The 70,376-nt window shown below is 48.6% G+C and overlaps 2 protein-coding genes and 1 pseudogene across 3 annotated transcripts; all 3 read left to right on the forward strand.

Moving 5' to 3' along the window:
* Positions 1 to 203: 203 nt before the first annotated feature.
* Positions 204 to 28,508, forward strand: KLHDC8A (kelch domain containing 8A). Of its 2 annotated transcripts, XM_073319684.2 has the most exons (8): positions 204 to 279; positions 5,083 to 5,297; positions 14,841 to 14,907; positions 15,109 to 15,540; positions 20,429 to 20,593; positions 24,278 to 24,493; positions 25,482 to 25,583; positions 27,024 to 28,508. In XM_073319684.2, exons 4-8 carry the CDS (start codon positions 15,165 to 15,167, stop codon positions 27,215 to 27,217), a joined length of 1,053 nt encoding a protein of 350 aa, XP_073175785.1. In that variant the 5' UTR covers positions 204 to 279; positions 5,083 to 5,297; positions 14,841 to 14,907; positions 15,109 to 15,164; the 3' UTR covers positions 27,218 to 28,508. The 2 variants fall into 2 exon arrangements, with proteins under 2 accessions (XP_073175785.1, XP_073175784.1); XM_073319683.2 differs by lacking the exons at positions 204 to 279; positions 5,083 to 5,297 and adding an exon at positions 14,481 to 14,620.
* Positions 28,509 to 50,984: 22,476 nt separating this feature from the next.
* NUAK2 (NUAK family kinase 2) lies at positions 50,985 to 69,120 on the forward strand. Its single transcript, XM_073319682.2, has 7 exons — positions 50,985 to 51,322; positions 59,002 to 59,122; positions 61,369 to 61,520; positions 63,008 to 63,073; positions 64,958 to 65,077; positions 65,992 to 66,124; positions 66,252 to 69,120. Exons 1-7 carry the CDS (start codon positions 51,119 to 51,121, stop codon positions 67,376 to 67,378), a joined length of 1,923 nt encoding a protein of 640 aa, XP_073175783.1. The 5' UTR covers positions 50,985 to 51,118; the 3' UTR covers positions 67,379 to 69,120.
* A 52-nt stretch (positions 69,121 to 69,172) lies between these two features.
* The window catches only part of LOC140901238 (small ribosomal subunit protein eS25 pseudogene), a 3,512-nt pseudogene continuing 2,308 nt past the window's right edge, over positions 69,173 to 70,376 (forward strand).

A 70,376-nucleotide genomic window follows, 5' to 3' on the forward strand; every position in this document is an offset into this window, starting at 1 on the left:
CTATCTTTGTATATGAAGACTCTGGAGTCTCTGTAGCATGTTACGTAAGCTTGGTTCTTGAGAGACAGTTATTTTCCAGCTTGTCAGGTCTGGCTCAGACAACAGGGAAGTCATCAGTCATGCAATGAACACGTTGGCTTTTGTGGCCGAACTGATCTACCTATCGCTGCAACACATTTCTCTATCTAGAGCAAACCCTCTTTCTTCCACAGTCTTGATCTTTCACTTCTTTTGTCTTTTGCAGATGTTAATGTGATGCAGTTTATTCTCGCTGGGAAGGTAAGTCTCACTGAATTACTCTTTTAAGAAATGATTGCCAGGCAAATGAAAGATCGTAATGTTATGTTTTAAAAAGCAGGGTGTATTAGATCTGATGGGCTAATAGCATTAGCACTTATGAACGATTTTATTAGCATTTGCAAGAATGAAACCATGAGGACAGAGACTGTGCAAGCTTCCCCACATGCATCTCTGTTGATACATTCATGATCAACCCTGCAACATCTCTGGTATCCTGTTAGTATTCATATTCCTGTAGGACCTACAGATCCCAGCTAAGGTCAGGTCATGTGGTGTAAGGCACTGTGCATACACATAATAAGAGCTAGTCCCTTCCCCAAAATAGTTTACAGTTTCAAATAGACCAAAGGTGGGAGGGGAACAGAGAGATGGTGTCTTGTCCAAGATCACACAGCAGGTCAGCGGCAAAGGCTGGAATAGACCCCCAGGTGTCCTGAGTCCCAGTTCTGGGCCTTCCCATTAAACTCCCCTAGTACTGGCTGTCTCAACCCATTTTATGTTGCTCTGTAATGTAACCCATGCCAGCTTGCTGAGGCGCCCTGCGCCCTTCTAGTGATGGCTGGGCCACCTGGAGGTTGATGAGCCTGCGACAGCCTTGGCTAATAAGAGAGGTGAGTCTCTTCAGTCGGGCATAACAACTCATGCACTGGCTGGAGGACAACACCTCCAGTCTGTGACGGATTTTGAGATTTCAGAATTTGGCTTTGTTGGGCATCGGAATGAAACCGGAATGCTTTTTCAAAATTCAATGTCAACAGCTTTTGATTAGATCTTCTGTTCCATGTGAGAGACATTTGAAATGAAGACCTTTCAAAATGCAAAAGCAAAATGTTTCATTCCCCAGTTGTTGAAACGGGACATTTCAGCTTTGTTTGAATGTTCACTTCTTCCTTTCCCCTGTGCCCTCCACCCCGTTTTTTCCCTGAAACAAAAATTCAGAGGAATTGATAGGACTCCACTAAGTGTTTCGAGTGTGATGGGGGAATCTGCATTTTCCAGTGGCAAATGGTTCCATTGAAGTTTTTCTGAGCTGTTCTAATCCAGAGATCTCAGGTTTGGTCCCAGCTGTTGACCATTCACCCATGTTTTTCTGAGGTGAATAAATGTCCGTTAGGGAGCATGGCAATCTCCGTTTTAAAGCGGCTGAAAAATGAGTCAAACGTTTTCACCAAACAATTTTTTTCTTAAATACTTGAAAATTCTACAACAAATATTCACTGGAATTTCACTTTTTGAAATTTTTTGACCAACTTTCTGTTTTCATTTTTCATGCCACAGGCTCCGGAGTCTAAAAGCATCTTAATGTATGTAATACATAGTGATAGGCACTGTACAGACATGTAAGAAGAGGAATGATCATCATTAGAGGTGGGAGCCTAAGCCGCCAAATTGGAACACTCAGGGAGTTTGAATCCAAGGTTTCAGAGTATCCTAGTAGAAACACAGGGATCAGTAGACAAACCTCCTAGACCCTGACCCACAAAAAGAGGTGTGTGACTTTGTGTGTGAGAATAGTTCCACTGGGACTACTCACATGCTTAAATTTATGCAAGTGCTTAGGTGCCTTGATGGATGGATGGAGCTCATTTGCATCTTTTCACTTACTTATCCATAGTGGCTGTTTCATTTGGGGGCACGTCAGATTCCCTTTCCACAGTTCCTTCCCCTTACCTTATAATTTATATTCTACTCAACCAGGTGTTTCATGGCCTGAGAGGACTTTTTTCATGATGATGTTCCCACCTCCATAGCAGTCAGCTCAGATCTTGCAAATTCCTTGATGTCTAACTTTTCAGCTGTCTGGATTGAGCTGTAAACAGTCTGTTAAATAATAATAACTTATAAATACTAAGTATCTAATAAAACCAAACCTCTAATAAGCCCTCCATTAAAATGCACATTGACATTCTTTTTAATTTTTAAAGAGGCAAATGCATTTGTAATTAGCATTTTAACATTAGATTGGCCATGTTCCTAAGGTTTCTATTTAAATGCAAATTAAATCCTCCCGCTGGAAAGCTAATAGGAGATGAAAATAGCTGGTAGGGGATGGGAATTCGCTTTCATGTGGAGTCATTTTAGTCATCTTGCTGTTGATTTCTTCATTTTTTATGGCCTGGTTTGCTTTAAAAATAGAGCTCCTATGTAGAACTGCATGAAACATCTGTAATAATTAACCTTGCTTGGTTCCGGACAACACTGAAAGTTGAGCTCAGAGTCTCCGAAAGGTTTGCTAGCTTTTTGCAAAGGTGGACAAAGGTTAGAACTAGTCTGGGCCCAGTTTTAGATGATCTAGTGCTTGGTTTCACATAGTAATCAGGTGAGAGAGGAAGGATGGTCCCATGTTAGGATCCTGGAGTAGGATTTGGAAGTTTCGTTTCCAGCTCTGCCACATGCTTCTCGTGTGACCATGGACATGGCACCTGGGGCCAGATTTTAAAATGTATTTAGGCATCTAAAGATGCAAATGGGCACCTAGGGGGCTGGAAATTAGCTGCTTAGGCTCTTTTGAAAATCCAACTAGGTGCCTATCTGCATCTGTAGGCACCTAAATACCTTTAAACATCTGGCCCTTAACTCTCTCGGTGCCTCAGTTCCCAATCTGCAAAAGGGGGACTCCTTGTCTGAGCTAAGCACACATGCAACCCACACTAAAAGAAACTGAGTCTTTGTTGCCCTGTACTGTCTGATGTATATAACAGCTTAAAGAGGCTACTACAGATAAGATAATAGGACAGGGTGGGGGGACGTTACAGGGGCTGAGCTCTTTAGGTCAAGTGATAGCTGCTCATGCTTTTAGATCTGAAGCATGCAGGTTCAAACCCTACTACATATCCAAGCCTGGGTGACTATACACCGATAGAGTGCTATGCATGTGCTGGTTTAGGATGCATCCATTGTCTCAAGGAGCTCACAGATTTAGGAAGTGATATCCAATGGGATCATCAACCATTTTCCCAGGCATATGTGAACGTGTGCAATTCAATATGAAGAGAGTCAGCAAAAATAAGTGGTAAAGAGAACGAATTAGAGAGAGTTTCATAGTGTAGGGAGCTCCTCAGTAGATGGTGACGTTGGCACCAGAAAAAACTGCTCTGGACCATTATGCAAATATAACTTTGGGAAGCAACTGCTGGGATATACTTTGAGAAACAAGGTTGGTGAGGAATATCTTCTGTTGGTGGAAGAGTCAAGCTTTTGAGCTCCACAGAGCTCTTCTTCAGGGCTGGGAAAGTTAATCAGAGCGTCACAGCTGAATACAAGATGGAACAGATTGTTAAGCATAAGGAGTTAACACATGTTCCAAGAAATTGTTCAAAATGAAGTGGGCAATTAACACCAACCATCATAGGACAAAGGCAAGTTAGTGGGTTACAAAGTGTTGTAATGAGACATAAAACCAGTGTCTCTCTAGAACCCCTGACCTTTGGTGTCTAGCAGAGTTATGAATGTAAGATCCCAGCCTCCTCTTCTGAAGGTGTTGTGCAGGTTTCCTTTGAGGACAAAGACTGAGAGGCCAGCTATAGAGTATTTTTGTGAAAAGTGATCAGTTGCAGGAGATAGGGTGTTTTTGTCTTATCATTTTTCTGTGTGAGTTCAATTTAGAATCTAGTGATTGTCTAGTTTCACCCACGTTGTTGTTGTTGTTTGGGCATTTGATGCACTGGACAAGGTTCAGCACATGTTGTGATAGGCATGTGTAGGACCCTTGGGTCTTCAAAGGTGTGTGTGAGGGCGGGGTGGTATTGACCATCATAGCAGTGGAGATATGGCTGCAGGTTTTGCATCTGTTATGACAGGGCCTGGTGCTGCTTTGAGATGGTGGGTCCTGGCCTTGAGAGGCTAGCTTCTGATGATGAGCTTAGCGATGCTACAGGATTGTTTGAAGGCCAAAAGAGAGGGTTTGGGAAAGATTTCTTTCAGGATGTGGTCCCCATGGAGTATGGGTTGTAACTGTTTGATGATACCCTCTTTGGGTTCTCATGTGGGGTGGTAGGTGACAGCTAAGGGTGTGCAGTCAGTGTTTTTTTTTCTTTTCTGTATTGAAGCAGACTCGTTCGCGGCATTAGGGAGGCCCATTCCGTGATGTGCTCTACTTCTCTCATGGAACGTCCTCCTTTGGGGAAGGTGGTTTCAAGTGAATCAAGCAGTTCATTAAATCTTGCCTCGTCCTCCGGGGCTCTGGCTCAAGCCAAACAGACACAAGGGATCATTTGCATCTCTCTCCCCTGCCCCTAAAGGATCTAGGGTGTGGACTGAGCAGCTGCTTAATGAGATGCTTTCTGAGACCTTGAGCTAAATTCAGTCCTGGCTCAAGCAGGCAAAACTTTCCACAAGTCAAGGGAGTTACATTTGTCTCTCTAGGGCTACCTTTTGGCCCTCTGTGTCTCATTGGAAACATCTCCTGCTTTTCATCTTTCCTATTTTAGTTCTTCCTTCTGCCTCCCTTTCCCTATTGCTTTTGTTTTCCCTACAAGTTCAGAGAGAGAGAGAGAGAGAGGCCCTCTTACAAAACATCCTGTGCTAGCACTGGGTGCCATAAAAGGCTTAGCATGGCTCTTATAATACACACACACGTACACACACATCTCTCTGACTCAGGGCACTGAGAAATACAGGTGGTCACACCAGATGGGGATTCCTCTGACTCTAATTGGCTTTCATCTTTTGTAGGAAAGTGATTAGGTCAGTTGGATTTATGCAGCTGGTTGATTTTCTTTCTCCCCCCCCCCCCCAGAAACCCAGTCTGCTTCTTTCTTGCTTTACTTTCCTCTTAACAAGGGCTGCAACCTCCTGGGAGAAGGAGACAGACCAACGCACAGAGAGAGAGAGAATGGCTGTTGAGAGAAATGAGACAGAGGAACAAGGGAGAGGAAGACAGATTCACAGCTGCTCTTGCAGGAGTTTGGTGTCTGGACTTACTTGTATTAAAGTTGCAGAGCATTCTGAATAAAGAGCAAGTCTTCCTTGGGACCCACCGCTGCCTCGCAAAAACTGTAAGTACAAGACATTTTTGAAGTATTTCTTTGGCAGCCGAGAGAAAATTCCACGCTCGCTAGAGGTCATTGGGTTATTAGTGTGTGTGTATATGAGTGCAAGCCTTGCAAGGGAACAGCTTCTTCTTTCACACATGAGCATAGCTTCTAAGGCGCAACCTGGGATGAATCTTTAAGAGCATTAGTGTTCTCTAAAAGAAATACGTGGGTCAGGCCAGGGTGGTAATTTTCTCTCAGTGGTTGCTTTTTAATTGCTTCAAAGCTAAGGTTGCATTGAGTATAAATTCTCAGAGGGTGCTTCTAGTTGGCATCTCCTGAGGATATATCTGTGGGGCTGCAGCTCACCTTGCCACAATCCAAAGCCAGACAGTGTCAGCCTTTTGCAGTCCAAGCCAATCCTTGAAGGAAAAGAGGCCCAGATCCTCAGTTGATATAAAGGGATGAAGTCGATGGAGCTATGTTAATTTACCCCAGTTGAAGATCTGGCCCAAGCTCCTTAAATTATATTTATAGAGGTGGCCTAAATACCACAGGGATGGGTATATCACGAATATGATTGTTGAGGCTGAAAGATATGAAAGTGAAACTTGCATATTTGACCCCGTGAAAAATAAAATGACTTGTAGAGATCAACAGTAGTTATGACAGGGTGGAAAGGAGGAACACAGCATGGGGATTAGGAAGATCAGGAAAGGGTCAGCGTTTGCTATGTGAAGTGGTTTGTTTTTCTTTTGTAGGAATTGTAGCTCTGAGTCTCTCCTTAGACAAATCCCAGGATGAATCAAGCAGTCCAATAAATCTTGCTATAGCCTCCGGGGCTCCCCAGCCACACAGGGGCAAGGGATAATTTGCATCCCTCTCTGTCCTAACAGGCAGAATTTCCAGAGGTGTGGTGCCCACCCCCTCTAAAAATCAGACAGTCATTTCTTTCTCTTCCGCCCCTGATCTGGGGCTCCTGCAGATTTACCTTTGCCCTGCTGTTAGCTGTAGAATATTTCCTTGCAAATGCCGTTCTGTCCTCCTGTTTAGCAACATCGGAAAATTACATTTGGCATGATAAGACGGCAAATAACAATCTCAAGGGGCTGCTAATGGGGTTAAAACCAGGCAGGAAGTTAAATATTCATAGTCTGCTGTCTTTGCATTAAAACTGTGTGCATATAAATTAAGAATGAGCTCAATGAACTGCCCATTGTAGCAAAGGTCTCATCTCTCCTCACAAAGTTTCAGGTAATTCCCATTTACCAAGACAATCTTTCCCTCTCTCTTTCCACACTGAAAGCATCTTTTCCGCTGCACAACATTTTGTAGCCATGGAATCCTGGAAGAAATAGGGCTTGCTGGGGTTTTGTCGGGTTTTCTGGTAGCTGTCGAGAGACTCGATTCAATTTGATGGGAGGTCAGCAAATGTCCAGTTCAACCCGAATATATATAGTTCATTTAGAAGCCTCAGCTGTCAGGCCTTGTGCAAAGGGGAAATAATGTTGGCACCAGAGTGCCAGTTTTCAGAACGATTTAAAGCCTTTGCAGCTAAAACGTGGTATAATTTGGGGTCATTTGAAAGCACAGGCTGGTAACGCAATACTGTGTGGGGCAGGATAATCATAAAATAATGCTCTAAGCTCACAGCTTTCAGATCCGCATATGGAAGGCCTTCCTATCTGCAGATATTGCTGAGCTGCACCGCTTTTCTGCGAGGGTAGCAACAGCAGGGAGAGAGGCTTTATTTGTACGGGATCATGCTGTAAAGCATGAAAATCTTTGGTAAGAGGGCCAGATTTCCAAGTGCTCAGCACTCACAAAAGGCATCCGAGTTGCAAACAAGATGCTGCTCCTGTTTAGGCACCAAAAGAAATGGCCAGAATTCCAGGGGAGCTCTGCAACTTGGGTGCCCACTGGGTGCTGAGTGCTTGGAAATCTGGCCCCATTATGTGTGTTTCGCACTGAGAAATCTGGCTCGTTGCTTTTCTGAAAATCTGCCCCACGGTGTATTTCATGCTTTGCTCATTGGCTATGTCTTCACTGCAAAAAGGTGCATTTTACATCAAACTTGGTTGCTCGGTGTAAAATTCAAATAGAGAAAAGATATGGGTAGTTTTTCACCTCCATACAGCTCCCAAAGGTCAACCCCAGGTGGTGGGCAGAGAGTTGACCTTGAATAGCTGCATCAAGATAAAAACAACAATGCCTTGCTTCCACTAGGATTTTACATCGAGAGAGCTACCTTGATGTAAAAACCCACTTCTATTTGCAGAGAGGACATAACTAACGAGGCCTGATTCTGCTAGCCTTGGGGCTTTTGCCACTGATGTCTGTCAGCCCACGAATCGAGCCCTTTGCACTAGGTTCACCTTGGCTGAAATTCATCCAGAACATTCCATGCAACTAAACGAACCAAAAAAAAAAAAAAGCACGTGAATTAAATTTTATATATTTTTAGATGAGCTGAAGCAGCTGATCTTGAAATGAAACATTATAATCAAAGTTTACAGGACATTCGCTTGTCTGGAACGTTTCAGGACACAGCATGTGTTTATTTAAAATACATTGCATCCTGCCAACTTTTTGTGCATGTAGCAACAGGACAAAAAAGGTTGAAAGAAATATTCATAATTATTTTTTTCCCCTGGTTTGGTTGTATTTTGTTTCTCCGTAAGCTTCCTATCCTGTTCTAGAAAAATGTAATTTTTGTTCCTGTTGTATTGTCAGGAAGCTCCAAGTTCAAATTTTTAAAATGCTGCTTCTTGCTTCTCTGTTAACGGCACGTGTAACAGGGTGTGCTGGTGCTGTAAGGCAGGCCTACGGTTCAGTTCTTCTCTGAACGTTTCACCAAGGTGAGTCAATTGAGCTGGATGAAAGCTAGCGTGGGTATGCTGCATGAGCTGCAACTGCACCCCTTGACTGCAATACCCCAAGAAGTGTACACAGTACAGGGGTGGAAAACAGCCACAAGGAGATGTGATCTTCAGCACAGTCCTTGTGGTGATTATGGAGCATGTAGCTACGGGCTCCATGCCGAGGCCTCCCTCCTGCCACCAGGTGTCCCATGAAGGCTGGATCGGGATCCCACGTGCGCTCCACATCCGCTCAACCTCATCCTCATATGTTCCCACAGGCTCTAGATGGTGACATTCGAAGAGCAAGTATCAGCTCGGTTCTCAGCCCTGAAGCACCTCCCTTGAGACGGTGTCTCTATCTCCGAGCCATGCTGCCTGTAGTCTCCTCCTGCTCTTTTTAACTGAGTGCAGGCAGCCGGTATGATTGAAATGAAGCAGCTCGCTCACAAATGTAGATGCTGTGCTTGGGGAACAGGAGAGGAGATCTTTCGCCAGTGTTTGCATAACATTCCCAACCTATAGTTGCCCGTCTTCCTGTCTCTGCTGCTGTGACTGTCCCCAGAGTATTGAGAATAATTGTGGATTCAGCTATTGGTATTGGTTTGCTGTCATATTATTCACAGCAAAACATTCAAGCCTCCTTGACCGTTCAGATAGCACACAGCAGACCTGCACAGCGCTTATCTGATGTGACATTTAGGTGAGTACAAGAGCTTTCTTTTGGGGTCAGAAGGAATATAGGTTTCTGGTGTCTTTCTCAGGCTGGTGGCTAATCTGCATCTGTCTATCTAGCCCACTCCTTGGCAACAGTGCGACCAGTCTGGGGAGCTGTAATATGGTAGCATCGTGATCCTCAAAGGGACTCTGTCAGATGTCATGGGCTTAGCTCACCTCTCAATTTACAGCAGTGTAAATCAGGAGTAACTTCACCAAAGCCAGCAGAGTTCAGAGTCGCCTGTGTAAAGCCAATGTGAGATGAGAATGAAGCCCTACATTTTTAAGAAACACAGTGGCAAATCAAGCCTTGTAACTCCATGGAAATCAGTATCATTCCATCAGCTTGGAGCATGCAGTGGTGTACCAGGCTCCAGATTTCCTTAACCTTTGGTATAAAATGAAAAGAATTGTGAGCATCACATTTACTTTTCAACATCTAAGACTTGGAGGGTGAAAAGAGACTCCCTTTCTTTTCGAGTCATTCTCTAGTTAGGTTTCACTCTCGGCTCTCAGGCACTAACTAGCCACAAGGGTACAACGTTTGGGTTTGCTGATGCTTTAGGACAGTGTTTAAATACAAACAAAGCTGTTTTCACTGGAATGAAGATTCAAGACTTAAGTGGCTCTTAGGCCTTGCTGTGACCCACTGCGCAGGAGTTACCATTACAGCATGATGCCCTTTGAAATATGAGAGTCTAGGAGAGGAGAGAGGTAGCAAAAAGGACCTACCTGCATTCTAGCAAACCTAGGTGTGTTTGGAGTTCATTCCCCGCCAGCTCACTCACGCACAATCACTTTACTACAAGACTTAACACACACAGCTGTTAATAAATTTCAAATGGCTGTTTCATGAAGAGCAAATTGCTGCAAATAATGTTGCTTTAAAAAACGTGGGCCTGGATCTCCAAGCAGGAGTGACTCTGTGTAGCTCTGTTGACTTCAATGGAGCCACGCCAGCTGAATATTTGAAAAGTAACATTAATTGTGTGTGTTCTGCACTCCCCCGAGATACCAAACAGTGAGCTGTTCAGAGCGTGATGGAAACCAGAGGGCAAGGAATAATGGTTTTGTCTGTAACAGCTTCCAGGTTGTTGTTTTTAACTCTTGTAGAATGCAAACTATGGGCTAGAGCAGTGGCTCTCGACCTTTCCCGACTACTGTACCCCTTTCTGGAGTAGGATTTGTCTTGCGTACCCGCAAGTTTCTCCTCACTTAAAAACTACTTGCTTACAAAATCAGACATAAAAATACCCAGTGTCACAGCACACTTTTGTGTCCATTCTTATTTTTACCATATAATTATACAAATAAATCAACTGGAATATAAATATTGTATGGACATTTCAGTGTATAGTATATAGAGCAGTATCAACAAGTCATTGTCTGTATGACATTTTAGCTTGTACCGACTTCGCTAGTGCTTTTTATATAGCTTGTTGTAAAACTAGGCAAATCTTTAGATGAGTTGATGTGCCCCCTGGAAGATCTCCGTTTACCCTCAGGGATACGGTACCCCTGGTTGAGAACCACTGGGCTAGAGGCTTCCGTTGCTGCGCACCCTTTGCTCCCATCAGTTTCACCTCCCATATTCAGGCCCCATGTATTTTTCTTTCTTGAGGTTGTAAATTTCATGCCTTCCCTGCCACCTTGCTTTCAACATCTTGTCACCTGCTTTGAACCACAAATGCACTGGGTGGTCAAGGGATGCCCCGCTGCTAGGAGCTTTTATCCTGGCAGTTTCTGGCCGAGAACGATTCGGGCAGCTCTGGCAGCTGGCTCAGCATGACGAAGAGAATCTCTCCTCTCCCATCTCCTTTGATAGAAAAGCAATTACTATTCATTTTTGTTTTAATATAGCCATTTAGGAAGAAAATGTTAACGCTTCCAATTTGTTTGGTATAATTAAGTGATCATTCCATTTGCCTGGGAGTAGATGAAGAGGAACATGGCTGAAGTAGGTTGGGGCTATTTGCTCAGCACATTAGTGACAGCCATACAGTCCCGAGGCATAGCACAGTTATTACTTGGGAGTGAAAATCCTAGTGCCCCTTGAGAGAGGTGGGAAGGACTAAGTGTTTCAGGCTGACCTTAACTATTTTTTATTGTATGTTGTTTAGAGGTGGACGGCAAGGCTAGAAGATTGTTTCAATGCCAACGCAGCAGAATTCATACGAGGTAGCAGATTAATGCACTAGACGCTCCCCTTTGGATGCCCACACGTGGGTTCCATTTGACTTGGTCACAGCTGGAATGAATTTGGCAGGTCTCTGCTTAGTCTGTCCTCACTAAGGGCCTGATCCAAAGCCCAGTGAAGTCTGTGGAAAGACTCTTGTCCACTTCAATGGGGCCAGGATCAGGCCTATGGGTTTCCTATGCTCTGATGCAATTGGGAGTCTCTGATGCTCAAGTGTGAGGCTCAGGGTTTGCTCCAGGACAGGATTAAGAGAGGTCACTGGCTGAACTGTCTGGGAATCCCAGCAATGAAGGGGTGGGGGGGACCTTCAGGGAAGGGCTGAGGTGCATTGGCTCATTACTGCATTGTGTAGGAGAGCCCAGACCTGGTATGTACAGTAGAACCCCTATTTTGCTAATTAATTGGAGTTTCAGGTCATAAAATCAAACAGTTCATAAAATTGAACAGCTCAAATACAGCAGGTGCAGGGCATAAGTTGCAGCCTGGTTCACTGCGCGACTTTCGTCTTGTCATTCACCCCATGGCAAAGCGATTCCCCAAGCACTGAAGGCATCGGAATGGGAAGGGATATCTACTTGTTCGTCATCGCTTTTATTCTCCCGTGTTTTTCTCCAGTTGGGAAAAATGGTTTGTATAACTGGTTGGTCATAAGACTGGTGCTTGTGAAATCGAGGTTCTACTGCAGGGTGTGGAGCTTCAGGTCAGGGCCAAGATCAATTAGCAAAGCTGTCGGGGGGAGTCAAGAACCCAGCACTGGAAAGCAGGTTCCTCAAGATCAGGACTGAGATGCACTGGCAGGGCTGTATGGAGGCTCAAGACTGGAGTAATCAAATTGCTCCAGGTCAGGAGGGAGATGAACTAGCAGGATCCCTTAGGCTGAAAGAAGCTTGCATAACAAATGTCTGCACTGTGCAGTGTTCTCAATCCCTTCATTTTCACCACCATTGCAGTTCCCTAATGAGACCGCTGAATACAGACTGCGGGATTGTGACGTTGCCTCCCTGTTGTTGTTAGCCCCTTTATGTTTGGGTTACCTTAGATTTTGCTCCTAGGCCCTGTTGTCTCAGTTTTGCATCGCTTTTTTCCCTCAAACCCATGCTGAACTGGAGTGACCACCCACTGAATCGTATGCAGGAAAGTCTGCTTCTTTCAGGCCAAACTGCACAGAGGCCTCGGAACCCTGTGCCTCTCCTGCTCCAATGAGGATCATGCATTTCACAAGGGAAGCAAGGCAACTGACTCAGCACGGGGCCGCATGATCCGCTCAGGCTGCTGCCAAAGGCGCTGAAAGGGTTATAGCTCTTAGCAGCTCATGTGTGAAAAGAGTTTGATGGATCTCAGTCCAGTTGTCGGTGGTCAGCTGTCTGCATCACAGTTGCTCTCCCTCTATTGGCAGTCCCAGTGAAGAAGCCAAGAAGTGATTGGGCTAGGCAGACTGAGCTCACCTGCAGGTGGTCCTTACAGATCAAGGCTAGCGATTGATGGGCAGGACAGTGGGTGCGAAGTTTGCTTTGCTGATGCCAGTTCTATGCCCACCCGGGGATAAATAATAATAATAGCTTGCTGTTCTATAGCACTTGCCATCTGTGGATCTCGCGGGGCTATACAAACTATCATTATCCCAACTTTCCTGATGGGGAAAACGGGGGATTAGTGATTTGGCCAAGGACATCCAGCAGGTCAGTGCCAGAGCTGGGCACAGACAACAGGTCTCCCTGCACTACCCACTGTGCCATAGCAGGGCTATCAGTTCTGTCCTTTGCCACAGCACTGAATTCAGGCTGGAAATTTTCAGCCATGCAGAGCCTTTGTGATAGCCCTGGTTCCTTTGGCGTGAAGAACCTCTGCCCCTCTTTCCTTCTGGGGAGAATTTGCTCATGCTCCACAGTGCGGTTCAGTGAACCCATCAAGATACCAGCTCAGATCCAAATCGATGGGTGATTAAAGGGAGTTGTAGGTGGCTGTTGCTAGGCTACAGACTCTCTCAATCTGCTCTCGCTGTCAAAAGGTTCTGGGTTGGGGAGATCTGAAGCGATGCGGCCGGGACTGGAGGAGTAAGTGCTTCCCACCCTTTCAGTGTGTGTGGACAGCCCTGTCGGCCCAGAAGCAACCAGAGGCTTCTCATGTGGGAGGCCTGGCTCCTTAGGAAGCAATGCCAGGCATTGCATGAGATGCGCTGTGGGTTAGTAGGAGGTGCTGCAGACATATCTCCTCTGGAATTCTGTGATGGCTCCTAGTTCTGGCAATGGCAAGGGGCATCCCAGCCACTGCCTTTGGGCAGAGCCATGATCTGCAAGTGGCGGTGTGAGCTCAGGCTGCTGGGATGGGGTGCACAGGAGTGTCTGGGAGCAAGTTGTTTCCTCTCCCTCTGCTCCTGCTGATGCAGAGGGACGTGGGACTGGCCTTTTCCCCTAAAAAGCCAGCTGTCCCCTAAAAAGCCAGGACCACGCAGCCAGTTGCTGACTTTGCTTGGGCATAGGGCTTGCCATTACCTTATTTTTGAAATAGGATCATAGGTACGAAAGCGCCATTAGGCTATTGATCCTACCCCCTCCCCCATCCCAAACAGGAGAGAGTGTCCCCCCCCCGCAATAGCGCAATCGCAGTATCAGAGGCTTAAACTGACGCCATGTTCAGTCTTAGCCAGAAGGTTGAGACGAGATGATGGGCGTTAGCTTCTCTAAAACAAAACCGTGCAGAGGAGCAGGCTCAGGCTGCATCTCACATGCATCAAGATCCCTAAAGCTCCGGAGGAAGAGGGCACCAAGTCAGATAGGCCTGCACTCTGGGAGTCCAGATTCCTGTTTTTTTTCCCCATCTTGGACACTGATTCACTGTGTGACCTTGGGCAAATCACTTCACCTCTCTGTGCCCCTCTGTCAAATGGGGATAATGTTACTCTGTGAAGGCACTTTGAGATCCTCCCCTGAAAAGTGCTATAAAGGAGAAGTATGAAGCATTACAATGCCAGGTGCAGGAAGGTTTCCCATATAGGCTAACAAACCTCCACATGTGCTCTCCTTTGATAGTGGCAAATATCCATTATTGCCAGAGGCCTGAATTTCAGGGATCAGTTTGTGACACTTGGAGAGGAGCATTGGCTGCTGGAGCCAGAAGTGCACCTATGCTCTGTACACAGTGTGTGTGTCCAGGGTGCTGCAGTCCCAGAGTGATGGGATATATAAATTCTACTTTACTTTAAGCAGCTCTGGTTACATAACGAAGGCTGAGTTTCTCACTGCGGTTTGCACCCCTATTTATACACAGGTGTGAGTGCGTGGGTGGCTGCCTCTCTCGCTCCCCTTTTGTGTGTCTGCTCTCCTCTGTCGCTCTTCATTTGTTCATTTCCCCTGAAGGTTTGACAGCTATTCAGGGTGAGAGGAAAAAATAATCCCTGGTTTCCAGTGGTAGTTTGGGACTCTCTCTCTCGCTCTCTCTCTCTCTGTCCTGCTGGGCTGCTTTTTGGATCTTTTACAGTTCAGCTGTAATGCTGCGTGTGACAGTCAGAGAGCTGTGGCTGGAGGGTTGGTCTCTGTACTCCAGCCTTTTTGCCTTTCCCAGCAGGAGGTACCATGGTAGGTTTCCCTGGGGGTTTGGGAAGACGTTGACAATGGGCATTAATATTAATCTTGTCAATGAAGAATTAAACAAAGAAAAGTTCCTCATGAGCTAAGAAAGCTCTGAGCCGGGGAGCAGACGGCTTGCAGCATCCTCGGTTGGAATGTCCTGTGGGGGAGGGGATGCTTGGAAAAGCGGGGGAGCGAGCTGAATCCAACCTGTGCCTTTTATTTTTAGGACCTGGCTCCGCGTGAGCTGCTCTGGCAGATGTGGAACTGCAGGATTAATGGAGACGTGATGAAAGGTACCGGCTCCTTCTTCTCTCTCTCGCTCTCTGGTAGATGGGACCTCTCATTATGGGCGACTGCATGGATGCATTGCTCATGAAGGGGTTGCTGTGCTCCCGGCTGCCCGGCTCTCGGGGGTGGGGGGGGGCTGTTTCTTTGTATATTTCTCTGTTGGTTTTTGTCTGTGTGTGATGCTTATCTCTGGCTGTGTTTTGCAGCTTAGCCAGCCCCCTGGCAAGCAGGACAGATGCTGCCTCATCCCTGACGATCCGCAATGGAAGTGCCCAGTACCAAAGACTTCCAGTGGAAAACCCTCGCCCCACTCCCCAGTGGCAGGGTCTACTGCTCGCTGGTGGAGGCAGGCGGCCAGGTCTTTGCCATCGGAGGCTGCGATGGCAACGGAGTCCCCATGAACTGCTTCGAGGTTTACTCCCCCGAAGCCAACCACTGGAACTCTCTCCCTCCCATGCCCACGGCCCGGGCCGGAGTAGCCGTGGCCACCCTGGGCAAGCGGATCATGGTGATAGGAGGGGTCGGGATGAAGCAGACGCCCTTGAAGATAGTGGAGATGTACAACATAGATGAGGGCAAGTGGAAGAAGAGGAACTCCCTGAGGGAAGCCTCCATGGGCATCTCCGTGACGGTGAAAGGCAAGGAGAATTTGTTTCCTAGGCAGCGTGTGGGGAGTCGCACTGCAGAGAGAAAGGGTGGAGGGTAGGACATGGGTTCAGCTTATGTATCTAGCCAAACAGCTTTCAGAGGCACTTGGGGTGGTGAGGGGCTTTGAACAGGGGCAAGGAAACAATCCCCCTTCCCAAACCCTGCACTGGGAACTCGAGCTGAGCCTTACCTCAGGTTGGAGAAGTTGGGTCAGGTAGACCCCTCCCCCTTGCAATGTTCAAACGAGGCAGGACTGGACCAGAACCACTGTAAAGAGGACTTTTCACTGACGCTGCTGAACCCAGACAGACCCTGTGGTTCCCACTGGCTCTCCAGCTCTGCCTGTGGATGGTGAGCACTCTTATGGCCGTGATTATTTTAGACAGGCACAAGCTGCATTGCTGCAATCCAAACTTTCCCAACATTGGGTGACTTTTGGATCCCAGGTTTTGGCTTGTGCCCAACTCTAATTTTGCCGGTTTTCTATAAGGCAGAGATGCCATAGGGGTTATGTAGGGCCTAGTTCTGCTCTCAGTTACACAAGTTTCAATCCCGGATTGAATGGAGAGCAGAATTTGGTCCTTGGGATGGTCCCATTCATGTGTATTTCCAAGGTCTTATGGCCTGATTGTCAGAGATGCGGGAAACCTAAAGCTCCCGTTCATGTCACTGGCAGTGATGAGTACTTAGCACCTCTGCAAACCAGGCTACAAGAATCATAAAATGGCTTAGAATCCGTGAGCGGAGACAATTACTGTGACTTTTCCCAAGGGGCTACGAATAGGAACAAGTTGCTCTCGGTTGGCATCTATTTCCAAGGGCTGTACAATTGAGATGGTAGGCTCCTTATCTCTCCTTCCATTTGGGCCACAGGATGGGTGGGATCCACCACTTTATCTGGTTTGGCACTTGTACCACTGCCCTCTGGAGAAACAGACAATGGAGCAGGCAAGTCTACTGTAGCCATATTGAGCTACTAAGTAGACAGGTGCAGTCATTCTGCCTCCTGATTTCATTATAAATGGGAAAAGCCTTGAGCTTTCCCTGGCCCACCCCAGCTCAACAGCCTTTCAGAAGTCTTCCAGGGACAGGGCTGCAGCTGACCTGGGGCTCCTCTGGCGGGGGGGAGGGGGCGCGTTCGGGGCCATTGATTGATCTGCCCTGGGGCCCAGAATCGCTGTCGGTGGGCCTGCCACCGGCAGCACGCTCACCCCGCACCACGCTGCATGTGTCCCTAGGGCCCCTCTCCACCGGCTCCCCCGTGGCGCCAAGCGGGGAGGATGCATCCCACCACTCAGTGGCTTGACTGGTGAAGGGTCACGGCCCGGGGGGAGAGGTGCCATCACATCACATGTGCCTCCTCCCTCCGCAGACCACAGCAGCCGTCTCAGCCCGCCCCACTCCCTTGTAGCTGGAGTGGTGGAGCGGCATTGGTGGGCATGGTGTGAAAGAAGCCAGCCACCGGCTGGCAAGGGAGCATAGCGCAGGGAGCAGCAGCCAGCCGCTGCGCAGGGACACTCTGGGGGAGGCACCCGGGGGCAGCGGGCAGGGCCAGTGGAGCCGGACCCCCGTGCTCTGAATATTGGTGGAGCATGGGCACCGCGGGCCCATGTAACCCACCGCCTATGCCCGAGGCCCCATTGTGAACTCCCTGAACCTCACGGCCAGTTTAGGGAGAGTATCAGTAGGTGCATTTCCAACAGTCAATGCCCTAATCTTCCTTGGAGAGAGGGTGGCAATTTGCCCCTGAAAAGGGCCAGGTTGCGATACCCTATGGGGCTACTCATGGAATAGGGGGATTCTGCAGCATCGGTAGGGATATCCCAGCCGGATCCCAAAATTTGCACCCGTGTAAATGAACCAACTGCACAAGTGTGAATGGAGCATTGATGCCTCCCATTGCCTGATTCCCACTGCTTCAGGTACTGTCATTAGAGGCACAAGGGCCCTGGTTTGCACAACTGACTGAACTGTGAGTGCAAAATGCAGGTACAAATTCTGTGGTGCAAGAAAAGGAGGTGTCTTTTGGTAAGCTCCAAACACTCCTCTTTCCTCTGCCTTTCATAATACTATGGCATTAAATGGACAAATGGAAAATCCTTGTATCAGGGCTCTGGCTTGCCTATTTAGGCGTCTTGTTTATAATTTCTAAGCGGAGGCCTGGAATATTAATTTCCTTTGGAATGTGCTGCCATGCAATGAAAAGCCCCAAGCTGGGAGCCATGTTCTTATGCAATGAGCCCGAAGGTCAGTTAGCTTCCTGACGCGATCTGGATCATGAACGCGTCTTCTGCCTAATGGCCAGACAGCTTCTTTGGAAGTGGTTGGGTTTTCATTTATTTTTAGGTGGATTAAAAAGGATACTGTCCAGGCATTTTAAAAAAAACCAAAACCCAATGTTTACCATTATCGAGCTGGTTTCATCCCTGCTGTAAGTCTGCTGGCTTAAACACAGATACAGCAGGGATCAATTTGGCCGGAGAAGTCTGGAACATAAATCCTTCCCACAGTATTTTGTCTTCCTTGAGCAGACTAGTTTGTTAGTGTAAGGTTGTTCAGAAGTTGGGGGTGGGGGTGTGTGTGTATATGCTGGTGTGTTATAGGGTTGCTTGGGATTGCTAAGGGCTTCCTATACTGGTTTATTATTGTAGGGATGCTCAGTAGTGCTCTGCTCTGGGTACACTGGGAGATTATTGTAGGGATGCTCTTGTGGGCCAGGCTGCTGCCATTGGGTTCTTGGATTTCATTTCTGGGAATAGAAAAGCCTAGAAGCGTTTGTGTAGGAGAAACCCCGCCCGCCCCCTGTGTCTGTATGTAAAGGGTTCCATCGGTGAGGACTGCATTTGTTGTTACCCAGGGACAGATGTGGGTGACAGGGAGTCAGCTATCAACAAATCGGTTCTGTGCCTTGTGTGTGTCCTGGCTTGGGTCACAGGACTCACCATCTTTTGCCTGCTCTGAGGCGGTTCAAACGCCCTCCCTAAGTATGGGCTGGAGAGTGCTGTGTTGATTCTGCTGTAATTTGAGTGCTCCTCCTGTTTCTATGACCTCATCTCCTCTTCCAGGGAGAAATAGCCAGGTACTCGTATCCAGCCAGAGTGAAACAACACAACCGGCTCCTCCACAGCACCTTTCGCACCCTGCCCCCTCAGGGGCCAAGCAGCCCCAAAGGCAAACAGTCACCCCACCTTAACCCCTGTGATGCAGGCTAGGACAGTGGGGCATCAGCTGGGTACAGGGAACACCTAGACTGAGTAGCAGGAGGGGCTATGGGTTGGGATTGAGGTGCTTTGGCTGAGCTCCACATGGGAACCCCAAGGCTGGAATAGCAGGGGGTGCTGCAAGTCAAGACATAAGGCACCAGCAGGGCTGTGTGAGAGCTCAGGCACGTATCTGGCACCAGCCAGGGATCTTAGTCCTCACTGTCATGAGCCCCATTTCCCCTCACAGAAGGGATGGTCTAAGCAGGCTTAATTCTGTCTCCGTGCGGAGGGCTGATCTCTGGAGATCCCTCCCAGCCCTGCATTTCTATATCGAAAGCAAAGAGCCCCTGTGTGACCAGGCTTTTCCCTCCCCCCATGACCCTCTGGCATTATTTCCCTATTCCCCAGTCATTTATTTGCAGCTCCCACTGTGCCACCAGTTCTCACCCCTACCATGTGTGCTTTATTGGGCCTGTAGGGGTCTGTCTACACTGCACCTGGAACTGAGCTTCCCAGCCCAGGCAGGTAGACTTCAAAGACATGCTAGCATGCTAAAAATAGCAATGTGGACATTCCTGCTCTGGTGCAAGCTCAGGGTCTTAAGCCCACCTGACCACCTAGGGAGCCCAAGCTCCAGCCTGAGCAGAATGCCCAAGTGGTTATTTTTAGCTTAAGCCCAGCTGGCGGGAGTCTGTCCGCCTGGGCTGGGGGGCTCGCTCCCAGCTGCAGTGTAGACATCACGGAAGACTGAGATTCAGGCTTGTGAGTTGCTGGGAATGTGGCTAATGGACACGGGATCGGCTCCGTGAAACGCAGACGCCCCTGTCTGCAGTGACCGTTTGGTGGCCCTGAATAAATCAGGCAGGATGGCAAAAGCAAGCTGGGTGAGAGAATCAAACAAACCCCACCCCTTGGGTGAAGCTGCTTTTCTAGTTCAGAGCACAAAGGTGCTTTATTTGCTGTAGTGCTTAAATATCTGTCTAGGTGCACTGGGAGGGGGATAGAGGAGGTGGACTCATATTCATTCCATTGTTAGGAAAGGGAAGAAAGCCTCTTTGGCAACTGCTTCTGGTTCATTAACCCTTTCCCTGCCCAGGACAAGTGACGTGGTGCACTGGAATGGGCCTGACAGTAGAATACCTACTGGTCTGAGTTATTGCAAAGATTTACATGGCACAGTGGGCACCGCATGAAAACTGAGAGGGTGGCTCCCAAATATTCTTCGTGCCAAGGGACTATGGTCACTCTAGACCCAAAGTTACCTGTGCTCTGGGCAAATATGCCCTCTCACTTTTAGGGATGTAAATACTCTATCTCAGAACAGATCAATGACTCTGAGGTTCTAGAGAGTGCTATTTACATGGAAGGAAGAAAGGCACTGCGGGGGAGTGGATAGAGCACTGAACTGGGGCTCAAAAGTATCTCCATGACCTATTAGCAGTACAAGGGCTATGACATAGAGTTCAGCAGTTCTGATTCTGTCCAGTAGAGGACAGTGCAATGAGCCCAGGCATGCACAAACACACACCTGCATGTTCACATGCATGCAATGCATGCGTTTTTGCACCCTGGAGATTGCCCTGAGGGCAAGTGTCTTTTTCGTTGTCCCAGGAAATAACTAGGATCTGGATGCATTCCTGAGCTCTTGTGGCCTCTGCTTCTCTGCCCTCTGCAGACTACAGAGTCTATGCGGCTGGTGGGATGGGACTGGACCTGCGGCCTCACAACTACATGCAGCACTACGAGATGCTCAAGGACATCTGGGTGTCACTCGCGACAATGCCCACACCTAGGTACGCCGCCACTTCCTTCCTGCGGGGCACCAAGATCTACGTGCTTGGTAAGGATGGGCCTTGGCTGCCTACTTCCTTGTTCTTCTGTAGGGGGTCTGCTGGACAATAGCTCCTCTGATCCGTGTGCTCCTGTGAATGCTGACGGTGAGAGAATTCCTAGAACAGACGCAGACTGACCTAAAACCTCATAGGAGGTTCTGGCAGCTGCTTCCGTCCACCCCCAAGTGGTGATTTTAATGCATCCCATGGGTTTAGCCACCATTAGAAATACCAGGCCTGCTCTTGCATCTGCTGAAATCAGTGGGATTTTGGCCATTGGCGCCTGCAGGTTCAGGGTTGGGTCTGTTATGAGGGAGATAAGTTGCCCACTCAAGTTGCAGACCAGAGACACCTGCACAAGTACCTGGCCTTTAATAACAATAAAAATGCTCTGTCTATACAGAGACCGTTTACGTCTTCAAAGCCCTGTACAAACATAAGGGTCTGATCCTGAATAACAAAACCCCACTGATGTCAGGATGTCATTGCCCCTTTGTGGGGAGTAAGTATCCTTATCCTCCTCTTGTATATGGGGAAACTGAGGCAGAGGTACAGCACTACTTGCTTAAGATCACACAGCAAGTCGGTGGCAAAGCTTGAATCAAAACCAAGGAGCCCTGACTACACTCAGATCCCTTGGTAATGTTGCCTCTCTTAAGGTTGCTGCAGAAAAGAACCTTTGATGCATTTGAAGTTTACCCGCTTCTACTGATCACACAGTGTGCAAGGCCCTTCAGCAAGCGCGCATTTCCAGTCTTCAAAGACATGCCGAGCACCTGAATGGGAAATAAATGTATTCATTTGCATTTGATTTATAAAAAGAATAATATGGCATCTTTTGCCATTAAGTACTAGCTGCCTCGGCCGTTCTAGTCTATCACTTTGAGTTCTTGGCCATGTTGTGGGCAGCACCAGTGCTGAACCCAGTCTGAATTGCAAAAGTTCCTGAGCTGGCAGTACCCATCTTACTGTGAATTAGCCTTGATTACACTGGCACGTATTTAAATACCTTTCAGTGCTAGCTATCCAGCGTCGCTCTAAGTGCGGAACATGAAGTGCATGGTGCATAAAAAGGACATGTTTTCATTGTATGAAATAGAAGCTGGGAAAAGTCTAGTTCTATTTAGTTTCAGGTTCAGGCTGTTGAATTCAAATGAATATTTTAATATTTCTTTTTTAAAAATGTCCTTCATGGTGTTACTAATGGCACTTCTAGACTATTACAAAGGAGAGAATTTTAAAGCATGAACCAGTGTTTTCAACTTTAGTAATTTTATTATAAGTCTTGAGAGATTTGCTGATTTTTCTTAAAGCCCCAGCTCCTGGAGTCATGTGATTATTTGAATCTCTGAGCTTTTATTTTTGTTTTTAAAAAAACAAAAACAAACTACCTTTCCAGAACACATGATTGCAGAGAAAAGCTTGTAAACATAAATCCTAAAGACTAAGGAGGCAAATAAAAAGACCACAACATTTATTATTTTAAAAAAATCTTGAAGTCTTTGTCACATTCTCAGGATTTTTGATGGCCTGACTCATGATTTCAGAGGGGTTGCAATTGGCAGTGCTGAACCACCATTAGTTATACATTCCTACCGTTTGTTTCCTTTTTTGCACTTCACTCTCCTTAGGCCTCATTTTCATTTGAACTGGAAGGTGTAATTCCCAGCTTGCATAGACATGCCTGTGCTAGTGTAGCTGGGGCTACTGCCCTAGTACGTACCCGGGGCTCCGAGTGGGTACATGCTCTGGCGCCTAGCCCAAACCACCACCCGTGCTACCCTGGCGACAGTGCTGTTTTTAGCATGCCAGCTTGAACAAACCTACATGAGCTGGGGATCACACCTCCCAGCTCCCATGTAGATGTAGCTTTAGGTCAATTGTTTCCGCTTACTGTCCATAGTCCGTTTAATTTTCCAGTCCTTTTGCACTAGCTCAGTGCTGTCACGTTTGGGTTCTTGCCCCTACAAGGGAATGCTAAATTCAGAGTCCGTCAAGGAGGAGGGACGCAGTAGATCACCCCAGTCTTCCATGTAGTCCAGTGTTCTGTTTCCAGCAGCAACAAGCACCATAATATTAACAGTTACGATGATTTTGAATGGAAGTTGGGTACCATCTTCCTTAGCAGTTAGGTAGCTGGTGTGGTTGAGAACACTGTCGATCAGCTGAGGGTAATGTGCCATGGTTTCCTAGTGCTTCCCGATCTCTGTCGTATCCACCCGTTGTCTCTTGTCTTATACTTTGGATTGTAAGCTCCTCGGGGCAGGGACCATTTCTCTGGTCTGTGTTTGTACAGCATCTAGCATAACCCCCTGCCCGGGGTTCCTAGGTGCTTCCACAATGAAAATAATTAATTATTAAGCTGTTCTGAAAATCCCAGCCACTGGCTTTTGTACCTCAGCCCCCCGGCCCTATCCCACCGCTGCCCCCCCCCGAAAGCCTCACATGTTGTCTTCCCACTTCCTGTCATCGACTCTTTCCCCCAGCACTGACCTTCCCCTGCATCCCCTGGCTTCGTGGCAGTGACATTTCCATATGCTGTCATCCTAGAGCAGCTGGGCTCCACGATGGCTGTGCGGCAAGGAGCGCGCCACACATCAAATCACATTTTTAACCTTGTTCAGGGAACCGAGTGATCCGTTTACTTATTGATTTTAAAGGTTGCCAAGTGAGGATAAGTGCTGGTGAAATGTGCTGTACTGACAGCTTTGGAGGCTGATGGTCTCTGTCTATCTACAGGGCTGGCACAGACAAGCTCCCCCCATTCACTGCGCCTCGTCCCTGACCTGAAGGGATCCCACGCCACGGCAAGAGGAGAGTTTAATCTCTATGGCCCAGTCAACCCCTGCCAACAGCTGGGATAGATGGTCAACTCCATTAGTAACTGGGCTTATAACCATTGTTATTTTGTATTACTGTAGCACCCAAAGGTCCCTCTTAGGAGCAGGGGTCCATTGTGCTAGGTGCTGTGTACACACTGAGGAAGAGAGAGTCCCTGCCCCCAAAGACCTTCCAGTCAGAGAAAATGGTCAGAAAATGGGATTTCTTGCCTTTTCTGTGCTATAAGCTGGTCTCTCTAGTCAGACCCCATGTCCCATGATGTACCACAGTTTCCCCTCTGTTGGAGGAGGCAGAGCATCATGGGAGTCCCTGGCTGTGCTGCATCATGGGAGACGTAGTCCAACCAGGGAGCTTAGCCTATAGAGGAGAATGGGAGCATGAGGCACCTGAACTACAACTCCCATGAGGCACTGCAGCAACATTTCAGATTACAAATATTTTGGGTTTTGAGTGTTTGGGTTTTTTGATGAAAGAAACTGAAAATTTCCACAGAAAGCTGATACTTTTCCTGATATTTTTCATTTAGTTAAAAACCCAATTTTCCATTGAAAAACCGTTTGGATGGAAACTTTCTGACCAGCCTTGCTTACCATCTAATTTAAGACTAAGATGCATCCAGCGAGTGTGGCGGATGAAAGCAGAGGGAGGGAGGATGGATAAGGGTAATAATAATTATAAGTTGGTTACTTAAGTTCCTTCATATGGTTCTGTATTGCCTGGAACCCACCTCACGCATTTCAGCTGCCAGGTAAGTTACTCCCAGTTAGCCCAGGCTTCTCCCGGAGCCTGGAAGCAGCTAACTGACAAACTGACCCTGCCCTGGTATGCTGCTGTCCCCATGTCTGTCACAGGTGGGAGGCAGTCCAAATACGCCATCAATGCCTTCGAGGTCTTCGACACAGAGACCAGGTCATGGACCAAGTTCCCCAGCATCCCCAGCAAAAGGGCCTTCTCCAGCTTCGTGCCCACGGAGAACAGCCTCTTCAGTCTCGGGGGGCTGCGGCAGGGCAGGCTGTACCGGCAGCCCAAGTTCATGAAGACTGTGGATGTGTTTGACATTGAGCAAGGTGGGTGTCCATCAGGTTCAATGCTTGCAGGTGAGGAGTGTGTGTGTGATGTGAAGGGCAATATCTTCTAAGTCAGCAAAGGCCTAAAGAGAGAGAGCTAGACCTAGGTGGGCTGAGAGGGATCTGCAGCTCCCATCGGCTTTGTTGAGAGTTGAGGCACACTGCCTCCCGCAGGATTGACTGTGGATCGCTTGCACCCAGCTCTGCAGAAGGAATGTCATCAATAGTAAAAAAAGCAAACTAGCCATGCAGCCTGCAGGTGGCAAACCCATTGTCCAGGCAGCTGGCTCCAACACCAAACTCTCTCCTGGACACTGCCCTGAGAGACCCTGGTCAGCTGTGACATAGGTTTACACAAGCCAGGGCAATGCCAGGCAAACAGGCTTTATGGAGGTGGAGAGGCCAGCAGGGTTTGGTTTAGTTGTGCCGCACCTGTTTGCATACAGGTAAGATCTGCATGGAGCACATGGATTCTCAGCTGTTCTCCCTTCAGTAAGGAAACACCAAGCAGGGCCTTGGTTTTCCCTGGCTTGCTGGTGTGTCTGGGCTAGTGTGAAATGCAGGTGTTTTGCTTGGCGAGGGAGGAGATGTTTATGCCAACTTTCTGGAGATGGGCACAGGATGTAAAATCTGAATCCAGATTTTTCTAGCAGCCCAGTTTGGATCCAGGGTTCGGTTCAGCCTGTTGGAAAGATAGGACAAGGGCCTTTTGAAAAATCGGTATCCTTTTCTGAGCTCAGATTTCAAACACCCAATGCCTGGCCCTTCAGGGAGCTGGGATTTTGGCTCAGGTCTATCTCTAACTTCACCCTGAGTGAGGTTAGTACCCCCCCTCCCCCACAGTGACTTTTGACTGAGTTTGTGTCTGGGATTCAAACAGAACCAAAGATTCTGAGCGAAACTCCCCAACAAACCACTGAGTTTCACCAGGAGAGCGGTGAACTGCTGAGTTTAGCACGGATCATCTATCTGTCCTTTCTCTTCTCAGGTGGCTGGATGAAGATGGAACGCTCCTCCTTCCTAAAGAAAAGGCGAGCGGACTTTGTCGCTGGCTACTTGAAAGGAAGGGTCATCGTGGCCGGGGGGCTAGGTGAGGAACAACTGGAGGCGAAGAGTAACATTTTCAAAAGCACTGAAGTGACTTAGGAGCCTAAGCCCCAATTTCAAAACTCACTTAAGCACTTCAGAGCCCAAATCCCATTAAGTTTCAGAGAGCCTTAAGGAGATTTTCAAAGGCACGTTGACTTTCAGTGGGAGTTAGGTGTCTAACTGCCATGCGAAGCTATGAAAATCTCCCCATTAGTCTCCTGTGTTGTTCAGGCACTTTGGGAAATCTCACCTGAATTGGGCAAAACTCTCACAGGTCCCTGTTGATTTTGGGTGGCTGCATTTTTGGCTGCCCAGCAAGGGATCCCGGAAGTGGCATAATTTTTCTGTTGAGTACCTGCCTTCTGAAAATGAATCCTCTTTCCAATATCTTAAGTGGGGCACCCAAAAATGGAGCCATCTGAAATCACTAGTCACTTATGAAAATCGAGGCTGAAATCCTCTTCTGTCTCATACGATGCTTGTGAGGTACAAATCTCTCTTTCCCATCCCTCCCCTGAGTTCTGGGTAATGCGTTACCTGCGAGCTTCCACTCCCATTAGGAGATGCCCGTGAAAGAGTTCTTGCCCTGCCCCCCCCCCCCCCAAATTCATATGGTTGCTGCTGGGTGTTTGGGAGCCATCCTTCGTGGTAGTTGTTCCTGCCTGGGTAGTTGTGAGGGATGGTGCAGGGGGTTCACTGCATGGTACCTTCCAGCTGCTGACTGCAGCCCTAACAAGAGTGCAAACCGGCAATTCCATCGCAGGCCAGGAAGGGCATTGTGGGTCCTGAGGAGCCAGCGTGGCACAACTGCCATTGTGCAAGGCTGCCGGGTGCAGCTGCAGAGACTAGAGGTCATCACCCATTTTGGACAGCAGGGGGCAGATCAGTCACTACAAGCTGCAGCTTGCAACTGGCTTTGGTTTCTGTGTCCTGCAATATGTGGAAAGAAAGAAATTATTCAATGCAAGTTCTCATTGCTTCCCTTCCTGTACCTCAGTTTCCCCCAGTGGGGCTAAGGATACTGACCTGCTTTGTAAAGTGCTTTGAGATACATGGCTGAAAAGCACTATGTAAGAGCTAGGTGGTGTTTTTATTTGTATGATTAACACAAAACAGAGTGAGCAAGACTGGAAGCAGGAATGTGAGCAGAAGCTGGCAGGTATCCCCTTGGGTTATGCATGACCACCCAGAGACGTCTTTGTTCTTTGGGCCTCAGTATATGTAGCAGAGAAGACCTCCTAGGCATCCTCATGGGAAAGGGGGAAAAGAGATGACAAAATGAGGCCATTTCTGCTTTTGGATCATTGCCTCAAAGTGGTGATTTCTTTTCTGCTCAAATCTGATTCCCCCCCACATTCTTTTTATATATTTATCCTGACTCCACCACACTTTTGCTCTCTTACCCCCTCCCCGCCCCTCCACCCTACTTTGGCTCTTTCAGGGAACCAGCCAACGGTCCTGGAGTCAGCTGAAGCCTTCCACCCAGGGAAGAACAAATGGGAGAGCCTGCCGCCCATGCCGACCCCCCGCTGCACCTGCTCCAGCATCGTGGTGAAGAACTGCCTGCTGGCCGTTGGCGGAGTGAACCAGGGCTTGAGTGACGCAGTGGAGGCGCTGTGCATCTCTGACTCCTAGCCAGCCCCTTCCCAATCCCCACCCCCTGGAGGGTCCTGCTCCGAGGTCCTGGGAAAGCAGCAGTGGTGGTGATGCTGTCTGGATTAGCCTTGCGTAGTTTGCACCCTGCTCTCTCCTGCTGCACCTCTGTAGCTGCCTTCACAGGACGTCCCGGCAGCACCCCACCCTCGTGTGCACACACCTCTGAAGCTGTTGGCCAGCAGGGGCTCCTGATCGTCTGTTAGCCAGCCTCGGTACCCAAGGGCATCACCCTTTCATCTCCACCCTCATCCAAGACCCCATAGCCCTTGGTCCTACACCAGCCCCAAATTGCTGAAGAATGCAACAGCCTTGTACCGCAGTGCGGGAGATGACCAGTCCAGGAGGAGCACTTTGGTGGGAGGGCGGGGGGGGGAGTCAAATTCACTCTGACCACCTGCAAAGGTCCAAGAAGGAGCTTGGCTGAGAAGAGCGCCCCATGGAGCCGGAACATTGTGTCCCCTGCCATTGGGAAAGGACGCCTTAGATCAGGGTATGCAGGGGCTATGTGCTCATACTCTACTGTGCTTCTCTAACCATGGCTCAGAGCTGCAGCACTCACATGAAAACCCTGTGTAGCCAGACACGCTGGTTAAAGAAACCCCTCTGACTCCATTGTTTGGATGGAACCAGCCTTCCTGTTCTGATGTGACACTACGCTTGCCAAGCACCCAGGGTGCAAGACATCCCTCCCTGCACAGAATCCCTCGGCGAGCTACAGAGGAACTTCCTAATCATATAAGCTAGAATGGATGGTGAGCACCATCAGCCAGAGAGGAGCCAGTCCAATGCCTGGATTGACAGCAACTTCATTTCCCATTAACTTGCCCGTTTCTTGTGCCCAGAGCTGAAGCCAAGCGTTGTCAGCACTCCTGGGCGTGCTCTGACAGATGGAGGCACGGGGGCTAGATTGAGGACCGTTTGAAGCAGACGGATGACTCTGCTTTTAGCATAGAATAGACAGACCTGCCTTCACTTGTTCTGGCACAGAGATGGGGCCGAGCTGCAACATTCAGATCCAGTTCCAGGTCAGGATTTTAATGCCCATGATGCTCTGGGGTGTTCAGATCCACGATTATTATTTTTTGGCTCACTTCACAGACAAAGGACCATTTTCAAAACCTGGACCCCGAGCTCACTTTGGATTTCCAACACCCCGAGAGTTTAGGGGATGGCTTTGGACCCACCTCTTCGTACACGCGTCCCACAGCGAAGCCAGAATGCCACAGCGGTCACTTCCTCTTCCTTGGTTTTGATTAAATTTGTATCTGTGGTTTGTGGCCAAATGCTCTTTGATGGATGGGTTGCGATTCCTGCTCCTAGCAGCAGCACAATTAAAACCTGTATTCACTGAGCAAAGGCTCTGTGCAGTGAGAGATTCTGTAGCTCCCTCCCTGCTGTGGAGGGATCAAACTGGGGAGCTGCAAAGCTGGGGCGTGGACTAAAGGGAGGGGGAGCCAGCCTGGGAAATTCTTATTGTCGCTAGCAAGTGTACAGACTGACATCGAAGGCCCTGCACTAGGGCAGCCTTAACGCTGCTGCAGCCACCAGCTTAACTGGCTTTTTGTGTACATTTCTGAATAAAGTCATTTGCCTTAGAGGAAAATGGGATTTACCAGTGACAATCCCTTCCCATCCTGTGCAGAACAAGCCAGGGTGTAGCTGCAGGACGGGAGGGGAGGAAGCTGCATGGCAGCTTAGCCAGAGCCAATCACAAGTGTAAACCACCTAAGATCCTTCCATGCTTCCTGCCTTTGAAAGAGCCCATTGGTTGTAAACGTGATTTGTGATGGGGCAAGCGCTCCGGTGACAGGCTCGGTCAATGAGAACAAAGCCAAGCTCTCCCTTGGCAGGCCGATATAGCTGCCCAGGCTAATCTCCTGGCCATGCTGCACTGGGCAGAGCCATGGGACAAGGCGGCTGCTAGCAGGGAGAGCTTCCCTGATCAGAACAAGGAAGGGGGGTTCGTTTTCTCCTGCCATCTGTGCTGTCATCATGTTCTAAAACCATCCTTGTGCTTCTCCCGTGGCCGGCCTGCACGGTTCTCAGAAGGAAATCCATATCCATGCGGCTCACGCTAAGTCACGTTTAAACATGACTTATACCAGCACAGAGCAATCACTGGGCCTGTCTGCAACAGGGGAAGTTGAGCACAGTTTTCTCAGCCGTTTATGGATAGGGCTCGGCTGGGTGACTCTAGCCGTGGGTATGGAAGGGTGTTACAGCCTTGCTGCTACTGGGGCCCCATTTCCCTGGCCTTCTGCTGCTTGGACTTGTAGCTACTTTGGGATCCTGGGATGAAAGGCCTGATGGGAGTGCAGGGTGACTGTTAGTGTGTTCCGAGTAGCAGTGACTGGAGATGCTAAGGGGCCAGGCAACGGATGAGCGGGGCTGGGGACAAGGCCCCTGAGGAATTTGTGCCACCACAGGGCTGGGGATGGATGGGTTATTGTTGCCACGGCAGGGTGGGGTGGTTGGGGTACTGGTGCCACCGTAGGGCCAGGAAAGTCCAGGGAAATGGGGCCCTGAGGTAGTTTTTAGCACTTTGAAACAATCCATAAAGGTAGCCGCAATCGGCCAGAGGAGCAGAAACACAGGTGCTTGCAAAGCTCCTGGCACGCCAAGCCCAGTGCACCCAGCTCAGGATCGCCTGGCTTAGCTGTCTCTTGGGCAGCAGGCCCATTCACAGTGCTTCTCTGAGGGAAGACGCCTGGCAGCGGGGTCATAACCAGATTACGCTCCCACAAAACTGCAGGGAGCCAGGGAGAGAGCCAGCCCACCACCGCAGCAGCCACAGCCGATTGTAACCAGTGATAACCGAGCTATTCCTGATCGGCCGCCCGTCTTCCCATAGCAGACGCTGCGTGAGACACAGGACCTCTGCCCTCTCAAGGTAACTACACCAAGGCCGTGCTATAACCTAGGGATTGAAAAGAGCTCCAAGAGCGAGCATATCTTGTCCAGCCCCTTCTCAGCCCAGTGCAGGACTGTTCCCTACTGGATAGTGTCATGTACTGTGCGGCTGTGCATCACTGCCCTCTCCTGGATAGAGTCGGAACTGCTCAGCGGTGTGTCATAGGCCCTATACTGGTAGCAGATAATGGGAATTCCCAAATGGCAGGGACTTGAGCTCTAAGCCATGAGCACCTAAATTCTATCCTTGCAGTTGCTGTGAAGTTCCCAGTGTGTGGCCCAGTGACAGCGGGGAAATTTTTGTTGTTACAACATTGTAATTTTTGAACAACTTTAAATATCTCATTTACATATTTTTGTAAAAAATAAAATCACAGAATTTCAAACAAACTGGAAAAAAATCCTTTTTAAACTGTTGCACAAAATATACTTTCCTCTTACCCAGCACACCAGCTGCCAGGCAGCGTCTGATGCTAGCAGCTCAGAGCAGAGTGAGGGGATGCAGAACATTGCTGGGAACACCAGAGGGCACTTAGGCAGGGAAGGGAGAAAGAGGGTGTAAAATCCAGCGGCTGCTGCCTTGCAGTTGTTCGCACCTGTGTAAAGTGGGAGGGTGATGTGACCGGATCTCAGTGGCTGTGCTTTCTGCAGGGAGAAGTGGGCCCATCACAATGAGATGTTGGCATTTTGTGAGTCAGCGTCAATAATCCAGTTTCATCTCCCTAAACCAGATGCTGCAGCTCCTGGGGGAAGTATTTGCTGCAGATGAGTCCCAGCTGTGCAGATTCTCTCTGGCCACACTCCCTGCTCACTAGGAGGTGGGCACTCCGTGCTGTCATGGTGATGTAACTCTGTGGGGCCTGGCTCAGCAAAATAACCCCTGGGATCCTCCCCAGCTCCATTATGCAAAGCCTAGACGTGGATTCATTGTAATCGGGGGATCAGCCTGTCGGACGTGCTGCAAACGTTTCCCTAGTCTTTCCCCAAATGCCCAATTTAATACTCCTCACTTGGATCCAGGCCCTACATTCAGGATAGGGCCTAGATCAGGGGCAGGCAAACTACAGCCTGCAGGCCACATCTGGCCTGCGAGCTGTTTTGAGCCGGCCTGCAAGCCGCACCACACAGCTCGGCCCTGCTCCAGCACTCTGGCTGGGGCACTGAGTCGGGGGCTGCACTGATGGGAGCTGCAGGGCAGCTGCCTGTGGATGGGGCAGTGTGCAGAGCCACCTGGCCGCCTCTCCGCATAGGAGCTGGAGAAGAGACATGCCACTGCTTCCGGGAGCCGCTTGAGGTAAGCACCACTCGGAGCCTGCACCCCTTGAGCCTCTCCCCCTGCCCCAGCCCCTATCCCCATCCCACTCTCCAAACCCCTCAATCCCAGCCCGGAGCACCCTTCTGCACCCCAAACCTCTCATCTCCAGCCTCACCCCAGAGCCCACACCCTAACCCCAATTTTGTGAGCATTCATGGCCCATCATACAATTTCTATTCCCCAGTGTGGCCCTCGGGCCAGAAAGTTTGGCCACCCCTGGCCTAGATCAAGCAGTGCCAGTGAGTCAGAGGCAATGCAACAGATGGTAGCAGAGGTCTGGGCTGATTGCAGCTGGCTGACTCTGCCTCAAAGATCAAGGAGTCAGGAGAGGGAGAAAGAGAACACTCTTGTTGGGAGGCAGGAATGAAGGCTCCCTGCCAGGGCTGGGGAAATCTGGGCCAGATAGAAGAGTGTCTCCAGGGTGACTCAAGACTTCAGTGGATGGGCCAGCACCATGATGCCTTTTGCTCTGGTCTGTCATGTGCCATGTGGGCTTTCGAGCTGGTTGGGGTAGTTGGTCGTGGGTTGCATCCTGAAGCCCAAAGGCAGTCGATAGCCCAAAGTGCAGCAATGGAACATGCAGAAATCCAGGGGGCAGAGAGGCCTAGCAAACCCACCCAGTCGCCAGGACTGAGTTCCCTGCCACTCCAGCGAGTTGCCTGGCTAATCTTTGAGCCTGGCGAAGGAGCAGGACTGTCTTGGGTTGCTTTATTGTGCCGCTTTGAGGACACCTAGTGGCTTTTTGGGTCATCACATTTGGAATTCTCTAATGAGGTATTTCTAATACCAGAAGCCCTCATCCAGTGCGTCTCTGCAGAGAAGGAAGGTAGTTGAAACAAGGGATACCGGCAGGGGACATACAGAGTATCCCGTTCCATTGTAGCTGCATAGACATGAGAGGGAGTGGGGTGGCTGGCTCAGAGTCTAGGTAATGGGCTATGCTGAGCTGTCACCATGTCAGATCCAGCCCTGCTCAGTAATACCCTGACTACTTAGCACTGCAGAGGGTCTGAAGGAGTTTCCTAGGCCTGAGCCATTCTTTTTAGGTGATAAATCAGAGCTTGATCAGGGCGCCTATGATCCAGATCTGAATGCTGTGGCTTGAGCCTTCTCTGGAAAGTTGTTGCAGAGGCCGTGGGAGAAAACCATTCCCGTCTGTTTGCATTTGCCATTGAGCAGTGAAATTGGTGGCCCCTTTTGAAGTGCTGTCCTGCCAGCTGTAAGTCACCGTCCCCTCTGATCTCAGACTGCCACCTGGTACAGATGAAAGGGGGGGAGATATTTACTCTGCAGCTAGCAGCCCCGGAGCTAATTAGTTACATCCCCCTAGCTAAACACAAATGGCAGCAGCTATGGCCTGTCTGATCACACCCTGCAGCAGGCTCCCACCATGATTTAGGAAGTAGGGCCCAGATACTCAAATGTATTTAGGCCTCTAACTTCTATTGGTTTCAAGGGAAATTAGGAGCCTAAATACCTTTGAGGTTCTAGGTCTAGGAGCCCATGATCGAGGAGCTCGGGGATCCCAAAGAGCAGCCTCTTTGAGAAGATAGTCTCGGCTGTGGTGGGCCTCTGCTTGTTTCTGGCCCAACCCGGGGAGATGTTGAGCCCTGTTTGTTGAGCACCGTGGACAGTGGTAGGAGTTGGGAGCGCTCAGCGCTCGACAGGGCCAGGTCTTCCTGCAGGGAAGGAGCTAGATAAACGCAAAATAGGAACTGCAATACGGGATGGTCTCACCAACAGCGGAGATGCAGTTACCTCTGGGGCGGAAGGCAGCACTGCCCAGGAATGCCACGCAGTCACTGAAGATGGGAAGTGAAGGAGAACGCTGAAGCCAGGTGAAGCTACAGGATCAATTTAGGTTGCCCCATTGCAGATACAGAGTGGGTGGGACTGATAACTCTGCCATACGTACCAGAACTTGGTCCCTCTTTGTACCATGCTGGGGCGTTGGGAAGAGCATTGCAGCGAATTGCTGTGTTTTCCCTGCAGGCCTCCCTTCCAAATACAGAGCAGGCACAGCCCGGCTTAGCATGTGCGAGCTGATGTAATGGCAAACTGGGCTGATGTAGCTGTGGTCACAGATACTGTCTAAGGGAAGGGGAGGGAAATGTCAACAAATTATTCAGATGCAGGGGAATAATAAGCGAGGTGGGAAGGAGGAAATGACAAGAGTGTTTGTAAAACAGCCTGGGATTAGTGCCTGGGGTGGGACACTGGTGGTTCTAATTTGCTAAGTGGTGTGTGAAACTAGTCAAGGCTAAAAAACTTCTCTCTGAACTCCATGTGGGAAATTCCATGAAGCACATCCCACAGCACATCCCACAGCAGCACAGCCCGCTACAGTGGGCTGTGGTGCAGTCTGGTAGAGTTGCGAGCCAGGACTCCTGGGTTGTGTGTAGGATATTGGGCAGGTTGCTTGCCTAGCCTGGACCTCAGTTTCCCTGTTGGGAGATGGACACCGCCCCAGCTTTGTAAAGCAGATTGGCTAAACTGTACAATATGAGTGCAGATTATTGCATTGATTTATTGTGGTTGTGGAGTATTGTGTCCAGTTCTGGGCTAGATGGCCTCTTGAGGTTCCTTCCAGTCCTACACTTCTGATTCTGTGATGACCACGATTCTCCTCCCGCTCCCATTGAAGCCAGCAGGGCTATCAGTGGATTTGGAATCCATTGCGCACCGTGCCACTATTATCCCGATGGCAGTGAAGCCCAGCCCGTCGAAAGGCCAAAACTGCTCAGCATGCAGAGCCAGAGGGAGCCATGTCCCGGCCTAGAGGCTGTGAATCCCTCTCCTGTTCATGAGTTGCTGGTGTCTTGGGTAACACGCCCTTCTGTCTCACAAATGCAAATGTCTCTGAGAGCTGGAAAAGGGGCGGCTTTTTTTCCTTTCCATTTTAATAGCAAACCCCAGCTCCCAGCACCACCTCTGCACAGCATAAAATCTCCATGTATTAATTAAACGCTTCCCTTTGTCCTGAAGGAACCTTTTCTCCACAAGACGCAGCCTGCTGCTTCCCCACTGGGCTGATTTTTCTCATTAGCGTTGAGCCCTGCTTATTACAATGAGGCATTCTGCTGCCAGAGACTCGGGGCTTGATTCTGATGTCACCGGCGCTGGTGTAACGCTCCGCTGGCTTTGGTGGGGGCTATACCAGCATAAGGGAGGGAAGGAATCCTGCCCCTTTGTCTCGCTTCTAGATGCAGTCCGAAGAAGGAGCCCAGGGCCTGATTCTCTTCGTGCTTCCTCCCGTGTGGATTAGAATCCACAGAACACACTAGAGTCAGTGTGGTGTCGGTGGGAGGGGGATCAGGCCCTGAAATGCAGAGCCGGGGCGGGCGGGGGACTGGGAAGAGGTGAGGGAGAGACAGTTACTAATCAAAATAATCGCTGTGGAAAGCACTTAGAGAAAAAAATAGTTATCCGAGCCACACATTTGCTTGGAGCTAACTCCATTTGCATGAGCTTAGTTAACGAACCCAAAGCTCCTATGTGCAAACTGTAGATCATTCTAACTATCCCGCGGCTGTTGTTTGAAATGAGTGGCAGCTCACTTTGTACTTCTATCTAGTGATGATGCACTGATGTGCTCGGAGAATGTGTGGAGGGACTGGATGGCTCAGGGCAATGGGCTAACCATAGAGCCTTTTGCCTCTTACCAGCTAACAGCTAGGGTGTGCGGGCAATGAGTTTGGTGGGTCTCGTGTGCACTGGGTATTTCCTACCTTGGTGTAGGGGCACTAGTGTAAAGAGGTGAGGTGGCTATTTGCACTGATGCAGCTTTGCCTGTCGACAGTGGGGGTTTGCACCTGGGTCTGGCCATTGCTAATTAGTGCCAATGGCAGTGACGAAGAGGCCTGCTCGCTAGGAACTGGACTGAGGCAAATCCCCAGAACAGACAAATCCTCAGCCTTGCTCCTAGTGAGCAGGTCTCTTCGTCACTGCCGTTGGCACTAATTGGCAGTGCCCTCATTGGCAGAGATGCCAAGGATCAATGCTGCCAGCGAGGCTCTGATCCCTAGAGAAGGGGTCCAGCAAGGTCAGGGTGCTGAGGCGTGTTGATGGAGCAGTATGTGGGAAACCTGCCCTGTGGTCAGAGATGACGTCCGCCTCCAGGGCTGCCAAGGCTCTGTCTTTCTCCAGCACAGAAATCCAGAGCCTGCTGCCATCCAGGAGTGGTTCCAGGGACTTTCAGGCAGGCAGGAGGAACCTCATTTCCTCTCACCTGCAAGGCAAATGTTTCTTGTCTCTCAAGAAACGGGAGTGGAGGTTCCTCTCTCTCCAACCTGTCTGAGCATCCTCCTCTCATGCCACAGGAAAACCAGGGCAGCAGTGAAAGGGACTGACTTCCCTGGCCCTCTTAAGATTGAATCCCAGGAGTTGTATCGCCTGACAGCTGCATGGACGTAGCCCAGGTGTCTGCAGCTTGCGGAGAGTGTGACTTTCTTGTTAACGTCAGCCTCGGTTGCAAATGATACAGGGGAAGGAGGGTGACAAATCACAGGGGGTTTCACACCATGTCATTTACCCAGCCTCCAGGAAAACAGTGGGATAGGGAGCGAACAAAGCTACAGAGCCTGGAACCCTGGCTGCGGAAGATGAGCGAATGCATTTCACAAGGCCATGCAAGTGCATCGGGATCCCTGGCTCCCCGGAGTGGGTTAGGGACCCAGAGGGTAGCACAGCCGCAGGGATGGAGGTGAGTGCTAGCGGAAATGGGAGGCCAAACTGCAGTGATCCTTAACCCGAATGTGCCTGGCAAGTGTGGACGCATGGCACTGGTTTGTGCTTTAACTGCTTAGTGACTATTCCATTCTCTAGCGTAGACACAGCCGAAGCTCAGAGGTTTGCGCCCCATGCCAGGATGGGGGCATGTAAGGCTGGTTTATGGGAAGTAGCTCAGTTCCCAGCTAGGCCAGATTTGCAAAACACTCCACATCCAGCAGCTCTTGCTGCAATGGGCAGATTTGCAGAAGAGCGCAGCAGCCCACATGCTGCAGTCTCATGAAAATGTGGCCCCGGTTGCAGCTGCTGAGCCTTTAGGCTGTAGGTACCCACAGCCCTGCCTGGGCACAGGTGACATTTATTTCCAGGTGACATTCCATTGCATCTGATGAAGTGGGTTCTAACCCACGAAAGCTTATGCCCAAATAAATGTGTTAGCCTCTAAGGTGCCACAAGGACTCCTCGTTCTTTTTATTCCAAGTTAAGCCTCTTCATTGACTATACTGTAGTCAGAGCTGCTCTGAATAATAATACCTAGTGCTCTTCATGGGTGAGCTCAAAGTGCTTTACAAAGGAGGTCAATATCATGACCCCCACTTTACACATGGGGAAACTGAGGCACACAGCAGGGGACGTGACTTGTTCACGGACAAACGGCAGAGAGCTGGGAATAGAACCCAGGTCTCCTGAGACTCACTCCAGTGCTCTATGCACTAAACAACACTGCCTTAGGCATCCTAAGACCAGGCCGCTCCTGGGGATGGCTCTGCCTGTACTTGGCACTGCCTGGTGGGAGCTAACAGGGTTTTCAGACTATTCTTCCTTTAATTATTTCAAGGAAAGGTTTCAAACAATTTTTTTTTAGCGGTCTTCCGGCTTCACATGAAACTACCGCAGCCTTCGTTAATTAATCACAGTGTGGGAGGTTTAATGAGACTGCTGTAGGGAACAGGGGAAACCCAACCAGCAACTAAAACCACCATGGAAATGCACTAAGCCCCACTGCCTTGGAAAGAGGGTTCAGTGCTCCAGAACCAGCTGTCCAAGTGAACTGCATGAAGATCCCCAAACGGACAGGAGCTTAGTTGCTCTTCTAGGATGACGGTGTCAGAGGCAGAGGCAGACAGGCAAGCTTCACAGGTGCAGCTCTCAATGCACCCCAAAAACAGCCCAGTCAGTGCACCTCGTTCCTGACCTGCTGCACGCCTTGCTACTCCAGTCTTGGGCTTACCCCCTCCCAGCTCTCCCACTGCATCTCAGTCCTGATCTACAGATCCTCCCCCAGGGATTTCCATTCCAGTCATGGAGCTCTCTCCCCGTACATGCGCCTCACCCCACGCCTAAGTTGGGGTGCCTCTTATATCAGCCTTATGCAGCTGCTCTGCTGGCTGGATTCTCCCAAAACAACCTCTCAAGTTTTCTAAATGACTCCTTCAACATCCCTGCAGCTACCTCGCTGTATGAATGTGGGCAAACCACTCAGCCTGAGCCACCCTCCTCCTCTTCTCAGGCCTTGCTACCTCCGAGCACTGTGGACGGGTCACACAGAGGACCTCCAGCTGTAGCCACAGGGCTGTCGATCTGGCACAAGGCAGGAGACGTGGGGCGCTGATGGAATGAAATGCAACAAGAAAGGAGGCGTGGAGAAGACACCGAGAGAGCGGCCCTGGTGACCTGAGGGTGTCACTTCGAACCATGCGGTCTGAGCAGGCACCCAGTGCACTGATGTTGGAAAGGGGGTGCTTCAGCACAGGTGGCAAGAAGGCAGCTGTTGCAAAGCCTCAGACCTGCTCCCCCTCTGAGTCAACGCGAGGTTTTGCTACTGGCTCTGATGGCAGCAGGGTCTGAACCTAAGGAATTTCCAAGGATGTTAATGTCTCCTTCATGAGCTGGGTCAGATTAGGAGACACGAGGGTATGAGGCTCCTTACCAGACCCATAGATCCATGATCACAGCAGTTAGTGCTCTCGTTGCTGTTCTAAACCACAGATCTCAAAGCACTTCATGAAGGTGGGAAAGTTTCATTATTGCCCTCTTGCAGGGAGATGAAGTGACTTGCCCAGGGTCATGCAGTGAGTCAGTGGCAGAGTCAGGGATAGAACCTAGGTTTCCTGACTTCACTCCCATGCCCTATGCACTGGGTCACACTGCCTTTCCAGAGAGAACGGCCAAAGAGGCAGGCAGATCAGATAATGGCTAAACAGCAGTACTGGCAACTCTCCCGACTTTTGGTGTATTTCCTTTAGCTCTGGCTACTGGACTTGAGAGAGAGCATGAGAATCTCCTCTTTCATTTAAAACAAAAAGTGAGTTTCTAGGCCTTATGCTTGAAGAAAAGCTTGGAAACATGACCTGAGTTTACCCCAAAGGCGGTGAGACCAGAAGATCCCCATATTTGTCATTTAAAAAAAAAATCTCATGACTTTTTAAATCAGTTTCATTCTGGATTCATTATTTTTTAATGCTTGATGCTGGCAATACCGAAACCTGGCCCCGGCCGACTCAGCGCAAGGAGTGTCCAACCTACCCATGTCCCCATTGGCTAGCGGAGAATGCTGGATCACATTTTTGGACACTTGAGACCAAACATCCTTCTTCCCTCATTGACGCATCAGAGGATGGCTTAACACGCCCCCCCCCAGCCCCTAATCTGCCTAGCCATTTGTGCAGCCCATGGTGCAGAGGGACAGAAAGGATAAACCCAACCCCTTCCCGAGCAGGACACGGTGTCCCAGATGACATACAAGGAACTCCTTCAATCAAGGTACTGAGTCTTCCTGGAGAAGAACCTGGCTCTGTACTTTATTGACCATGCCTCTGTCGCAGGGGTAGCTGCACTACGGACTATGTTCTCTGTGTCATGTCCCAGCATGCTCCGGGCTTGGTGTCAAACCAGGATGGAATCTCTGATGCCTGATTCCGTCCCATTGAATGTAATGGGGATGAAACCTCTGGGATTCCATAGAAATGTAATGGGGTTCTATAGTTAATCACCCTAAAACCCTGTAGGACTTAATAGAGTACATGATCCTTTCTATGCCCTAAAGCAAGGGAAGTGGTAGAATCCTCTGTTAAATTCTCTAGGATGCTTCAGGAAAACCCATAGAAAGGTGATTGTTTTCTTTTATATTCTGTAAGCGTTACCCTCTATCTGGAGCAAAAGTCAGTTCAGTTGTTCTAAACTTTTGGGTGGGAGAGAGGGCTCCTGTAGGAAAACCTTGAGAAATCCAATGCTGACTTCCACCTTTTGACTGACTTTGACAGCAGAGCATCCGGAATGAGGATGTTAAAGGTCCGTACCATGGCACATTGCTCATACTGCAGTGTTGTCAATCCAGCATCGTTCCCCAGCTCTCTGGGTCTGGCCTGGCTCCCACTGAAGTCAAAGGCTATGCTTTCCTTGACTCTAGTGGGAACAGGACTGGGCCCTAAATAAAACTGAGTCCAGCATTAACCTGTATATTGTGTCCTGATTTTGTTCTACTCCTGAATGAAGCACATGCCCCCGCGGGATACAGATGTCAGGGGAGGAGGTGAGAAGGTAGGAAGGCTGGATAAAATAAGAACCACTCTACCTGATCCAGTGAGAGGTGGATCCACCTAGTTATGGACCTGCTAATCCCCAAATAGCTTTCTATGGCTGAGCAAAGGGAGCTTCCAGGAGCTGTGTGGTTTATGGGGGCAGAGACCAGGATACCTCCTCCACTTCACACTAGCTGCACTGTGCTCAAGGACTTCCATCCACTTCAGCAGAGGTTGGGGGACAGGGCAGGATTGTCCCTGGATGCTCCCCACTGAGGCTACCTGGCAGGTGACTACGGTGGGGGGTGACACTGGAATTTACTGGTTATCGGACAGAATTCTCTACCCACCCTGACCCCCTGCTTTGTAAATAGGGTGACCAGAGAGCAAGTGTGAAAAATCAGGACAGGGTGGGGAGTAATAGGCTTCTATATAAGACAAAGCCCCAAATATCAGGACTGTCCCTATAAAATTGGGACATGTGGTCACCCTACTTGCAAACAATGTCCCATGATTATTTCTTGCTGGTGCTTTTGCACTGTTGGCAACTCTTAGGAGCTCATCATAAGTGTCACAGTTTTTACTGTTTTTCCTACAGCCCCAGCTGCTAGAACTAAGAGGTCACCCAAGAATCTCTGCTTTCTTTGGAAACAAAAAGTGAGTTTCTAGCCCTCCTGGGTACAGAGGAAAGCTTGAAATGTGACCGGAGTGCAGCCTCCAGGCTCCAAAACCAAAAGGCAAATCACAAGAATCCAAATTTTTATTATTTTTTTTAAACAAAATCTCATTATTTTCAAGCCAAACTTATGAGTTTTCAGGGCCTGACTCCAGCTTGTTGAACATTGGAGGTTGGCAATACCGCTTTTGTTCCCTTTCTTGTGACGCCAGAACTCTCTCTGAACAGCAGAGGGCACCCCAGCTCTTAGCCTCAGCCTAAAGCAGCTTCGCAAAGGATTTGGTTTTCCCACTTTACTGCTGAAGGGTCAAGGCCCACTGCAGCCTCCAGCTAGCTGCATCCGAGGAAGTGAGCTGTAGCTCACGAAAGCTCATGCTCACATAAATTGGTTGGTCTCTAAGGTGCCACAAGTCCTCCTTTTCTTTTTTTCAGCTAGCTACAGTAGTACTGTAATTTCCAGCTCAGGTAGCCATGCCTTGATCAAGTTAGCATGCTACAAATAGCAATGCTGTGGTACCCTCTCGCCACCCCAAGTAGGTACCTAGGTCCGGGTGGGATTGTATAATGAGTCCGACCGCCTACACCTGCAATCCTATGTTTAGCACGCTAGCTTGATCAGATGTGAGCTGGAAATTACACCTCCAGCTCCAGTGGAGACCGATCCTTAATGATGCTCGTATCAGTCATTCTGTGATGTCCAGCCGGCAACACTACGGCCCACACTGGAATCCTACCACAATGCTGAAGGGGTAGGGTGCTACGCCTACCCCTGTGCAGGAGGGGTATCAAACTCATCTCTGTTTTGCCTGTCTCTGCTGGCCTGTCCTCCAGAGGAAGTTAAAGATCGGGGTTCTGCTTTCTGTGCCTAGGTCTTCCCAGCACAGACTTCCCCTGTTTGTGACCTAGGACCCAACCTTGCAAAGTGCCGAGAGATGTCACTGCGTTGTGTGCTCAGCACCTTGCAGATTTGAGCCCCTCGTGGAGATGGGTGCGAGCCTACAGGCCAATTTTTGCTATCCATTGCATCTGTGCAGCTGGTCCTAGTGCAGGCGTGACCACGCAGAAAGGCTCTATGGTAAATCTGCAGATTCCTGCCCAAGAGCTTTGGGGATTGGAGGGTTGTGGGGTTTCCTGTTCCAAGACACAAGCAGCATGCTGAGTGTTCCCCAACAGCCAATTCGGAGAGGGCTTCCACCTTTGAAATTAATACTTGATGGATCCTATTATGCCTAGGGGGACAAGGCAAAATGTAAGCCAGGAGGTCTAGGCTAGTGATCAAACCAGCTCCTTAGAACGGGCCCTTTGATCATAATTACCAAATGTGGCAGGGTTACTTACCTTTGCAGCGTGTGCTGGGGGCTGCTGCTCTGGATGAAATGTAACAATGAAACCAACTGTCTTCCAAAAATAGTTTGACTCTGTCTGTGAAGTATGACGCGGGGGGCCTGGGACTTGATGCAGAGATAACACTGCACCACCTCTGTGTGTGTGAGCACGCGCGCATGCATGTGAAAATCTGTGTTCATAAACTTTACCCTCAGCATGCCTGCGTGTGTGTGCACGCATAGGGGTGCACAGAGATACTGAACCATTTTTCTGTACGTGTGTACATGCAGTTGTGTGCGTTCATTGTATGCGTATGGCATAATGCATAGAGCTGTGCAACATGTTCCTCAGCTAAAAAACAAACAAACAAACAAACAAGCCCCCTCAGCACTGGGTTTGAGTTTTATTGCCAGACAAGGACTCAGTCCACAAAATTTGGATCTAGATTTCATACACCTCAGATTTCAGGGTTGCGCCGATCTGAACTTTTGGTCCAGCTCTACTGTAAACACCGGGATCATCTGCAAAATATGGGCCCAGTTCAAGTTTGGGTTTTGACTCTTCCTGCCGTCAACTGGGGATTTTCAGCTACAGGTCCCTGCTTCTGCTCCTTGTGAGAAATAGGCTGGCTGTGAAATTTGGTATCAGAGATATAGTTAGGCCCCAGATTTTAATCATGCTGTAACCCAGTCTGAGGACAACAGTGTTGCAACTGGTAATTACAATCAAAGGCTCTGTTTGAAGGAGCTGGTTTGTTCCTTTGATTTCATTCTGCTTGTGGCATATACAAAGCCACTTAAGCAGATGGTGCCAGATGGAGTATCTTCTACCCTGCTCTGCCACTGCAAGCCATCCCTAATGGGATGCAGACACTGACTCTTTGAAGATTTATTTTATATAACTGCAGCATTAGCTGCTCACTTTCCATAGCTGTAGCCATGCCTGGTTGCCACAAAAGACAGGAATGCTGCCAACGATTTTGCTCCTGCGAAAGGAAGCTCTTCAGATCTACAGAGCCAGACTGCAGAAGGAACAGACACGGAAACATCATTCTGAGTACAGTAAACAGAACCCCCATCTAACGTGGCAGATCACTGCAGCCTTACAACAGCTCACAGGCCTGTAAAATATATACAGTGCAACCAAGGCTAGCCTTGCATCAGGGTGGTCAAGGGGCCCTAAGCATGACTAACATCATATGTCATTCCATCCAGATGCAGTAGGCCCTCCTTAAATTACAAGGAGAGCAAACTGAGCTGCTTAAAAGGACCTCAAGGAGGTACTTGATTGAGATCACATGCTGCACCAGCCCAGTGAGCAACACGCATCAGGATGTAAGAAATCATTGTCATGTCTCATTGATCCTTCCTGCTACACCCTAGAAAGGCCACCTCAGCTCAGGCCCTTTTGGCATTTCCATTTACAAAAAGGATCACTTCTGCCCCAGTTAGATTCCTGAAGCCCCAGGGAGGGTAACGGAAGGCAGAATGCAGCCGTTCATTGTTGAGGGGAGGCAAGTGCAGTGACTTTTCCTCCCTTTCGCAATTCACAGAGGTGGTTGTCACTGCCACTTCAAATGGACATTTCAGGGATGGGACGCAGGGAAAAGCAGGAAATGATTTAGGCTCCAATTCAACAGTGCACCTTAAGCAGGCGCTTAAATACTGTGCTGACTGTGAGCCTTAGATTATTGCAATCATCTTTGATTTGGAAATCAGTTAAACACACACAAAATGATCTGGGTTTCAGTTGCTTTCTTACCAACATTTCTACCAAACCCAACTTCTTCTTATGTGGCATCTCTGTTATGGAAGGGTTGCAACAATGGTAGCCCATTCAGTACCATCCTCTGTTACTCTCTCTGTAGACGAATAGTCCTTTTGGTCCATCATCCATGATTTTTTTTTTTTCTGCCTTGTTGTTCTGCCACCAACTTTCCCTTCCAGTGCCTGTACACATGCATCACCTGGAGACCCCCCAAAAATGCACCTTGCCAATCCGAATCTTTCCTTTGATAAGATATATGACTACTAGTGTTTGCTGAGTTCCCATAATCACCACTTCTTCATTGGTTACACCATCTATCCGTGAGATTTTCAGAATTCTTGTGTACCACAAACTTAGCATGGAAAATTATTGTCCATAGTCATCTGAAAATGGATTAGTAATTATCTGAGGCATTTTGGAGGAAATATACTTGAGATCTAACAAAGACAATTACATTTAAGAATGATTCCATTTAAATAGGCCAGAATTTTCTCTATAGTGTACTGTGCTGTTCTTTATTATGGGGCTATACTATTCCTGAGACCCAAATCCCATAATCCCTTTCAACTGCAAAGGATTGTGCGATATAATGGGTCACAGGACAAGTTTTTGCCCATTTTGTGGGTCATGAACTAAAAAGGTCTATCACCATTAAACTCCTGCTTTGTTATAGGATGAAGCGGATGGATGAATGGATAGATACATAGATAGAGAGGGCGGATTTTAGGAACAGCATTAGTTCAACTACTTTCTTTGTGCCTCCAAATAATAGCAGGCATAATTCTGCATGTGCCTTTATTTGCAGACCCAAATGAGATGGTGTACTTGTCAAGCTACCAACCTGTGTTTAATAAATCAGGAAGCTCGCTGCCTACATGTCCTTGTTTGAACCTGCAAATAGGAGAGACCACGTTTACCAGATGCCAGATTTTAAAATCAGACCCTGCATGTTGTTCTGAATCAAATCTGCACCAGGCAGTCAGATGGCTGTTTGGCAGGATGCCCTTTTCACTGGTAAAAGTCCCTCCTTATTGTCGCTAGACAAAGCTTATTTATATACAAACACAACACACTTCTTTAAAGGCATCCCTCTGCTTTTAGGAAGAAGCCAGCTTCTAGAGGAAACCCAGAATAAGTTCTATAGGCAAAAGTTGCACTGTATTAACTACCAACCAGGGCAGTTAACACTGTACAGCCCTGCTAGTGTGGATACAGTTACCCCAGCATAAAAGGACGTGTACTAGTGTCGTTTATTCCTGTAGGGGAAGAGGAATAACCTATAGCAGTATAGGGCACTTGTATACCAGTATAATTGCATCCACATTCATGGTTGTACTGGTATAACTATTTCAGTCAAAAATTGCACCCCTAAATGACACTGTTATACTGGTACAAAACCTGTGTGTAGACGAGGCCTTAAGAGCACGCAGAATTCAGTCCCTGAGTCATGGCAGTGAGCTACCGTCTTTCTCAACAGCTAGCAGACAAAATGATTCAACATCCATCATTTGCTATTACACATCGACTGTGACATGCAACATGTTGCTTCTTCCATTTGATCTGATGAGACGGACCCATTAAGTAGATATAGTAGATGGACCTCAGACAGAAAGCTACATTTAAGGTTTATATTCTCCTCTGGCAGCATGGGTGGGTAACTCGTTTTTGTTGACACGCACGCATAACTCCCATTAACTCTGCATTAAAGAAGCCATTTGCATGTATCTGAGGGGAAAACAAAACCCTAAGGATCTACTTCAAACTCACAAAAGCAGGGAAATGTAGGGTAATAGCTACCACTCCGTCCTTATCTCAAGCCCTTGTCTGTGCTTCTTATCAGCTGCAATTTGGAAGTTGTAGAACAGTGAGGGGTCTTGCACACTGTATTGGCTGAAATACTCAGACAGAATGCATCCAATGGAGAACACTGCTTCTGCCTTAACTATATAATGTCCTAAGTCTTGTGAGTTTAAAGCATCCATCTTATCTATCTTATGTTGGCAGTGTTGCTAGCCATATTAGTCCCAGGATATTAGCGAAACAAGATGGATGAGGTAATATCTTTTATTGGACCAACTTCTGATAGTGAAAGAGACAAGCTTTCCAGCTACACAGTGTAGCCTCTTCTCCCACCTTGTCTCTCTTGGCAATTCTAAGATGACCATCACCTTTATATATAAGTTACCATATACTTTAAGGTGGCTTTTTTCCTGTCCTTCTGTATCATTCTGCCTTTATAAGTGAATAATTACTTTTCATTTATCCAGGCCCAAAGGGGTTAAGAGACTTGCTCAAATTCACACAGGCAGTCAGTGGCAGAGCAAGCAACACAACCCAGGAATCCTGCCTCCCCATCCTTTGTTCTAATCACTAGAGAACACTGCTACCCTGTACACAGTATACAGAAAAAGCAAGAGACCGATAAGCATTAACTGCAGTTTTGCTTTGCTCCTTTTACTTCTCTGTGCACTTCCATTTATCAAACTGTCCACGTGTAGAACTGCTCATAGAAGCGAATATGTTTTTTCAGCCACATTGTCCAACAATGCAACAAGACAATATGTATGCTTCTACCAATTCTGCATCATTTGTGTTCACAGAAACCAAACCAATCAGTGATGTCATTGTCATCTTCGAAATCGAAGGATGAACAACAAAACAACATAATCGTTGACTACAACAGGTCCGCTTATCTCTGCAGATATGTCTAACAGGGAGCCAGATTCAGCTGTTCTTATTTACAATGCATAGTGACTTACTCCATACTACTATTTATGAATAAGCTTGGCAGAAGCTCAGTTTGTACGTACATCAATGTCAAATTGATGTTCTATATTAAGCCAAGCCAATATTGCAAAAGCATTATGAAAAGTGACTAGCCAGGGCACAAAATCTATTTGTCCAGCCCTTATCAGGATGGCATTGAAAAAAAAATTAAAAATACTTACTTGTCCGTCAAAAAAAATTTCTAGCTCCAGGTGAGTGGATGAACAGAATGGGGCCCTGTGGATTAATCAGAGTATCTCATGGACTGCTACAGTGGAATTCGGTGACCATTGTACTGATCATTAGGCTTGATAGGTCATAAATTACTTTCCATAGCCTTTTCCTATTGGTGCTAATGTGTTTGCCCCTCTCTTATGCTGATCAATGGGGCACTCAGTTGAAAGGATCAGAGCAATGTTAGTTTCTTTGGTGTTTTCAAAGGCAAGAATGAATTTCACACCTGTCTGAATACTGCTCAGCTGCAGGTAAAGAATGTTGCCAGTTGGCAGGAGTGCTAATTAGAGGCAATTATAAACTAAATGACCCTCCTTGGCATTTAAATACCTAGCAGAACTCTGCCTTTTTCCAAGATGGAGCTCGTGATTCTATGAACATGTCTGATACAGGAAGTTCATTCTTGTATGAATCTAGAAATAGGGCCCAACCTGTTGCTATTGACCTCAGTGGCAGAAAAGGTCAAACCGGGGACATGTCTAAAAATGTCACGCCGTCACACCAGTGTTAGCAAAATCAGGAGCCCTAGTGTTCGTAAGGATCCCAAAACATCCCAAAACATCATGTTGATTAGAGCATAAGAAGGTAAGAATGGCCATATTAGGGCAGACCAATGGCCCATCTAGCCTACTATCCTGTCTTCTGACAGTGGCCGCTGCCAGATGCTTCAGAGGGAATGAATAGAAAAGGGCAATTATTGAGTGATCCGTCCCCTGTCATCCTGTCCCAGCTCTGGCAGTCAGCGCATGGGGTTGCATCCCTGATTAGACTAGCTCTGAGCAGGTTTAATTGATACAGAGCCAAATTCCATGCCAGCTTCCCTGTTGACTTTAATGGCGTTATGCCTGTAGAGAATTCAGCCCACAATGTTAAAAACAGCTGCAGCCATGGGAGGCCTATGTACACTAGGATGTTGCAACGGGGGAAATTTTAAAGCTACAGTGATCCTAATGACAGGTTTCAGAGTAGCAGCCATATTAGTCTGTATTCGCAAAAAGAAAAGGAGGACTTGTGGCACCTTAGAGACGAACCAATTTATTTGAATATAAGCTTTTGTGAGCTACACCTGAATGCATCCGATGAAGTGAGCTGTAGCTCACGAAAGCTTATGTTCAAATGAATTTGTTAGTCTCTAAGGTGCCACAAGTACTCCTTTTCTTTTAGTGATCCTAATGATTACAATGAAGGATCCTTACACTGGGTTTGGTTCTGTATACTTGGATATTTCCATAAAGAAATCATGTATCTTGAGCCAACTGGGTACCAGATCATACCCAATGCAACCCTGTCACACCAGTTACAACACACAACTACAGAAAATAATTCAGCTCTCACCCCAGTCAAAGGCCCCTAATGCAGGAAAGCATCTCTATAAATCAATGGGAGACTTAAGAACGTGTTTGATTTTAAGTATGTGCTTATGTGCTTTCCTGGATTGAGGTCTAAATCAGGAGTAAACCCACTGGTGGCAATGGATTTACACCCATGAAAGACAATTTTTGTAGGGCGGGGGAGCTGAGACCCATTGAACCAAACTGTAAACCCTGTATAGAATGGAAACCACTTCAAGTCAGGGGGTGCTGCAGCAGCCCCAGCACCCCTATTTCTAGCACCTATGGTAAAAGAAGAATCAGGCCCAGAATGGTCTAAAACATAGTGGATTTGAGCTCAAGAAAATGAAATTTCTTTGCTTATTTTTACTGCAATGAGAAGTCTGTTTTCTCCCCTTTCAACTATTCAGCAGTATCTCAGAGTTGCCTTTAGCAGGATCTTGTATGTTTATTTTGCCACTGAAATTACAGCTGTTTATTTAATCTCATCTACACCTTATTTATCTTGCCTATGTGACCTGCTGGCTGGTTTAAGACTGAAATGCAGCTGCTGTTATTGTACAGTAAATAATTTGTTATAGCAATGCTGCGGCAATAAAAAAACTTATTGGCACAAAAGAAACCTCTCAAAAGGCGTAGCTGAACTCCTGGGTGTCACCCCTGATTGTAACATAAAATCTGAATGATAGATAGATAGATATAGATGATTGTGCCAGTGGGGTAATTTCAATTTCACATGTTACAGGTCCACCCCTGCATTGCTTATAAATCTCAAACTACCATTGACTTTGGGGGGAGGTTTTTGAGTGTACAAGGAATGCAGGCTCAGACTTTTCATTGTTTTTGTGGGCATGATCTTCCAAGAGTCCCTTAATGTCTGTTGAAGAATTGTAAGTTCCACTTACCCTAAGACCAATAGAAAATGAGGGTGTTTGCCATTTAGCAGGGCCAGGTCCTCTATCACTCAACTATTTCTAGCATCTAGGCACCTGACCCAAAGCTCATGGAAGTCAGCGGGAATCCAATCAAAAATAATCTTGATCTGATGATGCACTAATACAGAGCCCTTCTTCCAGGAATATCCAAGCACTTTGCAACAAGAACAAAACTAAGAAACATATCTGAGGTCTAGATCTACAAAGATATGGAGGTGTGTCACTCCAAGGCACCTCAATACCTTTGAGGCCCTGGGCCTGAGTTACAACAGTTAGTCTTAAAAAGAGCAGGAAGACTTGTGACACCTTAGAGACTAACCAATTTATTTGAGCATAAGCTTTCGTGAGCTACAGCTCAGTTCATCGGATGCATGTAGTGGAAAATACAGTGGGGAGATTTATATACATAGAGAACATGAAACAATGGGTGTTACCATACACACCATACATCCGATGAAGTGAGCTGTAGCTCACGAAAGCTTATGCTCAAATAAATTGGTTAGTCTCTAAAGTGCCACAAGTCCTCCTGTTCTTTTTGCGAATACAGCCTAACAGGGCTGCTACTCTGAAACCTACACTTAGTCTTGTGATTCTATAAGGGCCTGATCCACTGAAGTGAACAGTCTTTGAATCAAGCTTTAGCTCCAGGTTTCATCTTTCCTTGTGTGTATTCACATAAGACCCTGTTATGTTTCATCTTGTCATGCTGCCCTTAGCCTTTTGAAGTTCTGGGGAAATCCAGGTCTGATTGTATGGATGAGTAATGCTGTAGTTATCTCTCTTTTTTCCCCCCAATCAATACGATGATGTCCACACACATGCCAAACCCAGGCGAAAGCTTTTGTTTTGTCTGCTTTTGAAATACAGACATTCTTTTGATATTTGAAAGCAAAGAATTACCATAGGGGCAAACAGACCGCGGTGAAGGGCAGTGTAGAGCACAATGAAATAGAACGGCACGTAACAGTTTTGCAAATGAGAGTTTGATGTAAATGTACAGCACGCCTTTCCCCACCCACCCCCACAGTAAGCATACATAAGCAGCATTTATTCAATCCACAGAGCCTATGATTCTATTAAAGCAAAGCAAAGCAATGTTTCACACCATAAACACAATTATTACATCAATGCACATAGAGTGCTCACGCAGGAGGTATTTTTCTTCAATAACTATTTGTTCTGTCTCTTTTTTAAAGAGAGAAACCCAGATCCACTATGCATGCGTCTGTTTCTGACACACACTGTGCCTCTGTGGGTACATCTCTGTCTATGGTTGCATGGACATCTCTCCATATAGCTGTGTATCCCATTGTGCCTGTGTCTTTTGGGATATTTCTGTGTAACTCTGTGTGTGTGTCTGTATTTCTGTGGCCTTGTCTATGCAGAAATTTGCACCTATTTAGGTAAACTAGTTTACAGTTAAAATTCGTGCAACCCCCTGTGTGAGTGAGCTGCTTTTGGTTTCAGAGGAGGACTTGTGGCACCTTAGAGACTAACCAATTTGAGCATAAGCTTTCGTGAGCTACAGCTCACTTCATCCTGTAGCTCACGAAAGCTCATGCTCAAATAAATTGGTTAGTCTCTAAGGTGCCACAAGTCCTCCTTTTCTTTTTGCGGATACAGACTAACACGGCTGTTACTCTGAAACTTGGTTTTAGAGGGGTTCACTTCAGTTTACCTTAAACGTGGTTCCTATTAAAATAGACTTTAAATCGATACAAGCCTGTTTCAAACTGAAATGAGCATGTCCACACAGCCTTTTGCACCCCCCCGAACATCACGCCTTGATTTAAACCAGCACAAGTCTGCCTGTAGACAAGCCATGAGTGCCTCTGCCAGTCTCCCGCCAGCGTTCATCCTAAAGTCTGCCTCTCCATTTCTGTCTCCCCTCCAGTACCTTTCTGCGCGTCTCCCTCTCCATCTGTTTGTCTATATTTCTGTGTCTGTCTCTTTTCCGGTACCTGCCTGTCTTTCTGCCTCTCCTCCCAGCGGTGCTGGAATCATTTTTACAGTGGGGGGGGGGGGGGTGCTGATGGTGATGGCAACCCGGTGTGGTGTTTGTTATTACTACAGCAAGTCGCGGGGGGGCGCAGCAGCAGCCCTAGTTCCAGCACCCACGGCCCGTCTCTTTCTGCCTGTCCCAGCCCATCTCTGTCCCTCTCCCCAGCTCACCTTTCGCAAAGAGCCCGTCACGTGCCCCGGGGCGGCCACTCGCAGGCGGGGGGCGGGCCCGGACCGGGCAGGTTTGTAGCATTTATCGGCCCCGGGGCGCCGCGGCCGGCAGAGGGTCGCTGCCTTGCGTCCTCACCTGGGCTGGAGACTGCGGCGCTGCGCCGCGCCCCGGCGCGCCCCGCCCCGCCCCGCCCCAGCCATGGCTCTGGCCCCGGCCGAGGCGCTGCTGGCCCCCTCGCTGGCCGAGGGGCGCATCCAGCCCCCCAAGCCGCCGATGAAGAAGCAGGCGGTGAAGCGGCACCACCACAAACACAACCTGCGGCACCGCTACGAGTTCCTGGAGACGCTGGGCAAAGGCACCTACGGCAAGGTGAAGAAGGCGAGGGAGCGCTCCGGCAAGCTGGTGAGTGGCCCCGGGCGCCGCGCCCTGGCCTGCCGCGGGCACCTCTGCTTGCCCCCTGCAGCCCAGCCCCGCTTCCCTGCTTCTGGCCGCTGCCCCGCAGGGGAGACCCCCAGCCCAGGGCTGCTCCGAAGGGACGGTGCCATCCCCGGGGTCCCCAGCCTGCCCGCTGCCCCGTGCGCGGAGAGCGGCCTCTCCCTCCAGCCCTCGGGGGCTCCTCTTGCGCCTGTTCGGCTTAAGGAGAAGGAGGACTTGTGGCACCTTAGAGAGGAGCCAATTTATCGGGGCATCCGCTTTCCTGAGCGACAGCTCACTGCGTCGGATGTAACTGAGCTGTGGCTCAGGAAAGCGGATGCCCCGATAAATTGGCTCGTCTCTAAGGTGCCACAAGTCCTCCTTCTCCTTATGCAAATACAGACTAACAGGGCTGCTGCCCTGAAACCTGTTTGGTTTAACGCTCTCCTAGGGTGACCAGACAGCAAGTGTGAACAATCAGGACAGCGGGTGGGGGATAAAAGGAGCCTATATAAGAAAAAAGCCCCAAAATCGGGACTGTCCCTATAAAATCGGGACATCTGGTCACCCTATGTGCGCTCGCTCTCTCTCTCTCTCTCTGGCTTGATGCGTTTACACAGGGCACCGGCGCTGCCTGCCTTTATCGCGCGGCTTGTTCCGGGATGCAGCTGCCGCTCCCCTTGTGCCTGCGGCTGCAGTAACCCCCCGATTTTGGTCCTGTCCCGTTTGCGCGTTGGTGCGCGATGCTGAGCTGCGCGGGGTGTGCGCAGGGCAGAGCTAGGCGTGGGCTGAGCCAAGCTGCCTGCGGCTCTGCAGGTTCAAGGCTACGCTATTAATGGAAGTGGGGGAATAACCAGTTGCTGGGTGCTAGTAGGTGACTATTTACCAGAATGTAATTCGGGGGAGGGGGGGAGGGGGGAGCGTTGCTGTAATGAAACCTTAGACCATGGAGGAGGTGGTAATAAAAGTAAGGCAAAAAAGAACTGAAAAGTTAATCTTATATGGAACAAATTAAATGAGGTTACTGGCTCTGCCACTTGTCTGGACAAGACCTGGTAGAGCAGCCTTGCAAAATCTACTTGCACAGGGTGAGTAATTCTCCTTGATGCGGGAGAGTAAAAACGATTAGGCTCTGCTTCCTGGTGCAAACTATACTTGGATGGGTGTAAACGACAAGATGTTTTCTAAGTGGCTCTGTAGGTGGAGTAGGTGAGATGGTCACAGAAAATCCCTTTAAATGTTCCTGGGCTGGGGGCCTTCTCTGTGTGATGAGATTATAAAATGAACAGGTTTCAGAGTAACAGCCGTGTTAGTCTGTATTCGCAAAAAGAAAAGGAGGACTTGTGGCACCTTAGAGACTAACCAATTTATTTGAGCATGAGCTTTCGTGAGCTACAGCTCACTTCATCGGATGCATGAAATGAACAGCACCTTGTTGTTGTTTGTGAAGTAGGAGGCTGTGTTGTGCAATAAAGAACGCTTCTGCCAGGGAATTTATTTCCTCTTGAAAGGGAAGGACAAGCCAGACTAGTCTGCTGTATTTACTGTAGTTGCTATAATTGATCTGACATGAATTGCCTGGCACTGGTCTGCCTTCATGGCCTGTGCTAATTTGAAATGCAAAAAGGCCACCTCTCTTTGGCTAGGTTTCAGGGAGCCTATTGTCCAATCAACAGGGATTCCAAGCTCTCTCCTCTCATAAGGGCCTGCCTGATTCTGATCTTGCCTACCCTGGTATAAAGCAGGAGTAACTTGACTGAAGTTATTGGAACTGTGCAGGAGATGGAAGGGGCAGATTCTGGCTTTACACTAAAGCTTTTGATACTGCACGCTGTAAAACTAGTTGGTGCTCATCACAGGCATGTAAATGGTTAGGCTTGCCAACAGATGACATGCATCCCTGTATAAACGCTTTCTGAGAGGTGTAATGTGTGAGGGTTTGGCAAGATCTGTTGTTCAGAGAACTTGGTCCAGCAGTTGCATTATTTTACTACCTCCTGGAGCACTATTGAGTGGCTCATTGGAGGGCGGGGGGGGGGCGGTAGAGGAGGTCACAGCTTCCTGTTGCACACTTGACCATCAAAGTCAGATTTGCTCCTGAAAAGGGGTTTGTACGTATCCTGTCATAGTACATATCGAGTAGTGGAGAACAAACATCACACTCGAGTCTCTTCCCCCTGAGTTTTGGTTACTATGAAACATATAAAGTGTAAGTGGTGCAGCATGCAAGCAGCTCTACGCCTCTAGATTGTCTCCTCACCTCGACTCCAAGAGTGTCTGCTTTCACTGAAAGGTTAGTTCAACTTTATGGTGTTTCTGCCTCTCTCAAGCCAACTACAGGTTTTTAAGTTTCAAGCCTCTCCAAAAACTGTGTGTGAAAACACACACGTATTGGACTTGGTGGTGGTGAAGCAATACAGACCAGCTATGCAATCTGTCTAAAATGGGAGAATGTATTGTAAATTTCCCTGTGGTTGGAGGCCAACATCCTATCTTGAGAGGTCTTTTTGGGGAGGGAAATACTGACACAAAATGGATCAGCTACAAACTGTGAGTGGACCTAACCCCCAAGGAGCCTCTGCAAAAGTCTAAAAGGCAAACCTAGACACTTGCTCCCTGCTTTGAGTCACTAAGGTGCTAGAGGTGATCCATGGAAGACAGATTCATACACACAAACCCACGTGATCCCCTCTTATGTGGGTAAACATCAAGACACAACTTCAATAACTCAACTGGCCTGGCAAAGCATCAGTGTTCAAGTCCTGAGGAGAAGGCGTGGGTGGGTGTGAGATTCAATTACTAATGTGCCAGAATGGCATGTAAAGAAAAACAATTGTGCTCTGACTTGCTAGAATTCTAAATGTATGGTTTTCCTTTCCTTACGTAACATGAAGTAGTTCTTGGCTGACTTAAGTAGGTGTAATGCTGGCAAAAGAAATGGCCTATCCGATGACTCTGGAGTCTCCTAATCTGCTGCATAACCAGGACTCTGGCAGTTCAGTCTCCCACATCTTGACCTGGAAGGATCCCTTTGGTTGGGAGCTGGAGAAGAAGGGTTGGTTCAGCCTCCGTAGCCCACTTACCACTGGATTTCTTTGAGTACCCAAAATCAGATGTCATTGGGCTCGTCTAATCTAATACTTGGAATTAAGCTCTTTGGGGCAAGAGTTCATGTTTGTACACTGCCTAGGATAATGAGGTCCTGGCCTCCTAGTGCTACCGTAATAGAAATAGCATATGCAGGCCACCAAACAATCCCTAGGTGTAAGTGACTTGGCCAGTTCATATGTAGAACTATTCACCTAGAAGCAAGTGCCTGCATCACAAAGCCCTCTTATGTTCTCTTCCTAACTCCATTTGGCAGTAAAATGGGTTAATATTTGTTCATTTTTAGTGGCTTCCGCTTCCTAAATAAGGAGTAAGAGCAAATAACTTCATTTGGTTAGTTAGTCTTTTCAAGGACTGTGAGCGATGCTAACCCTGTTAGCAAGAGTCACAGTACCCATGGTATTTCAGCCCGCGCGCGCTCTCTCTCTCATATCTGGATAGGCAGAAGCTGCCTCTGTTGGTTTAACTAAACACAGTCACACACACACACACACACCCCAGTTGGCTAGCCTAATTGGCTGTTCTTTCTCCTATCTCTAGTCCTCCTACCTAGACTCAGACCAATCAAAGCAGAACTTGCCGTCTTGTTTAATTGTGGAGCTGTCGGGAGTGTGGATTTCTGTTGAAGTTCGCAGACTGCATGGAAATGGTGACATTTTTGTGTGAAACGTTAATTTTCTGCTATAAACGTTTCTTTGGCTGCAGGGTTCTCATGCCCTGCTGTTAAGATGGAAGAACAGGTTAAAACATTTTTCATTGTGGGTGTCCTTCCTGACCACTTGGAAGCTTTCCTTCCGAAGTAACTGGGATGCTGAGAGCGTGATTGGCTCTTGCCCTTGTTTTGAAATGAAACTCCCAATGGAAATGCAGCTCAGGGGCTGAGCAGTCACCCTGCCTTCTGCACCTGTTTGCTCTGCAGCACCTGCCCGTAGGCTGGGGGAGAGACTTGCTTTTAGTGCTTGGGTTTCAGCCAAGCCAAACAAGAGGCTTGAGTTTCTATGGTACTTGCCTGCAATGTCTGACAGATACTCATGGGCCAGGGCTATGTGGAGGGGAAAGGGCACCTGGAACAATTTAAAAATAGCAAAAACCTCCCTTTTGATCTTTAGTAACAAGACAACACTGGACTTCTCCACAATGGGATGGAATCTATAATTCACCAGGAATGATACTGTGTGCACAACCTGGAACAGCTTTAAAAGCACCTGATGATGGGCTTGTGGCTTAGTAATGCACTGTTTGTCACCTCCTTGAAATACTCTGCTCTTTCTGCCCATCCCCCTTGCCCCCCCCCCCCAGCATAATTTAAACCCTCCTGATTCAGAACTTGCTTTCAGATCACCAAGTGGCAATGACCAGCAGAGTGCCTGGTAATGCGAAGTCCACAACAGACTTTGAGGCTCTTGTGTGCCCCACAGGATGTTCTAGACATGCATGCTCTGTTATTTAGGTGGCCTGAAGCTTGAGGCAGACAGAGCTGGCTGTCTAGTGTTCATGGTCGGCCCCCAGTGGCACAGGTGTCTACCTCCTTAACAGCCCCACCAGAGTGGGGCATGAGCAGACTGTGAAGAGTGAACTACTTTACTGCCAACTCAAAGCTGGGAGTTGGCACTGGTGTTGCCCGTGCTGTACCTGTGATGGGGCAGGAGTAAGGGAAGCTGAGTAGCATGACTTCAAGCCAGCAATAAGCTAGTTGCTGGAGCTCGACTACTAGACAAACAGTCTTGTATAATAATGGGCAGCTACATTTTTATTGCACGAGATTGGAGCACAGACCATGGCTTCTCCTTGCTGGGAAGAACTCTTAAGGTGCTGAGCTGGAAACCAAAGCACTAGCCTATCCAAACCAGAGTCTTTCAAAGTTGGGAGGTGAGCAGGATGGGGGGGTAGGGGTGGGAAAGAGACAATTGCTGTTAGCTGTTTACTGTAAGCTTGATGGGCTAATGCCACTTGATGCTGCAGGAATATTGGCTTACACAAGTTTGTATACCCAACTGCATCAGAAGCCTTAAGATGCCGCCATTTTCAGAGGTTTGGTTGGAGCCATTCAGCATCTGTCTGCTAGGCAATAATAGGCTCTTGCTTTGAGACCAAAGATGTGTGCAATGCAATCACTCTTCAGTCAGCAGGCACAAAAGCTGCTGATGCAGCAAGTGGCTCTGTGTCCTAAAGATCATCAAGCCAGGCTAGATGCCAGGCATTCCAGCCACATGGCTCTGAGGAGGTGAATGGCCAGCAAGTGACTCACAGTAGGGACTTGCGGGGGGGGGGGGCAGGCAGGCTAGCTTGTTACATAAAGGCTTTCAAGCAGTTGTGCACACCCCAGATAATGGAGTGGGACAGAAAGGGTTAATCTTTAACCCATGAACGGAGCAGAGAGGCCATTGAATGAGTGTCCAATGCTCATGTCACTCTTGAGTACATGCCTTCTGTATTGTTGGATAACAAGTCTTGGACTTGAGTTTTCACATCCTCTCTGGCTGGGGTTTGTTATGGCCCTTAGTAACGCTTGGGTTTAAAGCCTCTAACTGGGCCAGCACAACTTCCCCTCTCGCATATGGAAGTCAAGTGTCCATCTCTGACCTGCTGCTGACCCACATGCTAGTGCTTGACTAGGTCTAAGTGAGACCCTATGTAGAGAGCAGGGAGATGCTTTGGCATGTGGGAGAATCAGACCTCTCCTCTCTCCGTCTGTCCAAACGATCCCTCGCACAAAGGGACCGACGTGGTAATCTAAAGCTTGGTGCTCTAGCAGTCAACAATTCGTTATTTGTGATGTGACTGGCTTAGCTCAACTGTCGGTTTATTTTGGGAGATGTTGCTCTGACAGCACCGGGACACGCTTTGCAGACGAAAGAGATGGTGACATAACAGGAATAGCAGCGATGCAAAGTGTGTGGTACCTCTTGTGACCCCAGTGTGCGTGAGGAGCAGCTAGCTGGAATGCATGCGCCTAGTTACTGTAACTTCCCAATCCGCAGCATGTTCAAGGCAAGGAGCCACGTCAAACCTGACTTGGGAAGAGTCTAGGCAGTGGGGCACTACTCTGGCAGGCTGGGGCGGAGGAAGAATGCCAGGGAGGCATCAGGTTGAGCATCTGGCATTCAATAATGCCAGCAGATCACCTGTGGGAAGATTTCTCTTTAATGAAAAAGGGACTCTAGCCCTGCACTGACCCTGGGGTGCAAGGCAAAGCTCCCCCCCCCCTTTCTTGTTGCTGGGAGACCTGGCACTTTGTATCATCTAGGATCCTTTTACAGGATTAACGCTGTTCCGCATTCTTGTCTGAGAGAAGAAAAGAGGTTCTGCCGGATTCAGTTGTAAATTCAACCCAAGGAGTATATTGTTTCTCTCCAGTCCCTTTGAAAGAGGATTAGGAGGCATCCATTCTCCAGCACTTACTTTTCTTTCTCCTCCACTCTCTCTTGCCTTGTAGAGGAGCATTCATAATGAAGAAATCTGAGCAAACTCTGGCTGCTGCTGGCAGTTTGTATTTTCAGCATGCCAGCCAACTGGTCCCATTTCAGGGAAGTCCCATGCTTACTGCTTGTGCCTCTGTCACGTGGGGAACACTAGCAGGAACTTGCTGATGGCTCCTTGAGTGCCAAACTTTCTCTCATCAAATCCAAGTAATCTGTTCCTCTGAAACAAACAAGAAACCTGTTTTCCATCTGCACCAAACCAAGATGTTGTTTATCTTCAAGTCATGTGTAGAGGTCACATTCCATTCCCTGGCTGTATGTACAGGCAAGCAATGGTGTCGGACACTGTTCATGTAATGTGACTAACAGATTGGCCCCTTGCTACCTTGCAGGAAAGTGGGGTTCATGGTTTCTGGTTGGGGTGACAGAACTAGCAGCATGCGTGGCTTTCTGGCTAGTGGGAAGTAGAGAAAGGAACAGCTTTTCAGGGAGACAAGGGCCTTTCCCCAAATCACACTGCAGTGAACTAGAAATCTGGAGCAGTTCTGACTGGATTGTATGAAGGGGAGCATTCACCCAGATCACTCCCCTAGAGGTGTGAGGCATGGGATTCAAAGGAAGATGACCATTTGTAATGAGCACCCAACAAAAGAACTTGCCAAGACAGAGCCTAAACTATTGAACTACCTCCTCAGTAAGGCTGAGTCACAAAATGTGAAGGATGGTCCCGTTAAAGCACTGGGCGAGGACTCCTGGGTTCAATTCCCTGCTCTGCCACAGACTCCTTGTGAGACCCTGGGCAAGTCACCCAAATCTCTGCTTCCATTCCCCGTCTCTAAAATGGGGACACCACTTCCTTTGTCTATTTAGGCAGCAAGCTTTTCAGGGCAGGGGCTCTCATGTTCTAAGTACAATGCCTAGAACAATAAGCTTCCAGCTCCTGTCTCTAGAGGCTACCCCCATGCAAATAAATATATGAGCTGAGGTTTCATCTGCCATTGTACGAGTCTGGTTACTCCAATCCCATGCACCCAGTAACTGGTGAGTCTCCTATCTCTTGTTTCAGTGAGAAACACTCTGAAGGAACCCCGTAGGCTCCAGCATTAATCCTTCCTTTATTTCTGTTCTCATTTACAGGTTGCGATCAAGTCAATCCGGAAAGACAAAATTAAGGATGAGCAGGATCTTGTCCACATCCGGAGAGAGATTGAGATAATGTCGTCCCTCAACCACCCCCACATCATTGGTATCCATGAAGGTAGGCTTGGCTAATGTGGATAGATGGGGACACACAACTGAGGCTTTCACTCCATCCATAACTTAAACTGGTCTGCAAGGAAGTAACCTTCCTTTAAGCATCTAATTTATGCTTTGTGTCTCACTGCCAACTAGCCCTTCACCGCTTGCTGCACTTCGTGCAGTTGACACATTCCTAGGGAATCTGCAGAGCTGGCTAACGGCATGTGGTCAGACTGACTTTTGCTGTGTCTGCATCCTGCCAAGTGCAACATCTATTGAAAAGATCTTCCCTGGGCCTTAACATGCAACAATACCCCTCTGCACCACAAAACTGGCTTCTGTCACTGAGCTGCTCTGAGCAACCTGCAAACTTGGGAGAGAGAGACTCTGGGATGAGCGTAGCTGCAACTCTAAATACTACCCCCTGGAATTCATCTACCCAATACAATATCCTGTATGGATGCAAGATCCTGTATCCAGTTGCTAACTGCATCATGTTGCAGCATCCCTCAGTGTGATGTAACTTGGCTGTCTCTGATGCAGACTTAAATTGCCTGTGAAAGCTAGCTGGGGTGGGGAGTTGGGAGGTGCTTTAAAGGTTACTGGTAACCAGGCATTAGATTATAGAATCCCTTCAGGGCGGGGGGGAAACGAGGCAAAGCTAAAATTTAAGCAAGCCACTTTCCCTGTTAGGGACACCCAAGACTTTACAGTTCCCCTCTAAAAATGGGAAAATATTGCAAAACAAGCAGGCGGAAGCTACTCGCTTATTGCTTATGCCTGGGGCATGTGTGGGTGACTCAGCAGCTGCCAGAATAGAGTGCAGTTAGGCTCTCAGGCTTCTGCTGATCAGCTCTTGGATTTCATCCTTGTTTTGTGTACAAAATGAGGCAGTCAGGTGGTAGGAGGGGAATATCTGCTCTAAAAATAGCCTCTTTCCCCTCCCCTCCATTCTGAACCATGCAGAGAACAAAGGCTTGAGAGCTTCAGAAGCCTTTTTAGTCTGCCTGCCCCACAACTGCATGTAGTCAGAAAGCTAGAGACCTGAAATGCTGCTTTCAGCAAAAGCATGGACTGGATAGCCCAGAGGACCTTTCCTTTCTAGGTCCTGCATTTGAATTCCAGCTCAGGTAGCTGTTGAGTGATCTACTGCCACCAACTCCAGGTCTCAATGGCCCAGTACCAGCATTGCAAAGCACTGCAGTAGTTCTCCTAGTAGGAATACCGAGCTACTCTCTACTAGAGTTCTCCTTTCCCCATCCAAGGCTTGGTTGGCCTCTGGCAGGGTGGTGAGGAAGCTTGTGCTGCTGCCCATGCTGTCTTATGGACAGAGGACTTTGATCTCCAGTGTTGTGGTCTCCAGGCACCATTCTTAACGAGTGCTGAACTTGGGTGAAAATTTGCTCTCAAATTCTAGTTGCAGTCAAACCCACCCAGAGCAAGTCTCCAATCAGACTGGTCTAGTATCATTTGAACACCTCCTACTTCCTTGATTCTTATGAACTTATATTTAATATCTCTGTCAGCTGGCTCTGTGGAATTTTTATAGCTTTTTCATGTCTGCTATTAAACTACATGATGATGTCTGTATCACACCCTTTCAGAAATTGTGAGGTATCTCAAGGTTTCTCCTCTAAACACAGCAAGAGGACTGGTGGCGTACATTATGCTGAATGTTTGTATTGACTGAGTCATTCTGATCCTGGCCTCCATTCTCAGAATCCCAAAATACCACTTCTGAAAATAGCAGAAGAAAATCCTACATTTCTTGGCTAAATCTGGCTTTGTAAAATGGAGTCTGAGGGTGTAGTGGTCTACACCCAAACTGGAACCATTGCAGTTTTCCTTGTCAGGGCTATTAGGAACCACATGCCATCTTTGTCAGCTTGGAATCCTTTCTCACATGGTCTGTGGTAGCAGATCAATATAGCAGCTACCTAGTGTGTCCTTGACATCCCCAGTCTGCTGAGCAACAGTCTGGTTGTACCCCCAGCAATTGAACGGGCACTTGTGCTAAAGCAGTGGAGTCTAGATGTTACCTTTTTGGCTCAAATCAGAGACTGCAGAAATGGGGTGGGTAACTTTTTTTTTTTTAAAAAAATCAGACTAGTGGACAGAGACCAGGATGCCAGTTGAAAGAAGATGCCAACTGGACTCCTCCATGTTTGAAGGCACGCTAACTCCTGAGCATACATGAATGCTCTGTGGCATCTCCTGACCCCCCCCATCCTCCCCCCCCCTTTTTTTTTTTTTGGTCCCATCTAGTGTTTGAAAACAATAGCAAGATCGTCATTGTGATGGAGTATGCCAGCAAGGGAGACCTGTACGACTACATCAGCGAGCGGCAGAGGCTGACTGAACAGGAGGCACGACACTTCTTCAGACAGGTCGTGTCTGCGGTCTACTACTGTCACAAGGCAAGTGAGCATCGCTGCCCTGAGTCTGGGCGGCAGGAGGGTGTGGGGCCTCTCCATGGCCTACTCGAGGCAAAAGGTGATACTTGGCCACCGCCACGGTCTTCAACCAGACCCTTACCCATGAGTGTTAGTCTTTCTGGTGGGGTGGAGGAGGATATGATGATACAGCAGCATAGACTGAAGGGGTACGTTGGTCAAACTCCTAACTAGATAAAACCGCCTATCCGGAGGAGTGCAACCTTGATAAAGAATATCACCTGGCTGGCTGATAAGCTCACTCTCCTGCACGTCACATTGTGTTGTAGCCGAGTCCAAACCAACATCTTTTTCCCCCACCCACACTCTCCAAAAAAGACCTGTTCATCGAATCCTTGACTCCCTGCACCCTCCAGACAGGGAGCATGCAGGGCGAGCCCTGTGCTGGTGCCTACCTCCTGGGTTTGGAAGGGAATTGCAAGCTTCCCTTGGGGAGACAAGGGTGCCTAGCACTGGCATGTCTTAATGCTAAAGTGCTGTGCCTTTCTAACTAGGTCAGTCAGTGTATTAATTCCAGCCCAACCCCAGGGTAAGGGAAACACCCAGAGCTGTGTCACAAGTCATAAAGTAAAAGCTAAAATAGCCCAGTTCAAATTTCACTTTTCATAGTGTGACTTATGCTTCAAGTTCATGTGGGGAAATAGCATGCAGGGACACCTGGTGAAAGACCTTGTTTGAACCATCCCAATGCTTGTACCTCCTCACGCCCAGAAGACCTGGAGTTGCAGGTTCTTGCTTGTTTACAACCATGGGCAACCGCATTCCATCACAAATTTCACACCAGCTTAAGAACAGGTTACTGGACAATTGGGCCGCTTGAGCTAGGCAGTTTATCTGCTACAATATGTAGATGCCAAGATTCTCCAAGTTTTGCACCCAGTTCGTGGTCCTCTTCAGAGATGTCCTGGAAAAATTTATTTCAATGTGGGTTGTCGGCGATCAATAATTCGGACAACCCTGGCAGTTGTTAGTAAACTATACAGGTACATAGCCAAGCACCAGAACGTGGGTGGAATCAATGGGAAATATCCGTACAGCTAATCTAGATGAGGTACTTCCAAGCGAATGGAAGTGCTGAAAGGCCCAGCTTTTATCTACTTGTTCCTGGCCCAGTGGTGGGGTGCCACCTGTCACCCAGAAGAATTATACTTCAGCCTAATGCAAAAAAGCACCTCTGACTTGAAGTCAAGGCCCTTCATTTTGGCACCCCATTATGGGAAGCAGTTTAGTTGAATACACAGACACACACGTTTCATCTCTTCTCCATTACCAGGAATTCCTGTCTTGTTTGAGCTTTTCACCAGCTCAGATATAAACACAACCTGTCCACCTGCTGCCTGCATATCTCAAATACAGGTTGTGTCTGTGAACTTCGGTAACTTCCCTGCTGTGATTAACCCTCCCTTTCTCAGGCCAGACACCAACTCCCCTTTCTCTTCTGCCCCCTCTAGAATGGCATTGTTCATCGAGACCTGAAGCTGGAAAACATTCTGCTTGATGGAAAGGGCAATGTTCAGGTGAGTGAGGCTGACAAACCCCAGTTGCATTTTTAAAGGTGAATGCAGTCTGTGTAAAAGCTACTAAATCTCCTGGATTGCAGCAAATGTATGAACAAGACCAAGGGTTCTTGCACCGAGCATGGCTTCATTCCTTAATGGATGGGGCAGTGCGTGGTACCATATTTGACCCGTGGCCACTTAAACACTGGGAAGGCAGAATGTCTCTCTTAATCTCCTCTGGGTCAACCGTTTGCTAACCTCCAATGCGTTTGGGCAGGGCTCTGACCATTTCTGAGCATTTGTGGGATCAGTCACACACGCCTGGTTCTTGGTAAGGCTGCACTAAGATAAGATTTGAGACCTGTTGGCTCACCACAATAGCCTTCTACTTCTGCAGCCATGGGAGCTATCCCCTAAACTGCTCATTGCTTCCTCTGGCCATGCAATGTAGGAGGATGTTCTGAAGCGGAGTGTGGTTGGCCAGTTTGCTCAGCAATGGAGGATTATTGGCTACTAGCAAATCCCTGAGGTGGGCGGGAGATGAGATCTAACTTTTATGATCCTGCCAAAGTACTCCAAGGCTTAGATCCCTCCCTAGCAGCAGGGTGCCTGTATCATGTCCTTGCCATTCAAAGGGCCTGCAGTGCTGATGCAGGCCAACTGCTGCCTGACCTTCTAACCAGGGTTAGACTAAGGGCCGCAGCAGGGCTAGATAATGGCAAATGATTCCCAGAAACTTTCCAAGCTACTGAAATCATTATTGCTTATCTGATGGCTGGTAAACAAGCAATACAGAAACTAGAGTCCAAACAGTGACACACCTAGCCAGCTTGGCACTCCAAAAGAGAAACCACTTTATAGCTTATAAAGGAGGAAATGCCAGTTTCCACTAAAAGAAGGGAATTTCTGGTAAGCTTGCTTCCTTCTGAACTTATTTGCTAGAAGCTTAAAATCCAGCTTTCTGGGCTAGGCGTGAGCTTCTTGTAAGCATCGGCTCTTCCTCCTTCCTATCAGATGACCTCTACCAAGTGCTTCATCTGCTTCTGTCTTTAAGCAACACTTTTTTTATTTCTGGCCTCTGGCTCTGTGCAGCATGGTTCTAGCATTGCTGGTCACAACCACCCAGGGAGTCCATGTTCTCCCCTAATAAGGGAGACGGGTACAAACAGAGCAGGGACTTTGTACAGTTAATAATAAACAAAGCCCGGTAGGCTGTTTATCTTAACAATAGGCAATTCTGCAATTGCAAACCTGCAAGCATGTACTGTACCTTCTGGTTCACTTGGTTGGGCATAGTGTTGATAAAGATGATAGGCATTTGCTGATGGTACAATTTAGCTGCTATGGGGCATGCCAACAGAGCGCAAAATCACTGAACTGCCTCTTGAAGCTGTCAGACATACCAGAGCCTCAGGTACAGACTAGAAAAGCTTTTCCACATGAAACTTTTTTCTTCGGAGAAGTCCAAGAACTATTTCGTACAAGTACAAAGACCTCTTTCCTCTGGGCCTCATTGAGTGGCCTCTCCTGGCCTTGTACTAACGGCAGGTTCACTCTGTCCTGTGCTGTTGGAGCCTTTGTGCAGTGGAGGGTCTGAGTAGATCGGAGGACCTGCCAACAAGAGCGGCTTTGGGGAAGGCTGGGTAGGGCCGGGCAGCAGATCTAGTTTCTGAAGTGGAAGATCAACTTGATGCAGCGTCTCACTTCGTGACCAAGGGGAGGGAAGAATATTCTAGCGGTAGTGCTCCAGTGGACACAATCTAGGGTACTCTGGTCTTTTTGTAGGGTCTTCTCTCCAGTTTAATAACACTGTTGGACTCCTACATCTCTCCCCTCTCTAACTGCTAACATTAACCTTGGCTTCACAAACCATAACACAAGTGAATCTCTCCCCCTCTCTAGATCGCAGACTTTGGCCTATCTAATGTCTACCAGCAAGACGCATTCCTGCAGACCTACTGTGGCAGCCCTCTCTATGCCTCCCCCGAAATTGTGAATGGGAGGCCCTATAAAGGACCCGAGGTAAGCTGCATTTCCCTCTCCTAGAAAGGGCTGGAGTGGGAGGGAACCTTTCACCCCCCCCAGCATGGACTAGTGCAGCTGTCTTGCTGTAATTGAAGCAGAGGAATATCCCACTCGTAAGTGCAGGGCACGGCTGATCCTTCTCATGCCCCTCCGGTTGAAGTCAGAAATGTCACTTCCCATGAGCCAGACCACCAATATCTGTCCCATGACAGTGCTCACTAACTGCTAGATCTGCTGGCCTCATTAATGGCAATCAATGACCATATGATCCAGCAGACACTGTGTGGTAGGCAAATACATAAACACAGCAGCGTAAAAGCGATTTATGAGAGTTCACATGTAGTTAGCTCTCGGAGAGCCACTGTAGCTGCCCGCAGCCATGGGTGGTGCGTATCGTAGGCTGGGGGACGCTATGCCTTCCCCAAACAGCTCAGCGTGGCCCCAGCCCAGGCAGCCCACTCCTTTTCAGGGAAGTGGGCTGGGGCTAGGGTGGCTGCAGCCGGCTTGCAACCAGGACTTGGGGTGAGGGGGCTGGAGGCACTGGGGCTGCTGCCCACCATGTTCTCGGGGGCTGGGGAGGGGGCTATGTGCTCATGGGGGGGGTGCCCAGGGCAGGGCCACCTCGCTGAAGGAAGGCCACCTCGCTCTCCACCCATGCCTGCAGTAAAGGAAATGACAGGGCATTAGTAGAGACCATACACAGGATGTGGCCTGTGAGGTCACTGATGGGCTCGTTCAGTTCCTCTAGCACTGGCTGCAGTTGAGTCACAATCTGGCCAGCTAAAGGGGCTCCCTGTTTTGGACCTTCAGACACTGGCAGTCGGCACCGACTCTGAAGCTCTGGGGTGGCGGTAGGGGGAGGACACCTGGCCAGGATTCCACCCCGTCTCAAAGATCCATCTGTCTCCCAGGTTGACAGCTGGTCCCTTGGGGTGCTCCTTTATATCTTGGTCCATGGGACGATGCCTTTTGATGGACACGACTACAAGACCCTGGTCCAGCAGATCACTAGTGGGGAATACAGAGAGCCCACTAAGCTATCCGGTAAGCAGAACTCTACACAGCCTCGTGGTGGTGGTGGTGGGGAGTGTCTCCTCTCATTCCCTCCCCATGTCTTCGTCAGACATCTCCCACCCTACGGTTCTGATCGGGATCTTGTTCTGCCTTCTAGATGCCTGTGGGCTGATCCGGTGGATGCTAATGGTGAACCCGGAGTGCAGAGCCACCATTGAGGACATTGCCAGCCACTGGTGGGTGAACTGGGGCTACAAGGTGCCTATCGGGGAGCAGGAGTTGCTGCGGGAGACCGAGACCCCGCTGGCCACGGTGGCAGACTGGCTGCGGCGTTCCTCGCGGCCCCTCTTCGAGAACAGCTCCAAGGTGCGTTGCTTCTTCAAGCAGCACGTCCCTGGCGTCTCTCTGGAGAGGCAGCGTTCGCTCAAGAAGTCCAAGAAGGAGAACGACGTCACCCAGGCGCTGCAGGAGGTGGCCCTGGCTACGGAGAACCCCTCCAAGTCCATCCTGAAGAGGCCCAAGGGGATCTTGAAGAGAAGGAACTCCTGCGAGCAGAAAATGCAAGCCCCTGTCCCTCTGCCCATGGCGGCTGCTGGTGACACGAGTGACGACCGTGGGGCGCAAACACCAGACCCGATTCCTGGCCTCTCTTCCAGGGGGCTTGCCTGCACTGCAGATGCTGGCTCTGCTGCCTTGGTGGTGCCCAAGAAGGGAATACTGAAGAAGCCCCAAAAGCGAGAATCTGGGTATTACTCCTCCCCAGAGCATACTGACTCCAGGGACCTTTTAGACTCCGACTTGGATGCCAGCGCCTTTGCTAGTAGTCCTTCCCCTGGCCAGAGCCCCGAGGGCCTTCCTGCTAGGAGGAAGGGCATCCTGAAGCACAATGGGAAATATTCCTCAACCAACACAGAATCAGACAGCGACCCCATCAAGGGCTTTGGTTCCTTCAGCGAGGTGGCCCTGCCCAAACACCCGCTGGCCTCCTGGGCCCACCCGTCCAGCGCTGTGAGTGAGGACAGCATCCTTTCCACAGAGTCCTTCGACCAGCTCGACCTGCCTGAGAGGATGCCAGATGGGGGCAGGGGCATGCGCAGCTGCATCTCTGTGGATGACCTCCTCTGGCTGGAGGAGACTGAGGAGGAGCCAGGGCGCAGGCTCCGGCGCTGGACTGTGACGCATTGCCAAAGCCCCCTCAGGGACAGTTGCTTCTCTCTGGCAGACTGTGAGAACGTCACCGATGTCTACAAGCAGGCCATGGCCATCAGCATGAAGCTCAGCTGAGGAGCCCCAGCCTGCAAGCTCTTGAGCATGCCACTAACACCACTGCAGATGGGACTGCTGTGGGGGACGGCAGTGCCAGAAGAATTGCACTGCCTTGGAGGTGGGAGAAGGGAGAGCCTTCCCCAGCCTAGCTGTCCCCTTGCAGGGCTGGAAATGCAGCTGTGACATTGGAAATATTTATTTGCATCCTTGTACTCTTCTGGCATGGGGTGCATGTGGAGGGGAAGGGCAGGAAAGAAGGTTCTGGTTTTAACAGTGCTGAAGTGACTTACAAAGGGTACGACAGAGTAGAGGCATGTTTAGAGGGAACAAGGTATGTTGCATGAGAGGGAGGTGGATGTAGAGGGAGTGAAAGCAAGTGCAGTGGGGTGAGGTATGTATGCAAGAGTGGGTACCCATCTTGATCTGCAGGGAACTCTCGACGGACCAAATACCGGAGAAGTAGCAAGACTGGTCTCATGACCACCTAAGAAACTGGAGTAACTGCTGCTGCAGAGCAGTATAGGAAAGGGTTAACTCGAGCAGAACTCTGCAGACCACTTTTGCAGCTCTCTCCTGGACTCCCTCACCTCTCAAAACAAATAGACTTGGTTATCTCAAGTTAGGGTATGAAAAAGCTGGATGACTTCAGATTTTATTTAATTTTTGCACTCTGCTGTCCACTGTACAAGAGGCTAGGATGGGATGGTAGAAATACAGCCAGGAAGGGGATCAAGACTTGCCAGGGCAATGACATGAGAACAGCCACTGGGCTGAGAAGATAGCATTTGGCTTGTTAGTCACTGAAATCTAGGCACTTAGGATTTACTGGCATGTATGGGGTCCAACATCCATCCCTTCCTCTTCCCCACTCTGGGAAGCCTGAACTGGAATAATGCACCATTTGTTTTAATCTTGTAATGTTGAGACAGTTTTTTCCCATCTCAACGCTTCAGGCAGAAATGGCTTGACACCTCAGTGACCATCAGTGTAACATGTATTGCAGGCTGGTCTACAGTCCCAACCTTAACTCCTCCAGCTGTTTGGGTTCTGATGCATCTTGCTTGGGCCATAGTCAAGTTCAAGTAATAAAAACCCGCTGCTCTCTGCAGTGGGACCCTGTCTTGCAACGGCTTTAAATCCACTGGCCTGGAAGAGCATCCTCTGACAGACTGTAATCCTCTGACAGACTGTAAGGTTAGCTATCCGACACGGCCTCTGGCTAGAGGAGCTACTCCGCTCAATGGGAGTTAGGTGCCAAACTCCCTTAAAGCCCCTCTTAAAAATTACAGCCAAGGCCTGCCTCTGGCAGCAAAAAGCCAGGTGGACCTAGAATCTGGGCACCCCAAAAAACCATGATATTAAAAACAAATGGGCATGTGTTCCCTGCTGCCAATATGAATGGGGGGAAAAAAGTTTGAATTTTTTTTAAAAAAAGTATATTTTTGCTTGTCTGGGGCCCTTGCGGGAGGGGAAAAATATTTATTGTCTTGTTAACACTGAATTGTTATGTAAATTAAAATGGCACTAGGTTAACCTGGCTCCAATGCAAAGCTTCTCAAGTATCTGTCAAAGGAGAAAAGCAGTCTGTAAATGTGGGTCTTGTAACTCTTCAAATTGTAAAGCCCCTTGCACTATCTTGCCATGTCTCTTCTCTGGCTCCCAACCCTTTCCCAAGATGTGTATGTTTTTCTTACCCCACTCCCAGAATGTGGTCCAGAGAAATTCATTAAATTAAATTAAAAGCAAAATGTAGACCTGAACTCTCGTCTGCCTGTCTGTCCATCTGCTCTGAGCTGTCCCACGGACCGTGGGAAGATTCAAGTTTAAAAGACACTTGGTGTGGAGTTGCCAGCTGGCGTTGGTGCTGCTTCAACAGGAGTTGCCTGCCAGCAGCTCTGGAGCAGAAGCCTTTCCACCTTTTGTGAGATGGCATCTCAATTCCCGGGCTCCATGGAGTCTCCTTTCACATTTCTGGTCCCTCTGTTTCCTATGAAAGTACAGCTTGGTGCAATGTCATGTTGGCCATGGGGACAGCTCGGGCGTGTGCTGGCCTGGGAGAGGCAGAAGAAGACTCTTGCCTCACTTCTCCCTGTTTTGGAAACTCTCCTTGAGCCTTAGTCTGTACAATGCAACACGCTTGCACACTGCTCTGAACCCAGCAGCTCCACTGGGCTCTGCATGCACCTGCTGTGATGGAGGTTGGTGGCTGCGAGAGAGTTGGCGCGAGCAGAAAGCTGTAGATGGGAGCAGTAGCACTCGTGTCTCCTGTTCTAGTGTTCATACAAGTCCTCTGTCAGGGCCTTGCACAGTGGTCTTGGTGGTACTGGGGGATGATCTCTAGCAGCCACCTCTCCAGTCCTCATCTCCCAGACCCAGTCACAAACCTACCAGGCCGCATCTTTCCAGCGGTGTTTGGGTTATTCCCCCATTTCAGACTCTGAAAGGGGTTGAGCCTTAATGCTAGTTAATACATACAGAATAACCATCCAAAGCTGAATCAGTCTTTTGGTTCACCAGGTAGGTGGCATGGGCTCATTTAACAGTGAGGACTGAATTCCCATTCTGTATTCAGTCAAATTCCCTCCCTTCTTCCCCTACACACAGTGTCCTGTGTTCTGGCCACTCCAAGCATTGCTATCAACCTTCACAGCAAGGAACAAGTTTTACCCACTAACACATTCCAGTCTGAACTGGAATTGGTCAAACCTGGCACGTCCCCCGCAAATCATAGAATCCTAGAATATCAGGGTTGGAAGGGACCTCAGGAGGTCATCTAATCCAACCTCCTGCTCAAAAGCAGGACCAATCCCCAATTAAATCATCCCAGCCAGGGCTTTGTCAAGCCTGACCTTAAAAACCTCTAAGGAAGGAGATTCTACCACCTCCCTAGGTAACGCATTCCAGTGTTTCACCACCCTCCTAGTGAAAAAGTTTTTCCTAATATCCAACCTAAACCTCCCCCACTGCAACTTGAGACCATTACTCCTTCATCTCTCTTCCATCCACCATGCTGGAA

This window comes from Lepidochelys kempii, chromosome 21, assembly GCF_965140285.1.
Source record: "Lepidochelys kempii isolate rLepKem1 chromosome 21, rLepKem1.hap1, whole genome shotgun sequence".
NCBI classification, from domain to species: Eukaryota; Metazoa; Chordata; order Testudines; family Cheloniidae; genus Lepidochelys; species Lepidochelys kempii.

Coding starts and splice junctions, on each gene's coding strand:
- KLHDC8A (XM_073319684.2), top strand. CDS start 15,165: ATGGAAGTGCCCAGTACCAAAGACTTCCAGTGGAAAACCCTCGCCCCA. Junction 15,541..20,428: donor CATCTCCGTGACGGTGAAAG/GCAAGGAGAATT, acceptor TGCCCTCTGCAG/ACTACAGAGTCTATGCGGCT. Junction 24,494..25,481: donor TGTGTTTGACATTGAGCAAG/GTGGGTGTCCAT, acceptor TTCTCTTCTCAG/GTGGCTGGATGAAGATGGAA.
- NUAK2 (XM_073319682.2), top strand. CDS start 51,119: ATGGCTCTGGCCCCGGCCGAGGCGCTGCTGGCCCCCTCGCTGGCCGAG. Junction 59,123..61,368: donor CATCATTGGTATCCATGAAG/GTAGGCTTGGCT, acceptor GGTCCCATCTAG/TGTTTGAAAACAATAGCAAG. Junction 65,078..65,991: donor GGCCCTATAAAGGACCCGAG/GTAAGCTGCATT, acceptor TCTGTCTCCCAG/GTTGACAGCTGGTCCCTTGG.